Source organism: Mytilus californianus, unplaced genomic scaffold, assembly GCF_021869535.1.
Source record: "Mytilus californianus isolate M0D057914Y unplaced genomic scaffold, xbMytCali1.0.p SCAF_2, whole genome shotgun sequence".
Classification (NCBI taxonomy): Eukaryota; Metazoa; Mollusca; class Bivalvia; order Mytilida; family Mytilidae; genus Mytilus; species Mytilus californianus.
In genome coordinates, this window is record NW_026262668.1 from 127,882,506 (window position 1) to 127,954,594 (window position 72,089).

The window sequence follows — 72,089 nt, forward strand, 5'->3', positions numbered from 1 at the left end:
TTGAATGAATTTTACGGGAGAATCTTGTCATGTTCTTTCCTTCGATAATTGTTCTTATTCAAAGATGTAAGACATTCTGTTTAGTTTTAGTATCTTATTTGGTAGCATGAAGATGATCCAGACCCTGTCATTGTATCTAGTTAGTAATAAAAAGTTAATGCTTTCGGGTTAGTAATAAGTAGTTAGTGTTTTCTAGTTAGTAGTAAGTTGTTTGTTGTTAGTTCTTACATACAATTGTCTATATTAAGTAAGAATATTCATCATTTTGCGTACTTTCAGACGCCGAAAACAAAAAGGTATGTCTCCCAATTATTTATCTATTATTTCCCCAACTCGTTGATTCTTGAGACCGGTACCTGATGAATGAAATCGGGTTCAATATATCACTTTAAGTTCCGGATAAATTCAGAAAAGTGCTTCAAACAAAGCGAAAACTGTTGCGTTTAACATTGAGTAATGAAACAAAACTGTTGGACAGATGAGTAGAGCTATGAGAGGAATTTAGAGGAAATTAGGTGACAAAATAAATCTACAGCTGTGTCCTTTTCGTTCCAACTATAGACATTCTAAAAAAAGGTGAACAAAATAGACGGAAGAAGATGCAGACCGACCGACGACAAGCTCGACAAAAACATAGTTAGAATTAAAGGGAAGATGAATTCTGATCTGGCTTCTGATGTACAACAGCACTTAAAAAAGTCTTGATCTTTTTCATTTGTGAAAATAATTGAAGGTATCCAATCTACTGATATACTACATACATGTTGTATATGTTATACCGTTAGTTTGTTTATTGTCAACAACCGGCGGTCAACACCTAGAGTTTTGACATTCTCTTTCAACATTGCTAAATGATTTTGAGATTTAAAATTAAGTTTTGTTTTAAACTTGGGATTAGTTTTGTTGATTAAAAAAGTATCTTCAGCTTGCATTTTGATATTCATTAAGCAACATAGTTTTCTTTGTAATATTATTGTCTTTGTAGGGTGTTAGCTTTGTATATGATATATAGAGCTGTGTTTTTCATATTCTTGTCATATATCAAATGTATGCTTCTATAGCGTTAATGAATAACACTAGTGACGCTGTTTCAAAGTTTCCTTCATTATTTAGGTATGTATGTAATAAGTTTTTAAATACGAATTCCCCTAGAGGTGTACTATCATGTTTACGAAGAAATAGGATTGATAGAAATGATATCTTCAAAATTTTGAAAAATTATAAAACACAAACTCATTGCAAGAAATTGAATTTAAACTTAATCGTAATATATATTGAAAGTTTTTATTTTAAAGTGATGTATTTTTTGTGTTAATTTATCACTTTTTTATCTACATAACTGAAGATATATAAAATTGTAAGTTTGTATAAAATGGTTTTTTTTTAACAGGACTTTGTTTCTATATGAATTTTGACAAGTTGAGAAATACATGTGTATTACAGCTTCCAGGTTAAATAACGAATATGTTTCTAATATATCAAGACACCAAATCAATTTCCAATAGCATCTTCACATCAGGTATACCTATCAGAGCAAACACATCAACTTGGCAATTTACAGAGACAATTTTAAGATGCTAATTTCTCTGTCGTATACACATAAAAAGAGTGCAAATCTCGAAAACAAATGTTTGTAATGACCGGCGTCAAATGACATTCATTACGTTTTTTGTTGGCAGTCAATTTCAGTATTTATTAACGTATATTGATAATAGGAAGAAAGTTATTCTGATGTAATTAAAGCCGTAGGATTTGAACTGGATGCTCATTTCCTAGTATCTCATTGCTTTTTGATGAGAACCCATTTGTTGAAGGTGTGGGGAGAGGTATAAGTTAACGATATAACAAAAGATAACACACTGGATAAGGCTTAATAAAAAGATAAGGTAAGTCCCGAATATTCTTATATAAAAATAAGTTAATAGATATTGAAGAATAATGAAGATTTATTTAAAACCAAAATTCATATTGAGAAAATAACTTTGCTTCAGAAGATTGGCACATTCTTGATGTGGATAGGTAACATTATATTGACCAGAATTTTAGGTTACAAAAAATACCAACTTAATTTAATGTGTTTCTTTAACCTTTTTTAAATGGACAGAGTTTTTGTTTGCCTTATCTAATATTGGAAACGATACAAACATTTTAGAAAAGTAATAAGGATTAATGAATAAAACAATATTAAATGCTCTTTTCCGTTAATTGTGAAATGGCTTGTGTGTTATACTATGATATTTCCATTTTATATTTTAATTTCTCAAGATAGCTACACAAATACAAGATGAATATAAAAGAAACCACTGAATCATAAATAAGGAACTCTTATGTAAACTATGGATGTCAATAAAGGAGTACAATATTTGACAATTCTTTGGGTCTATCTGACATTTGACCTAACTAATGCCATAATATTCGTACATAATTATTAGGATTACTTAGATAATTGTTTTTAGTATATTTTTTCATTATAAATAGATTATTATAATATTTCTCTTTCAACATTCATTGACCCTGGAGTAAATGTGAGAGATGTGGTAGTATTGTCAATGAGACAACATTCTGTTCATTAGAGACAAAAGGGCGATGATGTAAGCAACTATAAGGCACTGAACGAACTTCAACAACTAACAAAACCAATACCATTTAGTGGGCTATAAAAAAGTCAATTTATTATATGTTGAATAGAGATACGTGCTTCTGTTCCGTCATATACTTCTCATATCAAAATTTCTGGAGAACTATATATTTTAAACCCTAAGCTGTTTGATACATTTAAATCAAATATAGAACTGATATGTGGTAACAATATATGTCTACAGTGTTTATATAATCCATGATATTTATTTATTTTTCTAAACAATAATTTCAAAAGATATAATAACAAAATGTGAACCTATAAGTTAATGCGAGTAACCCAACTACATGTTTTTGCCGTTGCCAAATCAAGTTATCTGGACCATGGTTTGCTCGTTTTTTAAATTTGTAATCCATCGAAGAAGTCAAAGTAATGAATGAACCAAAACCAAAGCTCTATTTTGTTCTGTCTTTTAGATACACATTGATAACAGCATTTGGTATAGGTATGATTGGGTATTGATCAGCAGCAATTTTAAGCACTTAATAAAATGTTGACTTTTACAGATATTTGGAAATTGTTGCAAATTCCATTAAGTACTATTCGTTCTCTTTTCTATCTAAATTCATCAAGGTTTCACAAACGTTCTGATTTTTAACCTGTGAGTGACACAAACTTCGGAGAAATTTGCCTTACCTCCTTGTTTTTACCTTTATAAACTGGAAAATTGTTATTCTGTAAGTGTGGAACAGTTGGTCGCAAATATAATGCCTTTCTGTATTTAAACCTGACTAATTTAGTAATTTCCTGACTTATAAAATGCATCTATAGTATGGGATAAATGACAATGAAAACTTTGAATATTTTAACATTTAGAATCTCAATATTGACGAGTTCAAGTACTTGATTGCACCTGTGCAAGTTTCCATTAATATTCAATCCGACTGGCCACGTAATAAATGATGACCGTAACATTGTCAATAACACTTATCTACGAAATGTTTTAGCCAAAGAGTCGAAATACCTTGGTCTAAATCCCATAAAATTGGAAACACAACTTATGGATTCAGTCTAGGATTATGCTTTACAATGGCAAAAACGTGAAAAAGAAGAAACATATACCTTTCCGAGCGATAAAGGCTGTGTGTTAGGACGTTAATACAATTAAGGCAACAGCGATTAACCGAGGTTAAAATCGCATAGATCGATTGAGAACCAGAATTAGAGTAACAAACAAAAGCTGAGGGAATTGCACGAACAACAAAAGGAGATAACTAAATGCGTCGAAAGGGTAAATTAAGGCAAAATTAATTTACTGATGCTCATACCAAGCATGCATCATCCATCATGCAAATTCACACTTAGTCGAAATTGCACAATCGGGGGAAGGACACAATCGGTAAAGTTAGACAACTATTTTCAACAGATACAAATCAGGATAAAAAACAACCGTAAGGGTAAACTAACACTTGAGTTAAATCAATGTTTAAAGACCCAAATGTTGATAAGCATTGTCGATGTTTTCGAATGTCCCCGCAGACAAAGCCACGTACATTGTATTTTTGTTTTTGTTTTTTGTAAATCACATTATATTTACTGCTTGATGCAGGAAAACGTTATTGAAAGTTAACCTTGAAACTTAACCTATACTTCCATGACAGAAGGAGAAATCATGACGAACCCAAAGGGTGGTTCTATTTTCCTTGAAATTTCTTTCAAATCTTTCACACTACTGGAATCCCAAATAACATAAGTGTCTTTATATTGCTGGTCGTGCCAAATTAGTCACGAAACCTTTTAAAATAAAAATCTATATTTTGGTTTTATCAGGTATTCAAGGTTTGTTTTGGGTTTTGAATTTTCAAATATTTCATACTCATGCATCGCTGAAGAAACATGAACTGTCTAAATACACATTTGATGCAGTAAAATTGGTATTGTTTATGTTATTATAAAAAATGAAGACTGGGGTTCATAGTTTCATAGATTCAGACGTAGAAATCTTAACCTCAAAAGATCTGAGGGTTACTTGCAATCAAAAGACCTCACGTAATGCAAAAAATAAGATCATTTGACTTCTCTACTCTTTACACTAGAAATCCTCATTTCTAACTTTAAATCAGATTGAAATACTGACTACAACTTTGTTTAATAAATCTAATAACCAATGCAGAAACACATATCGTGTTTCAGGAAAGGAAACATTACTCTTATTTGAGCTAAAATTTCATTGAAAATTCAAATCGTCAAAATGCTGGATTTTTATTTTAGTTAAAACATATTCTTTACGTTTTGAAAGTATGTTTTTGAACATACAACCAGCATTCCCATGAGAACCAGTTTAGCCTCTCTGCTTCCCGATTTATTATTACTTTATTCTCTAGACAGATTTCTTGCAGAAGCGTGTCTTATTCTAGAAATGGGCGTATGAGTTGCCCTTTTATAAATTTTTAATTATTTCAAAATGTGATATTCCAATATCCACAATATTAATCCATTTAGAAAGAATCGAGATATTTTTTATCAGATTTCTCCGGTTTACACAAATTTTTACAATAGGCGGAAAGAGCATCTTTAATGATCTGACATCACGGTTTACAATTTTTCTATAGATGGAGGACGATATTTGGTCCTTTTTTCAGAAATAATATTATTTGAAATAACATGGGCATAGGAACCATATCTAAAAGTAGAAGTTTCACAGATCATGTTAAAGGAGCATTATTTTCTATACTGACCACTCATATTTTTCTACTGGCTTTTTTGTATATATTCGAACTATTAGGTGTTCTCTGTTATCAAAATTTGCAAGTATAAAGTTTGGAATAGTAGAGTCATTAAATATACTGGATAAATTATCAAAATCAATACCTCTGTTTATATTTTTAATTTTAAAAAAGTACCGTTTATAATAATACTAATAATAAAATAACACCATTACAAACACAATTCCATTTTAATATTCTTGTCATGGTTAGAAAATACATAAAATAACACAATTTCAAACTCAATCCCAATTTAATATTCTTGTACGTGTCTATAAATAAAAAAAATCTATTTTATTTTTAGAAATATACCTGTGATAATATAAACGTCACAAAAAATACGTCACTTTTTGTGACGTTGCTCCATTCATGTGACGCGCACTTTATATTTCGTTTGTGGTGTCCTGGTGTGCTGTCTTAAATTCATTGGAGGAGTCTGTTGTTATTCTGCGGTTTACATGTTGTAATGTACTATCATATTATTTATGTATTTCTCTGTGCTGAGTGTTCTTGCGTTTGTTTGTACTGTATTCCTGTCACGAAGTGTTGTCATTTTAGCGGTCTTTTTAACATTGCCATGTAAGCGGGAGGTTTGGCTAGCCATAAAACCAGGTTCAACCCACCATTTTAAATTTGATGTATGCATTTTGTGCTTCTTCGTTACATTTGTTTGTTTTTATAGTGATTAAGATGATAACACAATTTTGACTGCTGTACCCCTATTTTTGACATTTTTACCTATTGTGTCTGTTTGTTTTGTTCCCGCATCGTTGTCAATATAATGGAATTTGATGCGACTGTCATACAAGTGAGAGGTTTAGCTAGCTATAAAACCCGGTTCAATCCACCATTTTCTACAAAAGAAAATGCCTGTACCAAGTCAGGAATATGACAGTTGTTATCCATTCGTTTGATGTGTTTGTTTTTTTTTTTTTGCCATTTGATTGGGGACTTTCCTTTTTGAATTTTCCTCGGAGTTCAGTATTTTTATGATTTTACTTTTTGCTTAAAATGTCCTGTACCAAGTCGGGAATATGGCAGTTGTTATCAGACAGTCCGTTTCTATGTATGTTGGCGTTTGCTTTTGTTGTAGTTCAGTGTTTCTGTTGTTCCCCTCTTATAGTTGATGTGTTTCCCTCGGATTTAGTTTGTTACCTGAATTTGTTTTTGCTTAATCGAATTATGACTATTGAACAGCGGTATACTACTGTTGCCTTTATTTATAACTTTCAAGCTTATCGATACGTAGAAAAAGACTATGATGACAAATAGCAGTAATTATACGCGTACATTCCTAGAGTGGGTTAAACCCAAACTATATCACACTCCTTTAAATATCATGCAATTAACATATTGGTATTTGACCAAACATAATAATTGATGTCGTCCATTGTTTTAAATATAGATAAGAGATCATCAAGTGTATAATTTAAACGATGTTTTATTTGTTGATTTCGAATGTATCGATACGTTTGTCATGCAATCTATTATAACGTAGTCTTTTATCAACAATATCTATGATGTCAAAAGAGATAGTTTTAGATATGTGCCCTTGTCCCATGATACTATCATTAAGACATTAAGACGGGATGTGCTTCCTGTAGTCGTTTATTCCAATGCATTTCACATTTAAGGGAATCTACAAATTGTTTATTTGATTGGCCTTGTTGTTTCAGGACTGTTTCGAGTGATTGAAATTTTATAAAGTCCTTTTTACCCAACGAGTGTACTCCTGGTTTTAGATTAATAATTTGTTCGTTTTGTATCTTCTTTTTACAGATGATAATGTATTTAAACGGATCAAATGGTATGTTATTTTTTACAAAAAATATCGATTGGCTATAATAATTGGCTACTTTGGTTTTGGATAAATGGACACAAAATGACAACATAAAGCAATGCTATATTATGACACACAAGCGTTTTTCCTGGCATAACGAACATTATAGTTTGATTTAAGGTTGTGCTGTTACACCACTGTCCCAGGTTAGGGGAGGGTTCAACACCAGTAACCATATTTCAAATTACACTGCATTCTGTACGTGACTGTTTCCAAGTCTGGACCCTGTAATTTAGTGGTGGTGCTGTATATCGTATTTGTTTTTCGTTTATGTTTTTTGTACATAAATCAGGCCGTTAGTTTTCTTGTTTGAGTTGTTTTACATTTGTCATTTCAGGGCCTTTTATAACTTGCTATGCAGTATGGGGTTTGCTCATATTTGAAGGCCGTACATCGATCTATAGTTTTTAATTTCTTCGTCAGTTTGGTCTTTGGTGGATAGTTGTCTCATTGGCAACCATACCACATCCTCTTATTTTTATATGAAAACCATTTCGATCCTCTCGTTGACACAATATTTTGGCAAAAAATTCATTTTATTTTACTATTATTTTTAAATCTTAAAAAAAATGCACTACTGAAAAATGATTTTTGAAAATTTTGGTAAAATCCAAGAACTGACAGCTTTAATTAATGTTATATTTTATTTTGTTTATAAAACAAGATGTCTGATAATGTCTGTCATGACTGGACCATCAAAACGAAATCATTGAAGGATATTGTGTCCAATTATATGTTTTCATAGCAATCTTCATGCGTTTGTGTATTATATTGATGATCAAGGTGAATGAGATGGCATAGAAGGGATTTCGTTTGTGTAAAGCAACTAACTTCTTATATGGCACTGAATGTATCCGTCTAACTTGTCCTCCAGATGCATGAGATTAATCATATTCATCCTACTTGTTCTATATCTGGATGTATGGTCCCGACAATGTCTGCTTAAAGTATCTAGTAGATTTATGGTGCTTAATGTGTCCGTCTAGATTGTATTCTCGATGTATGTTATTAGATATATCCTTCTGATTTGTCCTCTGGGATATAGTACTGAATGTGTCAGTCTGACTTATCCGCTGTATGAATGACATTTTCTATATCCGTCTGACTAGTCCGCTTGGTGTATAACACTTACTATATCCGTCTGACTTGTCCGCCTGGTACATGACATTAAATATATTCTTCTGACTTGTGCGATTGATATATGACATTTACTTTATCCGTCTGAATTTTCCTGACTTGTCACCCGGATATATGATATTAACTATATCCGTCTGTCTTGTCCGCTGGATGTATAACATGGCCTATATCCGTCTGACTTGTCCGCTGGATAAATGACATTAACATATCCGTCTGACTTGTCCGCTGGATATATGACATTAACTATATCCGTCTGAGTTGGTCGCTGGATATATGACATTACCATATCCGTCTGACTTGTCCGCTGGATATGTGACATTAACTATATCCGTTTGACTTGTCCGCTGGATGTATGACATTAAATATATTCGTATGACATTAAATATATATTCGTCTGACTTGTCCTCTTGATGTATAACAAAAGTTATATGTTATTGATGTATAAAACTAATTATATTTTAAATTTGTCCTATTCTAGCATTTTTCTGTCGTCTTATCATGTGATTTTTGATAAAGATTGTTATAAGTTATAAGAGCTATGGAATTTTTATTTGTTTCTTGTATATTGCTTTAAACCATACCTACTAATCCATGCTATTGTTTTCCTTATGTTTTGTTGCCTGCTTACTTTGTGTTCCCCGAGTTATAAAATATACAAGCGTCTTTGATACATAAGATATTTGCATTCTTTTGATTGTCTTTTATTTTTACCTACTGACTATACATCTCCCAAACATTATTTCTAAAACAAACATTTATTAAAAGTTTTAGAAATTATTCCTTCGATCATTATGTACAGATAGTGGAACATAGCCTGATGATATTTTTGAAAAGGGAAATTTTACAGCTGTAAATATTTAAATATCTATTCTGTCATATTTTGAATTAAGGCTGAAAGTTATCCTCGTAATTATTTAGTAATGTCAATATATAAAGTACCTTGCATTATTTGCATTAAAATATTTGACAGCGAAAACATATCAGAATATGACAAGTACTGTCACGTCGTATTTAAAGCTATTTAAAATCAACAAGGCGATAATTGCATGTTTAAATTGAGAACTTTCTTGCAGTGTATGATTCCCACTTAAAATAGTTTACATTTCGAACCATTTTAGTCTCATGAAATATAAAAGAAGGGTTCTGGAATCTATAAAATAATATCACTCAGCATTAATTATTTCGAAGAACCAGAATTATATTGACATTCCGACAGATAATTATCAATCTAAACATGTGAAGACATTTATACTAGTGATCGTTTCCCTTTTGCAACTGAAGTTTACTAATACAATCATACTTCGTATTTAAGTATTTGTTATGTAAAAAATCAATACATCTTTAAATGACCTTTAAGTCCTCCTGAAATATTATTCTATTTTCAAAATATTGTTTGCTTAATATTCGATATAGATGTATCATACTCATGCGGTATTTTGGTAAATTCTTGGAATTTTAAAATCAATTGCTGTAACGGCAGGACAATAAGACAGTAGTCAAATGCGGACTAACATATGCTTACCCCTGATCTTCATGGGAGATCTAAGTTAGAATTGGAATTAGTGTATCTTTGTTTGATGGGCGTTCATAGCGGAGGTTTTCGATTTTGTATTTGTTTGATTTGCATTCAAAGCTTCAATTAAGAGTGGTGGATGTTCTCACTGTTATATGTCAGGGGTATCTTTTAATCGGTCGGTGTTCTAAGCTTTAGTTTTCCATTTGGTCTGTTGCATCATGGGTGTTGTTTGGTGTATTTTCAAGACCATAGTGGTGTCTGTTGTTTAATGTAAATGTTGTAGGTTTTTTTCTTTAACTGGTTTTCACGGTTTGATGAGCATCGTCTACTGTTTATTTTGTTTGAAATTGTTATTTGGTCTGTATTATCAAAACCGATAACTCTTGGACTACTGCAAAATAGAAATATATTTGTTTAATGCTGATTGTATTTAAACAAACAAAAGAAATCACTATGTAAGGTTGACAATTTGTATTTGATCATCATCAATTGTCATCTTCAGACTAAACCATTAAAGCTTTAATAAACTTTAAAAAAAGACATTCAAACAAAATCATTCTATAAAGATAAATTATTAACTAATATCCTAATATCTGTGGATTCTCGAGATCATTTTATGTGGCTTTTTTGTTGTCTAGATAAAAGTTTCAAACGTTGTATTTCGTTTGAATTAAGTTTTGGATTTTAAAATGTTTTGTCCTCAATTTTCACTGAAACATCTGGTGTAGTAAAATTTGTAACGTTGTCGTTATATCAATGGCAAATAATTAATTAAAATGAAGTTTCAAACTAGGGTAGTTTAAAGACGAAATATTGGTAGTGTGCTTCTCATTTTAATTGAATTCCTATTAGACGGAATAACTTGTGATAAATAATAAAAACAACACTTCCTACATTTCATGCGTCCGAAGCACTTTTTCTAGATGTAACTTCACCAGGAACGCTCAAAGTCGAATATTTGAAAGACAAGGATATACAAAAACCAAAACAGTTGAAGAGCTATATGACCAAAAAAGGAACTATAAATAATAGCCTAATCCATCTTAGGTCAAAAAAGTATAACAAAAGTACCGAACTCCAAGGAACATTCAAAAAGGGAGGTCCATAAAAATTGACAAAATCAAACGCTTGTTGATATATATTCCGTATCAACTTCACAAATAATTCATGATGGTCTTGAAGTAAAGATTTTAGGTACTGACGTTGTTTATCATCTAAATTACTTGTTATAGTGTTCTTTTATTTGTCTTTGTAAATTATTAACCATTACGGTTTAGTCCATTTTTGTTTATATCCTTTTGGCGTGGCTCGGTACTTATGCATCCCTCCATTATGTTGTTGTGGTCATTTTTTGTATTCTTGTCTTTCATTTTTGCTTATGTGCTTTGTCTATATGCTATTTTGTTTTCTTTGTTGACATATTTGTTTGTTTTTATAGTGATTAAGATTATAACATAATGTTGTACCCCTATATTTGACATTTTTACCTATTTTGTCTGTTTGTTTTGTTCACACATTGTTGTCAATATAATGGAATTTTATACGACTGTCATACAAGTCAGAGGTTTAGCTAGCTATAAAACCAGTTTAATTAACCATTTTCTACATAAGGAAATACCTGTACTAAGTCAGGAATATGACAGTTTGTTTTCCATTCGTTTCATGTGTTTGAGCTTTTAATTTTGCCGTTTGATAAGGGACTTTCCGATTTGAATTTTTCCATACAGTTCGGTATTTTTGTTATTTTACTTTTTAATCAATGGAACAAGGAAAAAATAACTGCCATATTTCTGACTTGGTACAGACATTTTCTGAAGAAAATGGTGGGTTGAACCATGTTTTATAGGTAGCTTAACCTCCAACTTGTATGACAGTTGTTTATAGTTCCGTAATATTGACAAAATTGGATGAGCAACCCAAACAGACATAGATACATGCTTATTTATTAGTTGTTTTTGGCTTTGAACTAGCTGTCAATAACTGTGAGTACTCTCAGATCTGAATTGTGTGTCCTTTTTGCTTTTAGGAATGTATAAATACCCTGCCACGTCCGGTCTGTGTGTTTGTAGATGTCTTTCTGCTTTGTATTGATCTGATGAGTTAAGCCCTTTTCAACAGATGTTTATAGTTTGTTATGTTGTACTGTTACACCACTGTCCCTGTTTAGGGGAGGGTTGGCGCCTTAAAACATGTTTAATCCATCACATTTTATATGTGCTTGTCCCAAGGCATGAGTCTGTTTTTCAGTAGTCGTCCTTGGTTCATATCTGTCATATTTGTCTTTCGTAAATTTCAATTGTTTTGTTATAAATTAGGCGGTTAGTTTTCTCAATTGAATTGTTTCATATTTTCCATGTTGGGTCCTTTTATAGCCAACTAAACTGGGATTTCCTCATTGTTGAAAGCCGTACGATTGTTTATAATTGCTTACATCCAGTGTATTTGAACTTTAGTGGATAGATGTCTCATTGGCATTAATACCACATCTCCTTATTTTTATGATAATAGGTTAATGTGACAATGATTGGGATCCAGCAGCCAAAACTGTGTAAACATACATCACAGACATACAACACAACTGACTTTAAAATTCAAACAAACATACAAATTAATATAACAAAGACGCCAACAAAAAAGGTGCAGTAGGTAGTAAATTTCAAATCAGACAATGACGTCAATAAAATATGTCATACCGTATATAGTATACACTTTCTCGATAAAGAAAAAATGAAGTAACTAGAGATACAATTTACATAAAATATAAATACTTTGCCTGAAGGAGTTGAAACCATTGTTTCTAAATAATTTATAAAAGGAAAATTTAAGAAAGTTTTGTTATAAATCATGTCATACTGACTTCTCATCTGAGCATACCCTCGATGACTGATACATGTAGTCCATCAGCAGAGGTATCGACCCGGTTCTATAAAACAAAAAACCCAACACTTTATAAATTTCATGCGTCATGATAAATTAGATGAAGTTTTTACTGCTTAAAGGTAATGTGGCAGGTGATATATGTAATAACATAAACGACACAATTTATATATGTAAACATTATTTAAAAAAAACCGACTTCACAGTAAACAAGACATTTAAAGGTAAAAAACCAAAGATATTTAACGAGGTTTTAGTGGAGTGGGAACTGCTCACCATTCCGGAGCATACAAGTTAACTTCTAGTTTTGTAAGGGGTTTGTCTTGTTTTTGTGTTAAAAATTAACCGAAATTTCTAAAGGTATCGCATAGTACAACGGACCACATTGGACGTCAACACCCGTCTACGCCAAAAAACAAAGACAAACAACAACGAACCACACTTGATACTGACAACCTGATAAGTTGGTACAGGCAAACAGTCTGGTTGGGATAAACAAGTTTTACGTCTGCAACCTGCTTCTTTGCCTATCAGACCATATGTCGTAAAACAAATGCCCTTATAACACATTCACAGTTCTGCTTCCTAACGGCACATAATAGGGAAAGCAGAATCAAAATGTGCTCGATACTACGGGAAGCTTGCTAAATGAAAATAATACTTGAGAAATTTCGTGCGTCCGAACAGACATAAAGAACTTTTTCACCAAAAGTATCAAACAAAATTCATCTAAGGTCGATTTTGCCTGAGGGAGTTGGAACCTTAGTTAGGGTAGTTACAGCTGTTGGTTTGATTTGCTTCTAAAGAAAACATTACAACATATTCATGCAAACAGCTAAGTGATTTGAAACATTATCTTGTGTAATAAATTTTGTAATTTGTTGCAGCCAAAATGTTGGGATATTCAAATATAACTTATCAGTTATTCAATTAGCCCGAGTCGTCCTTTTCTCAATTTAGAAATATTCACCTATCAGTCAAGGTTCCTGAATTGTGGAAAAGCGCTAGATCATTCACAGAAATTATAAACTCATATTTTATAACAAAATTAATTACTGAAATTCCGAATATCACAAAACGCACTTGCTAGCTATGCAACAGACAATTTCTACAGGCTTGTTGTAGTTGTAGTGGAACCCAGTCAATCAGAGATATATATTTGGAGTTCATAATTGAAAACTTTCCATTAAAGTTATTTGTTGAACTTTATTCATTCGATGAAGAACAGTATTACTGCATCCCTTCGTCCGACACTGACAGTTTTTCAAAGCTTCAACAAGTACACGTCGTACAATGTGTTGCTGATAAAGATTCGGTGACACGTCAGTGCATGAACTGTCGTCAGTGAGAGCAATTTTCTTGAAATTTTCTTTTACTAATACGCATTTCGTCCCTCATGTTGAATTATTTCAATCAATCAGAGATATATGGTGGGAGTTCATAATTGAAAACTTTCCATTACAGTTATTTGTTGAACTTTATTCATACGATGATGAACAGTAATACTGAATCCTTTTGGGCAAGCACGTAAAAACAGTCAATATCGACACTGACAGTTTGTCAAAGCTTCGACACGTACACGTTGTACAATTTGTCGCTGAATATAGCAGATTTACAAGAATGACGATTCGGTGATACCTCAGTGCATGAACTGTCGTCAGTGAGAGCAATTTTCTTGAAATTTTTTTTTGCTAATACATTTATAGATATAGTTATTGTACATATCGTAATATTGTATTGTGTTATCTGTTTATTAAACTTTAGTAATATAATCTGTAACTATATAATTGTTCATTGAATCTATAGACCATCGTAAAACTTTCAACTATGAGCAAAGCCAATAAAGTATAGTTAGCACTATGCGACCAGAATAACAAATATATTTCATAAATAAAATGTTCATGACTATTTTATTTGTCACGTATTTGATTTAGGTAGAATGAAAGTAATACTTAAATACCAATACAGACAACAGACTTATCCACAATTTTTAACATAAGGAAATGCCTGTACCAAGTCAGGAATATGACAGTTGTTTTCCATTCGTTTGATGTGGTTTAGCTTTTGATTTTGCCATTTGATAAGGGAATTTCCGTTTTGAATTTTCCTTGGAGTATTTTTGATATTTTACTTTTTATTCGCAAAACTAGGTGTTCGAATTGATTAGAGCAGACTCCAATCGGACTTCGTTCTGGTAATTCATGATTTCAAATTAGACGTCGATGTGTAGATTAAAATTTAAGACACTAATTTTAGACTGTGATGTCATATAGAACTCCAGTTTAAGTATAAGACGTTGATTATAGGCTTGACGTTGATCTCAGTCTAACAGTTATATTGTGGCGGTTAACGGTATGTCTTTTAAGATTAGCCACACACACATGGGTTTCTTTTATAGATAGTTTCACATTTTGTCAAACCAAGGTCTTTCATAGCTTACTATACAGTAGTAATTTTGATTTAAGTTCTAATGATGACCTAAGCTAATATTGTTTAATCTTTCATTTTTAGCTCACCTGGCCCGAAGGGCCAAGTGAGCTTTTCTCATCACTTGGTGTCCGTCGTCTGTCGTCGTCGTCCGTTAACTTTTACAAAAATCTTCTCCTCTGAAACTACTGAACCAAATTTAACCAAACATCTAGTTTTAAAAAAATGTGTCCGATGACCCCTCCTACCAACCAAGATTACTGACATGACTAAAATAGAACGTAGGGGTCAAATGCAAGTTTTGTCTATTATTTTGAAAACCGTCATGATCTTTATGTTCTCCCATTTATTTGTATTGTAGTCCTGTCATGTAATCTTTTCATTTTAATGTTATATTTAACATTGCCATAAAAGCGGGAGGTTTGGCTAGCCACAAAACCAGGTTCAACCCACCATTGTTTTTTAAAATGTCCTGTACCAAGTCAGGAAAATGGCCATTGTTATATTATAGTTCGTTTCTGTGTGTGTTGCATTTTAGTGTTGAGTTTCTGTTGTGTCGTTGTTCTCCTCTCAGTTTTAGTTTGTAACCCGGATTTGTTTTTTTTTCTCAATCGATTTATGAATTTCGAATAGCGATATACTACTGTTGCTTTTATTTATAAATAGAGAAAATCTGACTGAAGCAAATATTTTCAGAAAGCTGAGCTTTTCCAATTGTCTATATACGTCAAAACTGTCTGACGACTTCTTAAAGGAGTTATTGCCATTAATTGACAAGATCTATAAATAAGTCTGCATGGTCGAAATCTTCAGTCGACTCCTTACTATAGTTATTGCCCTTTGATGACGATTTTTTCCAATTTTTTGCGTTTTTGCCTTATATCTTAAAAATTTATAATAGATAGAATGAAACTTATAATAGCAAAAATGACCAGCAAGACAAGATCTACAATTAAGACAAATGGAGGAATTCATTCGACATCTCCTTATTGGAGTTTTTATTTGGCCCTTTAGTGACGATTTTTACCATTTTTGGGGGTTTTGCCTGATATTATAAAAATTAAAACAGATAAATAGACACTTTAAATCACAAAAATGATCAGCAAGGCAAGATCTACTAACAAGTCAAATTTTGCCGATATAGTTAGTAGACTGTCACTCTTATAGGAGTGATTGCCCTTGAATGAGGATTTTTGTTACCTTCTTTTGTGTTTTGAGAAACTAAACAGGCTTAATGATCAGTAATACAAGATCAACAAAACAGAGATTTTTGTTATGAATTCTATTCTTGTCTACAATGTTGGAGAGTGTCCTTTGTTGAATATGCACATAGACCAAGGTGAGCGACACAGGCTCTTTAGAGCCTCTAGTTTATATTTTTGTATTATACCCTAAGTAAACATTATTTTCAATCAATGAATTTTAAACAGGTATTATACATTAGGTTCAAAATGGTTCTAGTGGCAATGTGTAGACGGGGTGCTTTGTTTACTGGAATAATTAATATTTTGTTGAATATCAATAAATAATTAGCAACAGTAGATTGTCAATTTTCAAAGCTTCAAATACATTTTGAATATACAAACCAAGTAAGAACAACCGAGGGTATCGCATTAACTCCAAAATGAGCGAGGCTGGAGTCTAAAAAAATATTAAGATACATGCTTGAATCTACATACGGCGTTCAACAAGAGACAAATATATATTATGTATGTCAAGCTCTAACAACATTAACGGTACCTATATAACTGCACGAGGTGTGCATTTCGACACTAAAAGTCTCTTCCGTGAAGCCAAAATATTTGAAAATACAAAGGTTCAAATGTTTAAATTAACCAAGCATAGAGAATTGATAAACAGATTTAGCGTAATGTTCACAGAAGAACGTCTAAAAAGACCATTCCAAAAAAGTAGTTTACTCTGGTATTCACAATTTAAAAAAAATGGAGAATGTGTCATTGGACACAGATGATGCCCCAGATTGCATATAACGTTGTAAAAGGACATAACTAGAGAACTGTAAAAGTAACGCCACCCTTATTCGAACTTGATCTGTGTTTAATGGTAATAAGCATTTTATATAAGTTTCATAACATTTGGTTGAGGCAAACTAAAGTTAGAGAACGGAAACCAATTTTAAGACGTACGGTCGGACTTGCGGACAAACGGACGGACGAATGGACGTAAGGATAAGGTTAAATCTTAATGCGCCCTCCGCTACGGCGGGGGCATATAAAAACAGAAACAATTAGAGAACAATAATAAATAATACCCAATCAATAAATGTTGCCATTTCTTGAAGCAAACCACTGTAACAAGGAACCACCACTCGTTCACTGACAGTAAGAAAACTTATAATAATCAACAAATGGAGAAAGTTAGAGATATGATCTAGTAATACAATAAATATATAAATACAAATCGTGTTGTAGAAACAAGTGACTAAATAATTCAAAAATAACACTGAACATTAACAACGGAAAGATCTGTTTATCAAGCATCATTCGATGTATTCACGTTGGTTTAAACGACGCGAATCATCAAGGTTAATATATCTGTTAAGGAATTAGTAACGATCTATCAAAGTGTCACGGAGACCATAACATGTCTGTGTTGTTAGTAACAAACAATGTTGTATAAAACACTGATTGAGTAGTTTCTTTGAAAATGTGTGCTCTATGAAAATCTTAAAAGGGCAATATGTTCTGCCACCATGTACAAAAGTTTTGTGCATGAATTAATTCATTCCAATGAAATGTAAGCTGTACCAAAGCATAAGTTCCCTTTAGAGTTTTGGTAATACAAAATGACGATTTTCTTTTCATGAAATATCATTTCTGATATATACTTCTATTGTAAAATTGAATCCTGTAGAGATTTGAAAAGTAAATTGATAACATTAACTGAACTAGTATTACTGCAATGAATGCGCATTTTGACAGTTTATATGTCTCTTCAGTAAAGCTCAAGTTCAAACTATTTGAAGATCCAAAACTGTCAATAAACGTGAGAGAGCTAAAACACCTTTGAAAAAATTCAAGGATAGGCAATAAATAATAACAATTTTGCCTTGACAAATGCTATTAATTAGCAAGTTAAAAAAACTCCATCGTTTTAATTAAAATAAAATAATCAATAATGAAAATAAATGAACATGTATGGCAGGCATTTTTTGTCATTGCTTTTAAAATGTTTTTGGTGTTTTTACCCTTAAAGACGAGGTAAAACTACGTTTTTGTAAACTTATCAATCTTCTTCCTATATTATGTCCATTAGTGGCATAATAAAAGACACACACAAAATCGCCTAATACAATCAGTTGAGAAAAAGCAATCAACCAAATAATATAGATTGTAAGACAGGAGCACTGGTTAAAACATCAAAATAATTTTAACTAATTTATCATCTATTACATACGTCACTTACTTTTTAGCTAGCTATAAAACCCGTTTTAACCCACCATTTTCTTCGAAAAATGTCTATACCAAGTCAGGAATATGACAGTTGTTTTCCATTCATTCCGTGGTTATATATAGTCGACCGTTTGATTTTTCAGATTTAATGGACTTCCCTCTTTTTTAGATTTACCTTGGAGTTCGGTATTTTTGTAAACACTTTTTTTTTTAAATCAAATATCTTTATACGTTAACTTATATATCAAAATATCTAACTTATATTCAAATCATTGCATGTATTATATAATTATAGACTTTGTATGAGGTCGATACGAGGTTTTATCGAACTATGAGAAGCATATTGAATAAGGACTAAGTCCGAGGTCGATATAACATCGTATTGACCGCATACAAAGACTGATAAAATACATGTGGTCAAGTTTTAACGAATCACAAATCCTTAAAAATATTCGATTAATAATATAAAATATATATTGCATGTTATTCCGATGTACGTTTCAACTTAATGTCTGATATTTCATATCCCAACATTACGATATGAAATAAGTCTTTCCGTCTTTCTTTTACATTACATATAAATTATCGCTACAGATAAGATTATCGTGTTTATATCCGTTCTCAAATCAGATAATATTATAATGTAAAATCACCATATTGAATATTTCAAATATAGGTTTTTCTGATAAAATCAACTTTTATGAATTCTTATGTATCCATCGATTGCAAAGTTTTTTTAGGAATATAAAGATATATCCTTTTTCTCTTAGTTTATATGTTGTCGTGGTGTATTTGTGTAACATTTCATGATAAATTAACCAGGTTCAATCTTCCATTTTCTACATAAGAAAATGCCTGTACCAAGTCAGGAATATGACAGTTGTTATCCATTCGTTTGATGTGTTTGAGCTTTTGATTTTGCCATTTGATTAGGGACTTTCCTTTTTGAATTTTCCTCGGTGTTCAGTATTTTTGTGATTTTACTTTTTACTATATTAGTATTTTTTCATGACGGTTGATCAAATATATCTACTGTAGCCGTTACAGTTTTCTGCGTTATATATCATATGAAACATAACTAGATATTGAAACAAACAAAAGATTTTCGTTAAAAGAGAGGCTAAGGATACCAAAGGGACATTCAAACTCAGTAGTTAAAAATAAACTGACAACGCCATGGCTATAGAGGAAAAAGACAAACATACAAACAACAGTACACAAAACAACATAGAAAACCAAAGACTGAGCAACACGAACCCCACCAAAAAATGGGGGTGATCTCAGGTGCTCCGGAAGGGTAATCAGATTCTTCTCCACATGTGGCACCCATTGTGTTTATCATGTAAGTACCAACCCGATGATATGTCTAATTCGGTAGGTCACATCTGGGAGAAGGGGACGACAATTGGAACATATCCGTCGTCATCTGTGAAACAGATATTCCATAACGGTCAACCAACTCGTGATGGCGTCCGTTAAATTTACGAAGGGATGATTTCAACTTCACCACTTGGATCTCTTGGTTTGATAGCTTCCTTGTGAGCAGCAACCCTCTTTCAAGGAAATCATGATAGGAAACACAAGCCCTAAAATATCGTATGAACTTGGAGATATATACTCTGTATGCAGGCGCCGCTGCAATGTTGCTACATAGAAATGGAAAGTTCACAATTGGGAAGCTGAAATCATCTCTTTTGTCGTAAAGTTTTGTTTTCAACCGACCCTCATTGTCAATATCTAGATGTAAGTCAAGATATGAGGCAGACTTAACTGTATCAGTTGTATCCTTTATCTCAAGTTCGATGGGATAGATGCGTTCAACATATTCACCAAATTTTGAATCATTTAGTGAGAGAACATCATCTATATAGCTTAAAGTGAAATTAAAGGATACTGATTACTTCTTTTCTTTCTTCCTAAGAAGTTCCTGTATGAAGTCAGACTCATATGAATTAAAGAACAAGTCTGCAAGAAAAGGAGCACAGTTGGTTCCCATGGGAATGCCGATTGTTTGTTGAAAAACATGTTTTCCAAACGTAACAAATATGTTGTCAATCAAGAACAAAAAATTTGTTTGAATCAGAGTGATTTTTTACAAAGTACGATGTATCCCTCTCTGAGACAAGAAACTTGTATCTACCTAAGCCATTCTTTTTTATGAAAAAAGCATGACCAACTCTTTCAATTTGTCTTTTAGTTTGGAATGGGGAATACTTGTGTAAAGTGTAGAAAAGTCAAATTTTTAAATACTATTGCACGATGAAAGAGTCTTAGATTGTATGAACTCTAAATCTTTGGATTTTTTTAGTATCTACATCTGATCCACGCCACCAATAGAATAGGTAGTTTCGCAATAACTTTGAAGCCAGGGTTTGATTGCTGATAAAATTGATGTTAATAATTTAGAAAGAGGTTTCGTGGAGCACTTGGAAGACCCAGCAATATAACATTGTTTGTAAGGACACTTATGTAGTTTAAGTATCCAATACTGTGAAGGAAGATCCAGTTCTTCATCTTTGGTTGAAATTCCAAACGAACATAGAACAGACCTATGATTATCCAGGATTTCCTCCTTAGAAAGTGTCGTGGGGGTATATGTTTAGTTTATAAGTGAATTGCCAATACCTAATTCATTTATCAAGCAGTTTATGTAATGTGATTAACACACAAAAACGATGTTGTTTGTAAACAGTTTCTTTATTTTGTAGTTAATACTAAATTGATACTTTTATCTACTCCAGTAGGATTTCTTTTCTCAAACTATCAAACTCTAATGTTAAATATAATTGCTATCAATTATTTTTCAAATAAATGAAAATGCTTTAATTATTTTATCACATTTTCGTATTTCCAAAAAGTGTTTTTTATTCATTATTTATTCAAACATATGAATTTAGAATGTGCTTTTAGGCGGAATTGGGTTCTCAAACAGCAGCTCACTCCAAATAATGGACTTAACAACACAATTCAATATAGTTTAATTTATTTTGCAATAAAGCAGCAACCAAGAATGGTCACCTTTTATGTATCTAACCTTTTTGAAATTATTTTTGTTACCACCAAAACATTAATGTTAAGTTGCTGTCTTGTGATTTGTTTTTCTGTTTACATAATTGTAAAGGGATATGTTTGTTAGAAATATTAAACCTTAAACAGTAGATACTTATTTTAATTTATGGCTTGAAACATTGAATAGAAATGTGCCTTTTGCTGTTGCCCTGCTGACCTCTAGAAGACTATATTTTCGCGTTGTTTGGTGAGTGTTTTAATGACATATTTCTCATAAAACCTTGTGTCTTAAAATATGCAGGGTCTTCGGATAATTTGATCCTTAAATTTTTCATAAATTTGGCTTTCCATCGTTTGACTTCAAGTGTATCTTATTAATCATGCGTCGTTGGAAAACAATAGGTATTTCATGCATGTTTTAATACCTCTATTAAGATTTAAAAAATAATTTTACCATTATGTTGTATTTTTGAACATGCTAAATTATCAAAGATGGCTCAGATCTGCCATATTTACTTAGTTTGGCTGAAAACATGTAAACATAAACCGTTTATTAATGCATCCCTTCGGATACCAATTGTTTCAATTTATTTTCCCATAGTTTTCTCGAACACATACTTCTTAGTCATTTGTAATTGCTACAAAATTTAAAAACATGTAAGTGTAATTACTAGGATAAAGTTTTTAATCGCAATTGAAAGTGTTGTAGTTTCACTCTTAAGAAAATGTCAAAATTGGTGTTATTGCTACACACGTTTCCGTGCGAAAATAAATGCGACAGTAGTTAAACGATGCTCAAAACTCGTAAATCGATAAGGAACAGACAAATCAAGGTAACAAACAGAAACAATCTATTTGGTAGATTGTCTATTTGGTAGTGTCTATTTGGTAGATTGTCTATTTGGTAGATTGTTTATTTGCTAGATTGTCTATTTGATAGATTGTCTATTTGCTAGATTGTCTATTTGGTAGATTGTCTATTTGGTAGATTGCCTATTTGATAGATTGTCTGTTTGCTAGATTGTCTATTTGGTAGATTGTCTATTTGGTAGATTATCTATTTGGTAGATTATCTATTTGGTAGATTGTCTATTTGGTAGATTGTCTATTTGGTAGTGTCTATTTGGTAGATTGTCTATTTGGTAGATTATCTATTTGGTAGATTGTCTATTTGGTAGATTGTCTATTTGGTAGATTGTCTATTTGGTAGATTGTTTTTGTCCAATATTTTAGAATTTAAACGCAATATAAATGTTATATCTTTTGTCAAGTATCGTGTGAAATGAAATATGTCAATTAATACCTCTTTGAAGATGTTTTGAAAACTAAAGCGCCTGTCAGAATTAACTTGAGATAGATCATTAAATGACTACATATGTACTCAAAAATTAATATGTGTATATATTAACAATTCTATATACTTAATAAAGATGTATTATAAATATATATGAAAAAGGAGTAGTGAGGTATAAGTTAATGAGACAGTGTCCCAACGACACAAACAGACTATCAATGATCCATCATGAACGCCAAATTCAACAAATGACAAAAAAAAAACATTTAGATTTAACAAAAGAACAAAAGCGACTACGTTGAGACAAACACTTACACATGTAGTGGAGTTAAACCATTTTATTAAGATCTGAACTATTCCCTTTAATTTCGACCAGTGGAATAACACGATGATATCAATAAAACAATAAAAGAAAATAAGAATCATTACAGGAAAATCACTTAGCTTTGTTAGAATAACACTGATTGCATAGAAAAGGGCAAACAGTTATAATCAGCACGACCGTTCCTAAAAATAACCCGCAGTTACTAAATAGATACTTGGGATAAAAATAATAATTAATTTTCCCCACTTTTTAATGTACATATGAATTCCGTTTCTATATATTTTCTCTGTTAGCTGATTGTTATTCTGTCTATCTGTTAGCTGATTGTTTTATGTCTCTCTGTTAGCTGGTTGCTATTATGTCTGTCTTTTAGCTGATTGTTATTGTGTCTCTCTGTTACAGGATTGCTATTATGTCTCTCTGTTAGCTGATTGTTATTATATCTGCCAGTTAGCTGATAGTTATTGTGTCTGCCTGTTAGCTGATTGTTAGTGTGTCTCTCTGGTAGCTGATTGTTATTATGTCTGTCTGGTAGCTGATTATTATTGTGTCTCTCTGTTAGCTGGTTGTTATTGTGTCTCTCTGGTAGCTGATTGTTATTATGTCTGTCTGGTAGCTGATTGTTAGTATGTCTCTCTGATAGCTGATTGTTATTGTGTCTGCCTGTTAGCTGATTGTTAGTGTGTCTGTCTGGTAGCTGATTGTTATTATGTCTGTCTGGTAGCTAATTATTATTGTGTCTCTCTGTTAGCTGGTTGTTATTGTGTCTCTCTGGTAGCTGATTGTTATTATGTCTGTCTGGTAGCTGATTGTTAGTATGTCTCTCTGATAGCTGATAGTTATTGTGTCTGCCTGTTAGCTGATTGTTAGTGTGTCTCTCTGGAAGCTGATTGTTAATATGTCTGTCTGGTAGCTGATTATTATTGTGTCTCTCTGTTAGCTGGTTGTTATTGTGTCTGTCTGGTAGCTGATTGTTATTATGTCTGTCTGGTAGCTGATTGTTAGTATGTCTCTCTGATAGCTGATTGTTATTGTGTCTGTCTGGTAGTTGATTGTTATTATGTCTGTCTGGTAGCTGATTGTTATTATGTCTCTCTGATAGCTGATTGTTATTATGTCTGTCTGATAGCTGATTGTTATTGTGTCTCTCTGTTAGCTGATTGCTAGTGTGTCTGTCTGGTAGCTGATTGTTATTGTGTCTCTCTGGTAGCTGATTGTTATCATGTCTGTCTGGTAAGTGATTATTTCTCTGTCATCTGGTTGTTATTATGTCTGCTAGTTGCTTGTTTACCTATATATATCAGGTATTGTCATTCGGTTTAACAATGAAAATAGTACTTTGTAAATTTGGTGCGTTCAAAGCGCTTTATTGTATTTTACTTCATCAAGAACTGTCATACCCAAAATATTAAAGTCAGAGATGTATAAATACTTGAAAAGCCATAAGAAGCTATATAACGTAAGGGATATTTACACAATAGCCAAATCCATCTGATGGTCATCTATGCAGGAGGGGGTTGGATTCTAAGATTCTTAATAATTCCTAAATTTATCAATACTTTAAGAAAGGTATTTTATAAATCATGTCAGTACCGAAGTTCTTTTTTTCATTATACATGTAGTCAATTCATGATATGCAAAGTGTTCAAATGCACATGTGAGTAAAGCACGATTAATATGCTGCCACTTAACAAGTCAAGTGGTAATTGCCACGTGAAATCGTACGCAATCATTCTGGGTAAGCACTAATTTCTGTTTAATTTTCACTTGAAAATTATCAGTTGGACACTAATAATTTCTTTAATGAGTCAATAAACAGTGCGATTACTACAGAATTATGTTGAATGATAAATTATCTGAAACAATAAAGTAAATATAATTGATTGTTAACGTACACATATAGGTAGTCTGACTGGGTATCGAACTCGATGAGAATATTGGTCTGACTGGATTTTCAGGATCAGTGTTCGGACATCCTGGGCTTGTTAGCAATCAGTTTGGTTAATTAAGATATAGACATCTAAAGTACCTGTTAATTTATAAGATTTTTCTGAACATAAGCCGGTCGTGGATTTTTTTATTGTTTGAGTTCAATGACTTTCTGAAAAAGATGTTTTAGTGTTTTTGCTTTCAAAAAAGGTGCTGAAATAAGTTACGATAAAACGCTACAGTTTTAGACTAGTTTCAGGTACAAAATAGTATTTTAAATAAATAGAAGCGGGAAAGCAAACGATTGTCAGACAGCAAATAGTACGAGCTTTTTAAAATAAACAAGTACAGATTAAAATTTAATGACTAATTGAGATTCACGTATTTGCATATAACAAAACAAAAACATACGCTTACATTTATTAATTTATTTGTTAATGTTTTTTGAAAAAAAAGTGTTCAAAGTGGTTACCAAAGTTGCAAATGTGATCGCTTAGAAATCATTTAAATATAAAACTTTTACAATTCAACTATTATTATTTTGAATTGTTTGAACGACCACAGCTATACAAAAAATTCAATAATAGGAAAAGTCAATGTTTCTTGCAGTAAGTAGGTATACATTAACTATTTGTATTGTAAAATAGTAAATAGATCATTGTTTTGTTGGTATTTACAATAAAAATAGATTCATGCAGAATTTTTATCACTTATTTCATGCATTGCGTTGATCAACAGTTTACGTAAAAGGATGTGTTAATCGCTTAGTGTATGAGATGATAGGTAGTAAAAGACTGTGATTGACAGTTACTGTAAGTATATTAGACTAATATGTATGAAATATATATCCTTGATAATATGTTGTAGCTGAAATAACGCATCCTCTAATTTCAGAATATTTTGGATCCACCAACCACTTCTGTCATACTGGTAAGTCGAACTCTTTTGTATTTATATTGTAAAAATACGGGAAAGAATACACAAACAAACACAATTCATTTTTTTTTTCTTACCTAATGAATAGATAACTTCAAGTATTTTCAGTTGTTTAACAATCTTTGATAGAATGGTGTTTACACGAAATAAAGACTACAGACAAATACAGAAAATAAATAGAACTAATTCCATGACTTTTTCATAAATATCCCTGAGTAAATGACATAAAATTTAAGCCACATTTTGTTGAAAAAAAATTATTGTTACATCTAGACATGATACATGCATTGACACTACTGTTAATACCTCACTTGTTACATTTGGTAGAAAATACTATGATATCCGTTCAATTTGCCATGAAAATCATGTTGAGATTCATTTTCAAGCACAGTCCGATGCAGATATCAATATTTGGTACTATCAAAACTCCTTAAAACACATTCATTTACTTGTTTTTCTTTATTTAAATAAAAAACTTTGATAGTGGAAAGTGTGAGTTCAAATCATGTTTTAATTAATGGCAATATTTTTGAAAATGTAGCTGGGGTCTCAAGTGTCAAAAATTAAAAGCAACACTTTATAAATTTCATGCGTCCAAATTTCTGAATTTACCATCATTAGGAACGCTCACAGCCGAATATTTGAATGCCAAGGATGTATAAGAACCAAAACAGATGAAGTGTTATACCATGTTAATATTCTGAAAGAATCAAACTTCTCGAAAGCAATGTTTATAAAATAGCGATAAATTGGTTAGGAATTTCTATATTTAAATGTATGGTTCAATACTTTTGTGAGTTTAAAGTAAAGTTTTTTTTTCAGGATATGTTTTGGTCTAAGTGTTTACTGTGTTTCATAATAGTAATCGTCATATGTCTAGATGTAATCATGTCTTCTCCGCTGAGATCATATCAAGATGTTTTGGATCAGGAAGACAGAAAGGTAACTTGATATAACGATATATTAGTCTAAATACCTAGGGCTGGTCTCGCACCACTTGAATATCATACAATTAGATTGTTTCAAATATCATGTTTGTATATTTCAACTGATGTCGATATATTTCCTTCATATTTTGGTCTATTGTAATATTTCTATATTATCGAAAAAGTCACCAGCTTTGTTTAAAAAATTAAAGGGAAAGAAAATCAATGAATGTTTAATTGATTTTTAAAATGTGTGTGTCATTAGTCTACTTTTATTTCCTTTATTATTTACGTATAAAGGTTGTAATATGTTTAATTAACATTTACTTATTTTTCAATAACATTTGTAGACTTTTGTGTCAGGTTTCTTTGCGTCATTTGATATAATTGATGTACTATACGATGGACTTACATCATCCAGTAGTTGCTCGTGATGCGTTGACTTGGGTCAAATACCATTTTTTCTGTTGTTAATTTATACTAAAAAGGTTAGATGTAATTATCACATAGGAATGTGCATATCCATTTTGTCCCAGGTTAGAGTTGTTTTTTGACATTGTTCCTACATCTTTTTTTTAATTAATACTGTATCTATATTGTGACATAGATCAAACTTATTCGTTCAGTGTATGTTTACTTGTTTTTGTGTATATGTCTTTTTGATCGAATTAAGCCATTTCAATTGATAATTTATAGTGTGCTTTTTATGTTGTAATGTTACACTACTGTTTCAGGTTAGGGTGAAAGTTGGCGCCTGTTAAAACATTTAAACCCGCTGCATGTGTATGCACCTGTCCTAAGTCTGGAGCATGTTGCTCGGTGGTTGTCGACTGTTAGTGTGGTTCATAAGTGATTCTCGTTTCTCGTTTTTTATATAGATTAGACCGTTCGTTTTCCTGTTTGAATTGTTTTACACTAGTCATTTTGGGGGCTGTTATAGCTTGCTGTTCGGTGTGAGCCAAGGCTCCGTGTTGAAGGCCGTACTTTGACTTATAATTGTTTACTTTTTATACATTGTGACTTGGATGGAGAGTTGTCCCACTCATACCACATCTTCTTATTTATACATATGTAAATGTCGCTTTAATGATGCTATTAATTAATTTATATTTTGTTTTAATCCTGCAATTTATAACCGGCACTTGAAGCTTTAGTTGTTTAAATCTAAATAGTTGTCTCTGATGTTTCAAAGAAATCTATTTAGTTTAAAAAGTCAAAGCCATTGAAGTAAGGCCTCAAGATCACTCCATCTATATTGTATCAAAACTCTGCCGTTCCAATAATTAGCTATTAAAACATTTTGGAAATGATAATGTTTAATAAAAAATTAATTAACCGGTACAGATTTTTTTTCTCACAATGTAAATAGTGTAAATAGTGTAGAAAAAAATAATCAATGTTACCAGTATCATAATTTTGCACACCAGACGCTCTTTTCGACTATATCAGATTCATCAGTGGTGAGTGCTCGACTACATCAGATTCATCAGTGGTGGGTGCTCGACTACATCAGATTCATAAGTGGTGGGTGCTCGACTACATCAGATTCATAAGTGGTGGGTGCTCGACTACATCAAATTCATAAGTGGTGGGTGCTCGACTACATCAGATTCATAAGTGGTGGGTGCTCGACTACATCAGATTCATCAGTGGTGGGTGCTCAACTACATCAGATTCATCAGTGGTGGGTGCTCGACTACATCAGATTCATAAGTGGTGGGTGCTCGACTACATTAGATTCATAAGTGGTGGGTGCTCGACTACATCAGATTCATAAGTGGTGGGTGCTTGACTACATCAGATTCATAAGTGGTGGGTGCTCGAATCAAAACAGTTGGAAGGCTTAATCAATACGTAATTGAAGATAACTAAAAACCAAAAATTACGAGAACATTTCATGTCAGAATTTCTATGTACTCTAACTCTACACATGCATCACAAACTTTATCTACATTTTTAGTTTGAAAATTAAACACATTCATTTGACCAAACTTTCTAGTAAAAAATTCAAAACTATCAGTGATCTTTTAAAATTTCTACATCAAAAGAATTTATGGTCCTTTGTTTTCATACCATTTCAGCGCTGACAATGGTTATGTTTTGGATGAAGTTTTATCTATAAGTTTTCAACTTACATCAATACATGTTTTAAAAAAACACATGTTCCATGACCATCTGAAGACATTAGTTGATGATTGCGTTTAAATATGAAAAAGTGCTTGTTTTTCCCATTTTGCACCAGTTCTATGACTTGATAAAAGTTAACCAGTCCCTGAAACTTTTTTTTCTGTTTTGAAATTCTGTACTTATTTACCTTTACGACTACAAATGTCCCCTCTAGGTCAAACATTATGATACTCAATAAAATTTGTTAATTTTCTTCATATAACACACTATGTAATTTTTTTGTTTATTTTTATTTTTTTCGTACGATGGTTTGTGACCAGAAAACTGATTATATAATAAAAAATGTCGTCAATATTGATTGATAATTTTAAGGATGTATCTGTGTATCTATTTAGTATTAAAGTTTTATATAGAAAGAAAAAGTGCAATACTTTAACGCATTTATACAAACAATTAATGTATTTTAAATAGCATCCTGCTCATGTCAGATTGGAATGTGATATAATACATCTTTGTTTTAATGGTTTAAAATTTCCCATGATAATAATTATTCTCGTTAATCGAGTTTACTGATTTTTATACAGTCTTGCTGGAGATAATTTATCATGAGAAACGGATTATTGTGATATAATTGAGAGATATCTGTCTATCAGGATTTGATATCTTCGAGTGACTTAGTGTACCTAACAAATCCCACTACGAGACATACAAATTGCAGTTTTTAACAAGAATCCGATGTGAATTTCCGACAACAGGACAATGATGTTTTAATGCATGGTTAATTCAAAGATAGAAAATGGGTTCTCTATATATGGTGTTTTCAATGTTGGTCGTTTAACTTGTACCTTAAGAGCTTGAAACGGCGAGATAGTCTGCGTATCCATAATTGTCCGATTTCGCATGTTTTTGGTATACTAGAGTCAACATGACATCTAAAAATGCAGCTTCAAACTGGTTTATTCAAAAAAAGAAGTAAAAGATGCGCGAAAAATGCCATCATAGTTTGAAACGTGATTTTTATGGTTAGCTTACTAGTATTTCATTATATATAATTATATATTCAAACTAACTGCCTTATGGAAAACAAGTCGTTTAAACGCATATTAGTACCGGTCTTAGATATCGGATACAATATTCACAGATTACGACAAAACGGTACTGTGTGATAAAATTACTAGATCCTTTTAAACAAGTATGTAGTGGGACAACATTGCATCCTATATAACCTGAATCCAAAAGTGTTATGAAATATACTTGCTTGTCAGTTATAGAATATTAATAATGACCACCACTTTTAACTATTACAGAACTTAGGCAATAAATACAAAATAATGATTTTCCCCCAAATGTCGTCGTATCGTGAGCCAAATCCATATACTGAAAACAAAACGTTCAGTGGATAATGTCGAGGATTATTCCAGGCAGTTTGGTAACCGTGAACTAAAATTATGCTCTTAACGAACAGATTGAGGTCTTTAATAGGAATTAAACTAATAACGGGGTAATAAACGCTTGTGCTACATTTATCTGCCAACCCAGAAACGTTGCTAACGACCTCCTTTACATCTATGACAAAACATTAAAATTCCCATGCAATATCTTTAATCGTAAATCACATTATTCAGAGAATGATATATTTTCAGTTCAGCTAAGTTCCTCGTATACTTCAACGACATTAACTAAAGGGGAAATCCTGTACAATCGTATGTTACTTTTATATTACATCCCTCTACTACAATTACCTAAATTACGGAAGTGTTCTTATCCCTACCGTTATGTTGTTGGGTTAGCACAATGCTAACGGAACATTTTTCCAATTTACTTACTGCGAATAATATATGATACTAAAATTTCACAGATTTGTGTTAAAGTACGAACAACCTTAGTTCCTATCCCCGAGAACATTATCCGCCCAGTAGCATACATTGCATGAAACTAAGAAGATCTAATGTATGGCGTTGTCAGTTTGACTTCGACTTATGATTTTGAATATTCCTTTTGTATCTACCACCTCTATTTTACAACAACTCGGTCAATGTCACTGCCTGTGTAATAATTCGTTGGAAAATATTTAAAAAAAAAAATAGAAAAAGGTATAAATTGATTACCATAGTACATCAGATCTTTCGTTTAAAAAAAAAAGAAGTATGGCAATTACTCTAATTATTGCTTTAGAGTGCACTACTGATAACTCTTCTGTCTTGGAACTTTCTTCTGTCATTTTGCCTAATTCTTGGTTTTGTCGCTGTCAAGAACAAAATACACAGGAGACAATTTCATTTAATTATCTTTTATTTAATACTATTAAATGACTTGGTGTTAGATATACAAGGCGTGCAATTTATCTTCAGAAAATCTACAGGATAATTTTACATTTCCTTTTTTTTAATTGATGGATAAGTGATGCATTGCTCCTAAACTTATTCGTATTCTATGTTTAGACTCTAAAAGTTAAGAGGTGGATGTTTCATGTTAAATTAAATTCGGTTGTTCTCAGAATTGACCATTGTACGTCAGCTTCCAATAATAATAAAAAAAACTAGGAAACTGAAATGTCAGCAAGGACCCCTTTTGCACATGTTTGTGTGAGACACAGAACTAAATAATTTACTACGTTTTGAAAATGGAAGCAGACGAATAATTTAAAAACAAGAAATTATTTCATGGAATCATATTCAACCAAGATGTCCACTTTCGTTAAAATCCTAGTCATATGAATTTTGTATGCCATTTCGAATGTAGGTTGATGGATAACAAGTTACGTCAATATTCAATTTGGCATAATTTACCTTCATATTTATTTTCGTTGAAATCTGAAAAAAATTAGTATTAACAAAAACTATGTTTTAAGACACATTTTTTATCCAAAAAATAAAAGGCATATTTACAAGTACTGTACACAATTGTGTTCCAGTCCTACTCAATATTTTGGAGATTTTGCAATCTTAAAACTTGTTTCTCAAAATGACCTTCCTTTTGTCGATATAAACACTGTGCATAAAATTATAGACATCGGTAGAGACAATTTCGACTTACGATACAACATAGACGTAGCAGATGGAGAGTTTTCTGTAGGGTTCCACTGATTTTTACGGTTTGACATATCGTTTACCTGCCTTATTTCTAAGAAAACCTGATTTTATAAGTCTAACTGAAAAGTTAAGATTTAAATTGTTTGCATTTAAATGAAATGGGGAGAATTGTCACGGTTCCAAAAATAAACCTCCTCCTCCAGTTCCAAAAATTTGTACATCCTCTTCTCATCAATAATTTAAATCGAAATTCGTACAGTGAAGAAGGCCTCGTCAGCACAAAAAAAAACTTTTATATATGTTGTACCCATTCGCGGTCGTTTTAGAAAATCATTGATTTAAAGTATTTAAATATACATAACACTATCGTTTAAAACATGAATCGTCGGTACTCATTCCTCTTTATATCTAATGGTATTCGATCATGAAATTACTTCTAATCACCTGCTATAATTACCAGTAATTTGTCAACGATATCAGTTTTGTTTTAAGCTTGCATATATTGAGGATGTACATAATGAAGTTAATGTCAGAAATTAGACAATCGTTTTGATTAGAAATGGAAAACAGTCGTCTCTATTTGGTGTGTAAGAACAGAAGATGTGTTCCCGCAACCTTGTCAATGATACGTGTTACAGCTGTTAGTCAATTTAAAATAATGTTGTTTATGTTTAATACAGAATTGCCGGTGTGTATCCCAACTGCGTTTCAGTTAATAAATCATATATTGTATACTTTCGACGATCAAATGGTAATGTTAAAAGTAAATATATGTATTAGATGATCAGAAGTAACCAGAGTAAATATCTATGTAAGTTGGCCAGAGGTAACCGAAGTCAATATCTGTATCAAGTGACCAGTTGTAACCACAGTAAATATATGTGTTAGGTGACCAGATTTAACAACAGTCACTATCTGTGTAAGGTGACCAGAGGTAGTAACCAAAGTCTACATCTGTTTTAGGTGATAATAAGTAATTAAAACCAATCTTCGGTGTAAGCAGATTCAATATCAGTGTAAGGTGACCAGAGGTAACCAGAGTAAATATATGTGTTTCTTATACCTATTTTATATCTAGTTTTATTCTTATGAGTCTATCATAAAACATTTTGTACTGATAATTACATTCAGAATATTTGGCTGTTCAAGTGAAGTTTCACTTATTTAATAAATGAATATATGTTACCATCACAAATGTATGAGGCAGACGTCTGCTATAATAAATACATATTCTGCGAAGGGATGAGTTCAACTGAAGTTTCTGTACTTCATGGTACATACAGTCCGATAGTTAAGTTTATTTTTTCGAACCATTAGTTTATTTTTACAACCATAATATTACTACGTAGAATAGCACTATTTATAGAGGTTACCTCTGGGCACCTTTCAGTGGAACTATTACCTTGTGCCATACAAGTTAGGTACAACGTTTAGTTACCACTTTAAAACATAATTGTGCCTATAAACTCACAATCTTTACTATTATCTTTTTTATACCTCAACTGAAAATTATTTTTTTTCTATTTGCTTCATTTTTAAATTAAATTGCGATACATGTTATGCTGCAAATGTTCAAAATTTGTATACTGAACAGCATTGAAACGATCTAGTGTTAAGCAATTAACCTTACATAAACGATTACAAGTAATTTGAATTCATTGTGATTTAATGTTCAATTCCATGAAAATCGATACATGTACTAAGAATACTCCTAATGAACTAATATAAAAAGCTTGCAGAGAAATCAACTGAAAAAAATGGAAATAATCGGAAAGAATTATTTTTTTATGACATATATGAAAAATGTCTGGTCATACGTGACTGTGCTCTACATCCCCAACTTTTCACGATAAAATAAGCATTTCAGTTATAAATTTTAAAAAACGAACATCTTTGACTGCAAATGCTTTCCATGACTACGTTATAACAAAACTTAGAAATATTTAAAACAAACCAAAGTAAAAAAACTAACATTTTTATTTTTACAGATGATTGCCTTGGCTAATATTATGCGGTTAGCGATGGCTTTACCAGACAATGGGATGTTTTTGGATAAACGGAATGCTGGAACTGTAGATACGTTATACAATCTTCCAGATTTGTTTTCTGCAGGTCGATGAGGTAATATTTACTTTCAAAAATTCCTATGTTAGTAAAGACCCTTGTTGTACATTATTGTGAATAATTGATATTGATGCCATGAAAGCAGTATAGCAAATAGGACACATAGTATATGTCCGCTAGCAAAAGATAAAAATAACCAAGTAATAGTAAAATTGAGAATGGAAATGGGGAATGTGTCAAAGAGACAACAACCCGACCATAGAACAGACAACAGCCGATAATAGTGTGTGGTTTGATTATGATTGTTTTAATACAAATAGCTTTAAAAATTTCACCGAGGAAATAATATAACATCATAGGTTAGATACTGACTTTCTCACTGATTAACAAGTTCTTTGGATATTCTTTTGGTTCTGATATTGCCTCTCTGACTGTAGTATTCCGGTAATTGATATTCCTTTGGTCGTGGTATTATCTCCTTGATTTTAGTTTGTTTTTTTAATGTTCTTTAGGTCATGCGAGATCCGTTTCTGATTGAAGGATAATAAACAGTTCTTTTTGAAGTGGTATTGCCTCTTGGAATAACGTGCTCTAAAGTCCTCCTCTTGCACATAGTATTGCTTCTCTGATTAGAAGGGCGCTCTAAGGGTAAATTTTAGTTATGGCCTTGTCCCTCTTTTTAATTTTTTTGATTCGAGCTTCACTGATGAGTTTTGTAGACGAATCGCGCGTCTGGTGTACAAACTTTTAATCCTGGTATCTATGTTGAGTTTATTACCAACTGGTGCTTTGGATATTTCATTGGTCACCGTCTTGCTTTCTGATTAACGGGCACTTAGAGTTCACTTTTGATCATGGTATTGCTTCTTTGTTTTACGAGTTCTTAAGATATTCTTTTGTATATTGTTTTGCTTATCTGGATAAAGAGCTCTTACGACTTTCTATTGCACATGGTATTATTAATCTTATTAGTTTGCTCTTTAAGATTTCTTTTTGGCAATGGAATTGTCTTCTTATTTTCTGTCATGGCATTGCTACTATGGTTCATGAGTTCTTAAAGTTTATTTTTGATCGTGATACCGCCTCTCTGGTTAAAGGGCTCCAAGAGTTTTCTTTTGGTCACGGGTATTTTCTTTCTAGTTTTGGGCTCTTAAAAAACTGACATACTATTGTATTGTATATGGTCTTGTTTGATCAGCAGGATTTATGTGATTGTTTTTATTTCATTTATACATAATAACTAAAAAATCTTTTAGGGTTCTCTTGCAACCATATGTGAGCTTATCACGGCTTTATATATGATATTGTAACGGACCGTCGACTTCTTTTTTGTCATTGTGCATCACAATACAAAATCATTTCCAACTACCGATACTATTTTGCTATATGAAAACAGAATATCCATCATCGTTCTTTGAAAATGATTTATATTAGGATCTTAGTTTTATAATACCGAAACGCGCTATAACCAATAGCTATTGGAAATAGTATTTACAATATATAATATAGTTTATATGATGTGTGTACGATCAATGAGTTGTTGGCTTAACTTGGGATTAACGTTAATCTGATCTTAATCAATAGGTTATTGCTTGTCCCCGTACATTCAACCAACCTTTTCATCATTACAGATAACAGTGCAGACGATTGAAATTTTACGGAGACAAATTCAGTTTTATGTCGCACGTGTTTATGTTTTGACAAATTATCAGTTATTGTATTTTGAAAAGCAAATTACTTCTGAAATATTGAACATCAATCTAAAGAATAGTGAGAAGTCATTACAGAATATTGTTTTGTATGACAAAGATACTAGTTTTCTATTATACCTTTCCGGTTTTATTTCATATTTCGTCTCAAAGAAAGCGCAATTACAATTCACTCAAGTTTTTTGCACTTTAAATTATATCAAATAAATAGAATACTGATTATTGGTTGGTTCATTAGAACTTTTCTGACGTACTGAGGTAGGGACATTTTTTATCGTATTAACTACGTCTATTGATAGGGAACATGCCTGAATAGTGGTATAAGGCATAGGCATATACCGTAACAAACGTACAGCATAACACCTTCACAGCAAAACAAAATAGAAGGGGGTGAGGAGGCAACCATTAGTATGTATTCAAAGGACAAACCACTCGATCGCCAAATGAAAAAGGACAAACAATGTAGTCCCTTTGTACATTTTTGTTCTTGGCTTTTTCCTTTTTTTTGCTGAGGGTTTGCGTTTACATTCATTAGCTAAAAATAACGGATATTATGGAAACAAAAGAGTTGCATTCATACTTCGAATTACTCCGACATCAAAGGGGATTATTTTTACAAATAATAGTGAAATCAACATCTTTAAATCAGTTTTTTCATTTCCGAATTTGACTCATTATAGATTACAATTAACAGTAGGAATACGGTTTCACATTTTGGCAACTATGCGTTTGAAAAATATGGAGTCAATTGCGGAATTAAACATTTCGGTTGGCTTAAGAATAACATAGCCTTAAAGAGGGTTTATATGAACATTTTACTTGATTTATATAAAATAAGAAGATGTATAATTGCTAATGAGACAACTATCCACCAATGTAAAACCAAACAAATAAGCATACGAACAACTACAGGTCAACATATAGTATTCAACAATGAGCAAAGCCCATACCGAGTAGTAAGTTATAAAAGACCTCGGGAAGACAAAATGTCAAACAATTTGAAGATTTAAGCTAAAACAATAAAATAAAAATTATAGCAGACAACAACCAACTACCAAATAAAAGCCTCTGGCTCGCATGGGTATATTAAGAATGTGACGGGTTTAAACATGTTTACTGGTGCTAAACGTTTCTTTACCTGAGACAGTGGTGTTGTAAGAAAACAATACAATAAACTGTAGAAATCTCCATGACAATTTGTATTTCATGCACAAATCCGATATTGAAACTGCTTGCATTAGTCCTGTGGTATTATTGTCTGGGCCACAGAGATATTTGTACCTGCTTCTAACAAGAAGGAAAAAAACCGAAACTGAAGTACTTTCATTATAAAATTCAATAATATAATTATGTGAATAAGTATCATGGCCATAATCTTTATAATATAATCTACGGTTTTGCAGTATGTATACGTGTATTGAATACAAAAGTTTAAAAAATCATTTTTACCTGTACGAGGAATTATTCCATATTTTCTACATCTGATTTATCCTTCAACTTGGATAAATGAGTTTAGTAGATGCTGTATTTCTATCTAATTACATTCTTCAGATATATATTGAACGAAGCGGATACACAAAAAGCAACCTAGTTCCCAAAAAGTAAATAGTATCCTATTAATTTAATTTAGGTACACAAAATGTGATACAATTTTACGCAAAAAAATCAGAAGGAAAGAACCTGATTTTTATTTCATTGTTTGAATATGTATTTCAATGCTTACCACGTTTATTTAAGATTAATATTATGGCAAATCCGAGCGGATGTGGCCATTCATCCGAAAATAATATAGTTCACACTTTTCAACTATTTGAAATCATTCTAAATATAACTGCTGAATTTCAAAATAACAACATTTTCATAAATGACTTCTTTTTCCAAAGTTCATGTATAATATACACATGTATCCCAATTATAGAAAATAAACATATATTCTTGTTTAGATCCATGGCTATTTTTTATTCCCTGGGCCAAACGTTAGATGCAATTCATATAGAACTTGATATCATTCCCGGTTTTATAAGGGAGTTCATATGGCTCAAATCTTTAGTTGAGTGTTTTTATTGTTCGAATATTTTACTTTCTAACTTATTTCGAATTCTTATTCACCTTTTAAGATATTTAGCTCAGTTATGGCGAATTTGTAAAAAGCTGGTTCTATACATTGATATGTGTCTACTAAACACGGTTTCTAACATAATAAAGGTTCATAACCAAACCTAACACCCGAATTATTTGTTATTTGTTATCTAAATTCATACATTTTTATGCGATTTGTTTATTTAACAAAATGTGCGATGAAATGTAAAATCAACTGTACCATACAAATGAATATATGTCTTTTTTTATTTTGCAGATTACGATGATGGCAGTTCAATAAAGAGCAAAGATTCATTGTTTCCTCTTTTTATAAGATGTTTATCACGAATGTCGGCTTTAGTTGCAGCTAATTTAAATGTCATATGTTTTAACAACAAAACTTTGGTTATCAAAACTAATTACGCAATAATCTTAAAAGACATAAACCTGTTTATTTATCAATGTAAAAGTTTGTGTAGAAATATGGTAATATAATTTCGCTTTCGACAGAAGACCAATCAAAAATTACAATGTATTATGGAAATGCCATTATTTAAACCAAATTGATTAGTCAATGCATTATTCACGCGGGCTGTACAAATTCCTTCGAGAAGACAGACGTATGATGTCTTTTAATTTAGTAGATGTGGCATGATTGTAAATGAGATAAACATTCACCGAAGACCAAAAACCTAAATTGTTAACATCAACACGTCCCAACCTCAAGGGGAAAGATACAAAGTAGACAGCTAGCTTGAATAAAAGCATCAAACAATAAAACTAATAAAACAAAGCAGAACCAGGAAGACAACGACCCTCCTTGACTACATGCTTCTGATGTGGTACGAACACATTATGACACATTTAGGTTTTACTGAACTTAACTACTTTCTTTTCTAACTTTGGTCAGTGGTGTGAAAATAAAACCGTGACAGAAGATAACTGTAGAACTTAATTGAAAAAGACTTATTTCTGCAGATTGATACTAATTTGATAAAGTGATTTTATAATCCACTTTCGTGAAGTAATTTTTTCATCATGAAGGTTTGGTTAATAAAGTTTCTTTGTTGTATACATTTTATCGTTATGATGTTATACTTAGTAAGAGAAGCACGCTCCCCCACGGGAACATGCCTTAATTTAAATTTCTTCCGATGGGAGACAATGCTGTAGGGACCCATTGCGTATTATTCCAAATACATTTGTTAATCTTAAATAAGACCCTCTTTTTAAAGAGTTCAAATTACTGCCTCGTGGTTTTCAAAGATGAACAAACAACATACGATTTGTTTTACGTCACTTCCAGCTTTGAAACATAATGCCAGCCAGGTCTAAACCACAAACATGAAAATAAAAAACGCCCATTATAATCTAATATGAACGTGTTAGTTTGAGGCCAATTTTGAACATCAAAATAAATTATTCTTGTTAAAAACAACCTATCTAGCAAACAACGCATCGGTTTATCATTTTTCTCTTTTATAAGATTCCTTAATATTTTTTTCCTCATATCATCAAAAATATAAGAGCAAGTGGATGCCAAACAGAGAAAAATAAATCTTTGTACGTTGCAATTCTCAATTGTTAAAATATATCAAAACAGTATTATGAGCACTTTTAGTATGATGTACTTGAAATTCAGTTGCATGCATATGAGTCAATAATTTATTATTATATGAAAAATATTATTATTATATTGAATTGTCGTATTGTATATGTACAATTTGCCGAAGAAAGCAAATTTAGGACGAATCCCATTCTATAATAGTGTGTCCAAAATATAAGGAACGTGAGACAGAAACATAAAAAACCTATTTTTGGTGTATGTCGAGTGTTTTTGAATTTAATGAACTTTTAAATATCAAAGGTAAACATATTAAGTAAAATGCATTTTACTGCATTTAGAATCAGGGACAACATTATAACATGAACATTATCCGTCTGTTTCATGATTTTATGTTCATACTGATGAACGGTAAAGGTAATTTGGAATAGCTGACTGCATATTTGCACTGACTTTGTATCTACGATATAAGTTTGTTAACGTCAAGCAACACCATTGACCGACATAACTGCTTTCAAATTTCTAAAGACTTAGTTAAGAAAATCAAAACGTAAACAGTTTCAAAATTATATTATGACAGGTTTTGAAAGAATTGTACCCCCTTCCTGGGTTATCTTTTTGTAATTTTGCTTATTTCAATGTATAAGTTCATACTGTAACTTGCTGTTAATGGTGTCCCTTTCGTTGATACTGCAGCTGTGTCATTTATTTCCAACAGCACTTCAAGTTTTCCGTTCCTCTTGTGTTGACTGATTTCTATCTTTGCCTCTGTATCTAAAATGAATAATTATTTTCATTCATGCAGCAAAACATTATTCCTAGTTGATCTCATCAATATTTGTAACTTGCAAAGTGCTTGTGAATGACAATAAAATTTTATGAAATAAAAAATTGTACAATTATTTGCAATTAAGAAATGACTGTAATATTTTTTCTGTCTATGAAGAAATAACATAAAAAATGTGGTGAACACTGAATAAATCGCGTAGCGGGTTATTTAAAAGAGGGACGAAAGATACCAGAGGGACAGTCAAACTCATAGATCGAAAACAAACAGACAACGCCATGGCCAAAATTAAAAAGACAAACAGACAAATAATAGTACGGATGACACAACATAGAAAACTAAAGACTAAACAACACGAAGTGTGCACCACATTTTTTTAGGTTATTTCGAATAGACAGGAAAAATATTACAATTATTTCTTATAATTTAATTCTAAAAAAGAGTAAATCATGATAAAAACGTTGATGACGTCACGGTCACATGACAAAATTATGTTTATGAGCTGACAGACAAAACACTTTCAGCCAATCAGAAGACGTGTTACATCCAAAATTAAATTATTATGTACATAACATAAAACTTTACCTGAATGTTAGTGATCCTGCAATTAATTTTGACAGGCCAAAAAAGCAAAGGTGGCTTTTATGGATTGTATTTCACAAGATGACCCTAAAAAGACATAAAAACGACAATCAACATTGGCTTGCGACTGTCATTTGAAATAGAGAACAGAAAACCTACAGATATATTTTTATCAAAACTATATTTATTCTATAATTCAAATTTAAGTTTTGTAATGGCTTTTATCATGATAAACTTACCAAATGTGTACTGCCATCAATCCATATAAATGCTACATACATAAGGAAAAAAAAAAGATATTCGTATATTATAAAAAGTAGCCCAATGATACAAAAAACATAAAATCATACGGTTTTAAGACAGCAATATCTCAGTCTTTAATTTGTCCCGAGTAGAGAAAACATTTAACAGACTTCCAAGGGATACGCCATTAACATCACATTCTTATTCTACAGGTTAAATAACATTAAATAGATAACGGTTTACTTGATGCTTAATGCACGTATATACATATACCAAACCAATTGCAACTAAAATTTTCAATTACAAACACGTTTTGCAGGATCTCAATATTGACGACTTCAAGTCTAAACCTCCTGATTGCACCTGTGCTAGTCCATATAATCCGAATGGCAACGTTATTACTGGTGACATTAACATTGTCAATAACACTTCTCTGCGAAATGTGTTATCAAAAGGCCCGAAATATCGTGATCCTAAATCCATCAATTGGAAACACTTCAATATACTGATGGATTCAGTCGAGGATTATGCCAGGCAATGGGTTAGACGCGAGAAAGAAGACGTAGATACTCTTTTTGAATGGATTAAGGCTGTGAGGTCGTTGATACAAATCAGAATTAAAAAAAACTGAATGGGTCTATGAATACCCATGCTACATCAATCTTTAAAGACCCAAATGTTGCAAAACATCTGTCCTACCTCCATGAAAAATATTGTCCCCACAGATAAAGTCCCAAACACACCGTTTTGTGTGTAAATCACATTACATAAACTGCTTAATATCAGATGTGGATACTAAAAAATTCCAAAGATCTTTTAGAGTACATACAATATAAGACTCTTTCAACTTGCAATAGTATTAAAACAGTTGACTTTTCTACACTTTACACAAGTATTCCCCATTCCAAACTAAAAGACACATTGAAAGATTTGTTCCTGCTTTGTTTCATAAAAAAGAATGGCCGACGTAGATACAAGTATCTTGTTTTGGGGAGGGACAATTCGTACTTTGTTGAAAAAAATCACTCTGATTCAAACAAAAAATTCTCCGAAACTGACATTATCAAGATGCTTGATGTCTTGATTGACAACATATTTGTTACGTTTGAAGCACGTGTTTTTCACCAAACAATCGGCATTCCCATGGGAACCAACTGTGCTCCTCTTCTTGTTGACTTGTTCCTTTTATGCATATGAGGCTGACTTCATACAGGATCTTTCTTTGGAAGAGAGAAAATAAGTTAGCAGTATCCTTTAACTTCGCTTTCCGCTATATAGATGATGTTCTCTCACTAAATAATTAAAACATTGGTGACTATATTGAACGCATCTATTCCATCGAACTTGAGTTAAAGGATACAACAGATACAGTTAAGTCTGTCTCATATCTTGACTTACATCTAGAAATTCTATCAGCAGTATATATCTCCCAGTTGATACTATATACTAGTACCAGGACTTGTATTTCCTATCATGATTTCCTTGATAGAGGGTTGCTGCTCACAAGGAAGCTATTCAACCAAGAGTTCCTAGTGGTGAAGTTGAAATCATCCCTTCGTAAACTTTACGATGCCATCAGGAGTTGATTGGTCGTTATGGAATATCTGTTTCACCGATTACGACGGATAGGTTCCAATTGTCGCTACAATCCTGTCCCCTTTCCCCCTAGGTGACTTACCGAATTAGATTTATCACCGGGTTTGTACTTACATGAGCAACACAACGGGTGCCACATGTGGAGCAAGATCTACTTACCCTTCCAGATCACCTGAGATCACCCCCGTTTTTGGTAGGGTTCGTATTGCTGAGTCTTTAGTTTTCTATGTTGTGTGTACTGTTGTTTGTCTGTTTGTCTGTTTGTCTTTTTCTTTTTTAGCCATGGTGTTGTCAGTTTATTTTCGACCTACTAGTATATGAATTTGAATGAAATTGAGAGTGGAAACGGGGAATGTGTCAAAGAGACAACAACCCAACCAAAGAGCAGAAAACAGCCCAATGCCGCTAATGGGTCAACACAGCGAGAAAATCCCGCACCCGGAGGCGGGCTTCTGCTGGCCCCTTACAAAAATGTGTACTAGTTCAGCAAAAATAGACGTCACACTAAACTCCGAAACATATAAATGAACCAAAATTAAAAAACATACAAGACTAAAAAAGAGAGGCGAAAGATATCAGAGGGACATTAACAAAGGCCAGAGGCTCTAGACTTGGAACAGGCGCAAAAATGCGGCGGGGTTAAACATGTTTCATGAGATCACAACCCTCCCCTATACCTCTAGCGAATGTAGAATAAACAAACACACAGCAATACGCACAGTAAAACTCAGTTCAAAAGAAGTCCGAGTCCGATGTTAGCATAGGTAACAGAAGAAACTAAGCAAGACCTCAATTAAACTGATTGAAAGTTTATGTCTTCATCATATGAAAATCAAGCACAATCCCTCCCGTTAGGGGTTTAGTATCATACCATCATAAAATATACGAGAAGAACATAATCCGTATCATGCCAACAACTGGTTTTAGAATAAATGTGTTTATTTCTGCGATGCAAAGATCCTATGAGTGAATCAATATTAATTCCAAAATATGCCATCTTTAATGACCTGACAACAGTATCGTAACTATATCCCTTCTGAATAAATAGATATAAGAAGATGTGGTATGAGTGCCAATGAGACAACTCCCTATCCAAGTCAAAATTTATAAAAGTAAACCATTATAGGTCAAAGTACGGTCTTCAACACGGAGCATTGGCTCACACAGAACAGCAAGCTATAAAGGGCCCCAAAAATTACTAGTGTACAACCTTCAAACGGGGAAACCAACGGTCTAATCTATATAAAAAACGAGAAACGAGAAACACTTATGAACCACATCAACAAACGACAACTACTGAACATCAGATTCCTGACTTAGGACAGGTGCAAACAATTGCAGCGGGTTTAAACATTTTAATGGTACCAAACCTTCACCCTTATCTGAAACAATAGTGTAACATCACAACATAGAAAGACACACTATAAAATATCAATTGAAATGGCTTAACTCAATCAAAAGACATATTAACACCAGTGAACATACACTGAACAAATAAATTTGATCTATGATACAATGTAAATACAAAATAAATAAACTAAGGGAAGAATAATTAAAGTAACATGTTATACCGCTGTGAAATGTTAAACAATTTAAGAAAAACAATATGCTTGAACAAAAATATCAGCCATTTGCAATAACTTTAAACACAGGTGAATGCAAATAATTTTGTTGTTAGGTATACGTGTACAGTTCAAATGGAGAAAGGAAATATTTTTACAAAATAAATAATTTTGATGTTCATAGTACGAAGAAGTGAAAATTTATAGTAATACCAAACACTTATCAAAGCTGGTATATAGACCAGATATAACCCTGAATAATATTAAATAACAAAAAAGCATTACAATTAGTATCAACAGGTCAAAAAAAAACAAGAAAGTACGATTTGAGAATACTCGCAGTTACTGACAGCTAGTTAAAAGCCAAAAACAATTAATAATAAAAAACAATGCATCAGAGACTAAAATCAACTAAAACACATCCCAGGGATTTGGTATTTTAACGTCATGGACAGTCAAAGAAGACATGACTTTTGCAATGCCAAAAATAAATGTATCGATAGGCAGTAGGATAGTTAGGAGTTAATCTCTTTATAGATCAAATGAACGTGGGTGTGTCTTTATACATCCCGTTTGAGAAGAATACAAATTTAGTTTTGTTTTAATTTGCTGATGACAAAATCGATATTAGTGCCAATGTAAACTATATTCAAAGATCTAATTACAACATTGGTTTTTGTTAAATACTATGGTGGAACCAATTGCTACATATAATTCAGAGGTTACTCTTATGGATACATATATAACATTATATAGAGCTGTCCAGAGGGCAAATGTATCCCATAAAGAAATTGACCTTCTTGATTTTACCGATAAAACTTGTTTTGAAAAACTTCATTTATCATTTTGTAAATATATTTTGGGAACACGAAAAAATGCATCAAATTTAGCAGTAAGAAAAGAATTAAGTCGCTATCCATTAGCATTAAAAATAAAGGTCCAAAGTTTACTATATTTAACAAGACTTCTAAATAATTGTATAAATCCCTTATTGTATGAGGCTTTCACTCTATCAAAGAATCTAGACTCAGAAGGATGTTACACATGGTTTACGTATATAAAAAACATTGCAAAAGAAGCAAATGTAGATTTTAAACATATTGAGGAGTGTCAGAATCTAAACCAAATAAAAACACTTAAAACTGAATTAAAAGTTAAACTCCTTAATCATTATGAAAAATCATATAAACATAAATTTGAGAAAATAGATAATAGCAGTAAACTTCTATTATATAAAACATTAAAACAAAGTAAAAAAATAGAAACATATCTGAATTCTAATACATTTGAAAATAGACGTAATATCACTAAGTTAAGATTAAGTGATCATAATTTATTAATAGAAAAAGGGAGATACCTAAAAATCACTAGGGAAAACCGGTTGTGTCAGTCCTGCAATACAATTTAGGATGAAAAACATTTTCTTTTGTATTGCAGGAAAAACGCTTCCATTAGACCAGTTTTATTTAAAAAATAACAAAGGCTAAAAGTATAGAAAATTTTAATAGCCTCAATGAAAATGAAAAAATGTTAAATATTCATTGCCCATCAACACAAAAACAGGTAGAAAGCATAGGTTCCTTTATAAAAAAGTCATTGGCACTAAGGATAGGGGACTCATAATTGAATTTTGAACTATTTTCATTAGTTTATTTAATATGATTATACATGCTTTTTTTCTTGTCATTATGTTAATGTTGTTTTTGTCACAAATCGTATAAGTTGGTTTATATGGCAATAAAAGTTTGATTTGATTTGGTAAGATAACCTTTACTAATAAGTTTGTTTAAAGGTTCGATGAGTTTACACGGATCACATAGTGATTTCCGCGGTTTAATTACAATATTACCGTAAAATTTAGGATGTGAAATACCGTTTTTAATCAGTTTTCTACAGGTATAGCCAAATTTACTAATCAAATCTTTGTATCTATGAAAGAATTTAGTAAAAGTTTTACGTAATTTATGGTAACCAAATCCCTGACTTAATAATTTATCAGTGATGCATTGATTACGTTCGTTAAAATCTATGACATCACTACACACAAGTCTGTTTAAAGGTTTGGTTAGCTTTTGAGGTGAATGACGACATTTTTGTGCTGTGTATAGAATATGTCCATAAAAGATTGGATGTGAAAAACCTGAACGTACAAGATGTCTGCACGTTGAAATATATTTACGAATGATGCCCTTGTACCGATGATAAGATTTAGTAAATGTTTTGACAAGTTTGTGGTATCGAAAACCCTGGTGTAATAATTGTTCAGTAATACAGAGATTTCTTTCGTTAAAATCAAATACGTCGTTACATACAAGAGCGAATCGGACAATTTGAGATGTATAAACACCATAAGATGGCGACAAGGGAACGTCACCATCTAAAAATGGACAATTAACAAAAGGAAATGAAAAATCATCTCTTTTATCGTAAATTTTGGTATTAAACTTCCCGTAAAAGATATAGATATCAAGATCCAGGAAAGGATGTCCACTTGGTATCTTTCGCCTCTCTTTCAGATGAGAAGCCTTAAAAAATATGTATCCCACTATGGATGAGAACAAGTTGTGAAGAATATCAAATTGATTAATTGAACAGGATGCAACCCGGGACGTTATAATTGGTCATTGCAATTTTTACTTTTAATTGAAAATTTTCATTTATGTTTACTTAGTATATTAAAATTGAATACAAAACTAAAACAAAATGTGCTTCCGAATTATTGACGTAATAGAAACATCACATTTTCAGTGCCTTCGTGACTCTCAAATTATAAAAATCGTGCGAGATTCAACTAGCTAATTCATTTTCATTTGATAAATAAACACGCTTATTTTACAATATATATTTACTGGGTTTTTACGTGTAATTAATATTTCACACTCAAATATGATTATGGATTTATTTTTCGAAATGCTGCGTAATCCATATTTTTGTGATAAATCAGTGTTAATGCCAAATAAGCCTTTTGACGCACGTCCTCGATTATAAAAATAATGTTTTTGGTATTGTTGCCAATGAGAATATTACCATAAAAGACAAAAGGACAAAGATGTGAATAGTTAGAATCACCATACGGCATCCACCAAATACCAAAACTCACTTCGTATTGTAAGCTATAAAAGGCATCGGAATTACAAACCTGTTTCAAACCACATTTCAGTAAATGTTTGAATCTCATATATCCCAGTCAACTTAGATTAAGATTATTACCGAAACTAGAATGGGTGCTTCTTATCTAGATATTTTCCTCGATATTGACACAGATGGACGACTTCAAACTCGAATATATGACAAACGTGATGATTTCAAATAACATGTTTGTCAACTTCATATTTCTCAGCATTAACATATACCCTCTGTCCCATCGTATGGCGTTTACATATATCAATTAATACGTTACACTTATACATTTTCACACTATACGGACTTCATTTATAGGGTAATGCTACTTACAAAAAAACTTTTTCAATAGTGTTATAAGGAAGAACGACTGAAATCGTCACTACGTAAGTGTTATGGTAACCATAACGAATTGGTAGACCAATACGATGTGTCTGTGTCTCAACTCACTAGCGACATGTTTTCGCAGTCTTAGGTATTTAGATCCCCAAAATGTCGTCCGATCTGTAATTCTATTCCGGATTTTAAATTTTTTACTGAGTCTGGATTTGCATGGCGGGTGATGAATGCATAGCAGGAAATTTTTACACTGTCGAAGCACCCAATCTTGCTCCTTTGTAAGTTCAAGCGATTTTTCTTCAGTTTGTTACCTTTATTTGTATCTTTTTAAGCGATATATATTTATCCAGTCCTCTTTTCCTCGATTAAGACATCGCCGAATGAGTCTTTTCACCGGATGTGTAATTGCTTGACCAAACCGACGGGTGCCACATGTTGAACAGGAACTGCTTACCTTTTCGGAAGACCTGAGAACATCTACGGCTTTTGGTGGGGTTCGTGTTGGTCTATCTTTAGTTTTATATGTAGTGTCTTATGGACTTGTTCGTCTTATCGTCGTTTTCGCTTTTAGTCATGACGTTGTCAGTTTTTCTTCGACTTATGAGTTTTGAATGTCCCCTTGGTATCTTCCGTCTCTTTTTATATAAGACTGTAACATCGATAAACTATTGTTGCCTAAATTCAGTCTAATAACTGATGAAATTATTATGATGAATTATTAACCACTTAAAACGACAGATAGATTTGAACAATATGTAGTTTGTTGAATAGCGTCAAAAATTGACCATTTCATTTTTTTTCTTCTTTTCGTTATAATAGTTTTCAATCTGGCTGTAAAAATTTTGTTTTCAGATCAAGATTATTTCAAATTGTCTTCAATATATGTATATCGAAACACTTGGATACAAAATACACCCTTTTAGCTCTTCAACATATAAATCACATATCTGTTGTGCTCTTGCTTTTGATTTGATTTTCAAATAATTCGACTCCGAGCATCGCTGAAGAGACATTAATTTCGAAATGCGCATCTAGTGCATTAAAATTGGTACCGTTAATGTTATCCTAAAAAATATAACGCGTTAAAATTTACCGACCGTAATCTAATTCGTCAAAACAATTAAAATGTATAACACTGAAATTTCATTATCATTTCAAATTGAACTCCTAAATATGACGACCCTAAAAAATATGTGATTTATATGTTTACTAACTTATTTCATGGTACATTGACGAAATAAGATGACATATAATTTCATGGTCCTTAACAAACCATAATACAAATATGACAATAGATTATTATCGTAGCATTATCTTAAAAGGTGTTATGAATAACAAATGCTACATTTTCCCTTAAACATAGATAATAATGCTCATTTAATGTTTTCCTTGCAAATGTAGGATTCTGCTATCCATAACATTTTCTGAGCTTATATGCATATATTGATAAAAGTTCCTACATCAAGTTGTCATAGAGATGCGAAAGATACCAAAGGGACATTCAAACTCATTAGTTGAAAATAGACTTACAACGTCATGTCAAAAATCGAAAAAGACCAAGAGACAAACAGTATACAAAACACAACATAGAAAACTAAAGACTGAGCAAAACGAACCTCAACAAAAACCGGGGTTGATCTCAGGTGCTACGAAAGGGTAAGCAGATCCTCCATATATTGCACCCGCCTAGTTGCTCATGTAAGCACAAGACCGGTGATAAGTCTTGAGAAATGTGCTTCGGTCGACGCCTTTACACCCCAATAAAATTATAAAAACAAGCATTCAATTCTTGAGTTAAATTGTTTTGGGGTTGACTTAATTAGAGGGTGACCATCGGGGAACATATTTCAAATTATTCATGTTCTGACATCAATGCAAACATCTTATAGATTTTTATGGAGAATCTTTCTATGAACATCAGCCAAAGTGCATCATATTTTACATGGGTTAAAATAGAAAAGTATATGCAAGCACTTCATTTAGACAATACAAAAAGAAAACGATATATAACTAGATAAAAAAAATACATATGCCAAAAAAAAGGTACTTCACAAAATAGATGTCTTTGTCAATTCTTATACCAAAACGGCCGTCGTTGTAGTTCATTTCATTAAACAAGCGTTGAAACCAATTGTACGACACATGTTCCTTAAATAATTTTTTATTACATCTCAATCCATGGTTATTTGGTACAACTGCATCCGATTGACTAAAAAAAAAAACGTTTAGAAAGCAAAGTTTCGGGGCATCAAAAAACAAACTTAAGCAGAACAAACAAAGCACTTTACAGTGATATTTTCCTAAAGAATTACTTGCTATAAATCATGTATGTTATCCCCTAGGATACAAAATAACAGACCAAGATAAAGTAGTAATATAATATAAAGGTAATATACCTCTGTAGATATCATAAGTCCAGGTTTAAAACAAATATGGCACTGAAAAATAAGTTGAATCAAATTGGAGTGGCGCGAATTGTGGCAACAGTGTAAGCATCTGCTAAGTATGTATCATCTCTCCAACAATTTAAGTAACATTGTCAAAACCGAAAACATGACAAAACCGATAACGAGGTTCATTTGACATGAGAGATATATAAAAGAGTTAATGGCACTGTTGAGTTGAAAAAGTTACACATTGTAACAATCAACCAATTTATGATGGCCACATTACAGAAAGGAAGGCTAAACAAACGTATGTGCGGCCATAGATCAGATATCAACCTCAATGCAAACGACATTCTGTACCAGCATTTTAATCAGCCTGATCATTCCATCGTTTCTATGACAGTTCGTATAATCGAAAAAATATACCACAAGACTAACAATCCTCAACTTGCAACGCCTCTCCGTAGACAAAAAGAGGACTACTGGATTCGACAGTTGGGAACTGCAACACCATATGGTTGCAATGACAAAATTGATGGTATAGGTATTCTATCTAGTCCTTCCTGTAGCTCGGTGAATGTGATGAATATTTTCAACTCTACTCCTCGACGTAGACGCAGTCATGGTCATCGTCATTATACATCACCTACTTTGCATGATGTCTCTATTAATGACTTGCTGCCATTCATACAAAAGCAATTAGGTATTCATCACATTCGCACGAAATTGTATTCATTACCCCTTTCAAAACTTCATTCTCTGTTCAATTTATGTTTGGAAACCACTGTTACAAACCCTCATTTAAACAAATACAAACTAACAGCTATCATTTCGGATATTGCAAGTCACAGACTTTTCAAACCAGTTCGCATTGGAAAATATGAAAAAGAGAAAAGATCTTTTCTTAAACTTTCTCGATGGCGTCAACTTATGCAATATCCTTCATCATAAATTAGTTCAGTCGAAAAATACCTCCTTATTTTAAAGATCAGTCTGTACCAATAATTTCTTATTCCTATACCAAACCAATTGCAACTAAAATTTTCAATTACAAACACGTTTTGCAGGATCTCAACATTGACGACTTCAAGTCTAAACCTCCTGATTGCACCTGTGCTAGTTCCCAATTCACATATAATCCGGCTGGCCACGTTATTACCGGAGACCTCAACATTGTCAATAACACTTCCCTGCGAAATTTGTTATCCAAAGGTCCGAAATATCGTGAGCCTAAATCCATCAATTGGAAATACAACTTCAAAATACTGATGGATTCAGTCGAGGATTATGCCAGGCAATGGGCTAAACGCGAGAAAGAAGACGTAGATACTCTTTCCGAATGGATAAAGGCTGTGAGGTCGTTGATACAAATCCGAATTAAGAAACTAAATGGGCATATCAATACCCACGCTACATCAATTTTTAAAGACCCAAATGTTGCAAAACACTTGACCTACCTCCATGACAAATATGTTGTTGTCCCCGCAGATAAAGCCCCAAACAACATCGTTTTTGTGTGTAAATATCATTATATAAACTGCTTGATAAATGAATTAGGTATTGACAATTCACTTGGAAACTCAACATATACCCTCACGACACTTACCAAAGAGGAAATCCTGGATAATCATAGGTCTGTTCTATGTTCCTTTGGAATTTCAACCAAAGATGAAGAACTGGATCTTCCATCACTGTATTGGATACCTAAACTACATAAGTGTCCTTACAAACAACGGTATATTGCTGGGTCTTCCAAGTGCTCCACGAAACCTCTTTCTAAATTATTAACATCTATTTTATCAGCAATCAAAGCCGGGCTCCAAAGTTATTGTGAAACTGCCTATTCTAGAGGTGGCGTGAATCAGATGTGGATACTAAAAAATTCCAAAGATCTTTTAGAGTACATACAATCTAAGACTCTCTCATCTTGCAATAGTATTAAAACAATTGACTTTTCTACTCTTTACACAAGTATTCCCCATTCCAAACTAAAAGACAAATTGAAAGAGTTGGTATTACTTTGTTTCATTAAAAAGAATGGCGAACGTAGATACACGTATCTTGTCTTGGGGATGGATAAATCCTACTTTGTAAAGAATCACTCTGATTCAAACAAAAAATTCTCTGAAACTGACATTATCAAGATGCTTGATTTCTTGATTGACAACATATTTGTTACGTTTGGAGGACGTGTTTTTCAACAGACTGTCGGAATTCCAATGGGAACCAATTGTGCCCCTCTTCTTGCCGACTTGTTTCTTTATTATTATGAGGCTGACTCCATACAGGAACTTCTTAGGAAGAAAGATAAGAAGTAAGCAATATCCTTTAACTCTACGTTCCGCTATATAGATGATGTTCTCTCACTAAATAATACAAAATTTGGTGACTATGTTGAACGAATCTATCCCATCGAACTAGAGATAAAGGATACTACAGATACAGTTAAGTCTGCCTCATATCTTGACTTAAATCTAGAAATTGACAATGAAGGTCGGTTGAAAACAAAACTTTACGACAATTGTGAACTTTCCATTTCTATGTAGCAACATTCCAGCAGCGCCTGCATACTGAGTATATATCTCCCAATTGATACGATATTCCCAGGCTTGTGTTTCCTATCATGATTTCCTTGATAGAGGATTGCTGCTCATAAGGAAGCTATTAAACCAAGAGTTCCAAATGGTGAAGTTGAAATCATCCCTTCGTAAATTTTACGGACGCAATCACGAGTTGGTTGACCGTTATGGAATAACCGTTTCACAGATGATATCGGATATGTTCCTTATGTCGTAACTATAATACCCTTCCCTTTTCACGAATGTGACTTACCGAATTAGACTATTTACCGGATTGTAATAACATAAGCAACACGACGGGTGCCACATGTGGAGCAGGATCTGCTTACCCTTCCGGAGTACCTGAGATCACCCCCAGTTTTTGGTGGGGTTCTTGTTGCTTAGTCTTTAGTTTTCTATGTTGTGTCATCTGTACTATTATTTGTCTGTTTGTCTTTTTATTTTTGGCCATGGCGTTGTCAGTTTGTTTTCGATCTATGAGTTTGACTGTCCCTCTGGTATCTTTCGTCCCTCTTTTACAACTTAAGAAAAATTAAGTCAGTCTTCAACATTATCCTGCTGAAGTAAATTTGAGGTAAGTGTCATGTATTGGTCTTATATTGTATAGGGTTATTAGATGTATCTGTATGTTGTACCTGTTTACCTGTTTACCTGAACTGCAACTCCCTCTTATGTCAGGAGAACACACATTTTCATAATTAAGTCGGGCAAGAGTAGATTTTGATTGAGCTTCATTGATCATTAGTTTTATACAGTGCCCACCGATTGTTTTATTTACCAGATTTTCCCAAAGTTGTTTCCCGGGTGATATGACGTTTGTGTATTTCTGATTCTATAGCAATCCGTCCAAGTAAAAGATGTGAAGCTACATTGGCAGTTCTGTCTGGCAGAAGTTGAATTTGTCGTAAGAGTTTCCGGAAATATGTGGAGAGGTTTTTTATGTCTTCAGTAGTACGCTTGATGACATCTAAACCATATAATAATCGTGGTAGAACATATGTTTGAATCAGATTAATTGCAGCTTTAGGGTTTACTCCATTTAGTCCATGAAGACCAGCATCCATCAGTGCATATACTGTTCTTCTTGCTGTAATGATCCTCTTTTTTACGACTAGCTTTGTGCCTGTATTTGATGTCCCTCTCAATTCCAAGATGTGTTGAGGACGTTGGGGTAGCCATAAGTTTGCCATCTAAATGCCAGTTACATTCTGAGGAATCATTAAAAGTAAGCACCACTGACTTTTGTTTGCTGATGTCATTTCGGTTCTTATTTGCAAATCTTTATTGTATATTTAACATGGTTTGAAGTTCATACGGGTCAGTTGTGATTAGTGTGACATCATCAGCTACCGTTGGTATACCACAGTATATTGAACCAATGGGGGCTCCAAATTGATTTTCTTCAAATGTTGTTAATAACGAGTTGACGAATAGTTTATATGCTGACGATGACCATATGGCGTACTCCTTGTTGTTCTATAATTTGATGTGAGTTCTCCTTTCCGTTTTACTTTTGATGTCAATTCTGTGTACCAATTTTCCAAAAATAGCCAGTTGATTCCCTCAAGTCCTGTTTTGTGCATTTCTCGTATGAGGCCTAGATGCCATAATATATCGAAGGTTTTTCTCGAATCCATCAAATCAATATATAGACTGGAGTTCTTTTTCTTTCCCCCAATAATTAGTTCCGTAATGATCAGTGCCGCAATACATGGACTTTCGTCCTTTGTAAATCCTTTTTGAAGATTACTTTGCCTTACTAAAATTTTATCTTCATTTCTAGATAAATGTTATTTTTTCCACAACTTTGCCCACTGAGCTTGTAATTGTTATTTTTCGATATGAGTTGGGATCATTTTTCGGTTTTCCACCATTCTTAAATACTGGACATATTATTCCACTTTTAATAAGTGCCGGTATATGCACATGTTTAAATAAGAAATTTATAATAAAAGCTAAAACAGATAATAGTTGATGATCCACCATATTTAAGATGTTCAGCAGATATATTCAGTTCATCTGGTGACTTCCCATTTTTAAAAGATAAAATTATTTTACCACCATGTCAGTTGATACAGGTTCTTTATTGTGTTGATTTTCTTCTGAAAAGTACTTATGCAAATTTTGTACATCTTTTTCTACATTGACTTTAAAAATTGGGTCAACGTTAGGATTTTCAGTTGGTGTGGCTAGATCATAAAAGTAGTCGGCCCAGGCCTCTCTTATTTCAGGGTCTGTGTTAACTACTTCATCATTAAAAATAAATGCTGATGCGCACGTATTCCCTGGGTCTCTTTGTTTACGGATAAGCTGGTAAAAACCTTCACTATCATTTTCGTTCAGATCCATAATTCGCTGATATTTTTCATTTCGTTTCTGTGCTGCTGATTTTCGCTGTGTACTTCTGAGTACTTTCTTACTTTTTCTAATTCGATATATGCACTCTGGATTGGATCTTGTTGCTTTCCTAATGTTTTCCATTTACCATAACATTCTTTGCTTGTTTTTGCTGCTGCAGCCATGTCCGGATTCCAACATATTTTTCTCTTTTTAGGTTTTTTGATGGGTTGTTTACATTGTTTTTTTGCATTGATATTTAGTATGTTACAAAGTTGTTGTATTTTCTCTGCAGCATTTTCGCAGGTGATATCTGATCTAAAGGATTTTAAGTCGTCTTCTACGTCCTTTGCATATTTTTGTTTATCTATTTTTTTCAAAATAATTCGTTTAGTTTGCTTTCTTATATTTTGCGTCTCCGCTTTTGGTATAGCACCCTGGAGTAGCACCAGTACTGGGTCATGAGTTGAGGTGTTTTCTGGCTCTCTTTCAAATGTTGTATACATGTAGATAATTTCTGCACTCTGCAGGAAATAATCTATTTGAGATGCATCCCTCCCATTATAATGATAAAAAGTATTTTGCCTACGACATTGTTTTGGTATAAGTAGTTTCTGCTCTTCTAAAAAAAATTAAATGTTTTATCTCTGGATATCCCATCCTTTCTGTGTAATGAAGTATTCATATCTCCACCCAGAATTATGTCAGCAGTAGCACCATATTTTTTCACTATTTCTGCTATTTCGTCCAAGACGGCCTGATAATCATTACACGTTGTGGTGCTACCTCTTGTTGGCATGTAAGCGTAGTTCAGTATTAATGGTTTTTCGTACTTTAATTTGATAGCAATTATCCTGTTTCCTCCTTCTGGGAGTAATTCAGTGTATTGATCAAATTTCTTGCGCACGCATATAGCCCCACCTCCCTTACACCCCCCCCCCCCCCCCCTTTGCCCTCTTGTCCGTTCCCTAGGCTCAATCATTTTATCCTCGTCGAAAGACTTTGCATGACATTGAAACTCTTAAAATTCTGTGCCAATTATATGTTTTTCATGCTTATAAACCCAATGTTCTTGTTCGTGAGTTTGAGGTCTGGGGGTCGGATTTGTTCTGCTTCCTTCGGACGTACTTTTCTTGGAATGGGAGTTTCTAAAAAATGGTCCTGTTTTTCTTCACTTTCAGTAGTCCTATTGGTCCTATCATCATGATGAGAATCAGTCTCATTTCTGCATGTCTAGCTCTATCTGACGAACTTTCTGTTCCAGAAACCAGATTTTCATCTCATTCATAGGGGAGTTTGGTCTCGACTCAGATGTAATGTTTTTTGGATTTGGGTTATTTGGTTCCTGTGATTTTCCATTGATACCTTCTAGTTAGTCAATTCTCTTTCTTTATATTACCAGAGAGTGTTCTAAATCCTTTTTTTCCTGTTCTAAATTGATGGTAAATGGTCTGTTTGTGGCTATTTGCTTTTTGAACGTTGTAATTTGTCCAGTTTGCAGATTTTGTTTTCTTTGGACTTAATAATTTTGTCTTTTGCCTCCAATTCTCCTTTCAATTGATCGATTTCAGCTTGATACAGAGCATGGGTTATCGGTGTCTGTCTACTAAAATTGCTTTGATGACTATCATTACCACTCCCTATGTGTTGTCCATTTCCAGATTTATGAATTGTTTGAGCCTTACTCATGCAGGGCACCATGATTCTGGGATGCTGCGTAGCAGAGCTGCCATTGTTGTTGTTCACTATATAATTGTCTGTTATTGGTGCTGATATAATTTGCACCGGTGTGTAATGTGGGCTTGGTATGGAATGATTTGATGCCCTCGCATTGGTTGGTGTAGCAAGATGGTTTAGAAACTCATTGTTTGATTCTTTATTTAAATCATTTATCTGGATCTTACAGGCCTTACAGATATAATTGTCATCGCCATTTTCTTTTATGATCTTAATTTCTTCAGGACTTAATACCTCACAATCGTAATGAAGCCATTGATCGCAAGTGTCACATCCCACATCTTTGCATTTTTAGTACATATTTTATTGCATATTGGGCAGGTTGGCAGAGTAGAGTTTATAATAGGTGGGTTGTTTGCCATGTAAGAGGATATCTTTCCATTGTTGCCTATTTCTTTCTGTTGCAGAGTTTGTTGGCTTTCCATTGTTTGTATTGAGGAACTAACTATGCTTGTTTTGTTTTTAGTTACGGCCTTTTGAACTTTCGAGTTTTCCATGTCGAGGTATTGTTTACATCTATTTCGTATCATGTTGTTAATTGATGTAAAATTGACTTTTCTATCTAGTAGTTCTAGGATGTTCATCAGATAGGATTTTGTGAATGATAGTACATGTTGCTGTTTGCCATTCAGTAAGACTTTTGATGTTGAGTTGTAAAAATTCAGTACGAAAAGTTTCTCATTATTTTCATAGATTGTGTATGACTCTGAAACTACCGCCCCATTCGCATCCTTTGTTTCAACAGATTTGATGTTTGTATCCTGGGTCTGAAGTGTGTTTATAGTTATATATTTGCATTCTTCATATGCCGCAGCAGAAAATATTAGTACTAGGTTACCTTTTGTAAATTGCGGGGTAACGGAGTATATTCTGTCGGCTGCTACAATTTTCTTGTTAATAGCCTTAGGCTTGTTCAAGGTATAGTTGGCATGATGGTCTTGAGATTTTAGATTTTTGTTTGCCATTGACCTTCTGGGTGTAAAAAGGACTTTTTGTGCGCAGTCTATTGCTTTTTCTTCTGGCAATCTCCATTATTATAAGTTATGATATAGTTCAGAAATAATACTAGTACGGTTTGAATTCTTAATGCGTTTTTATGCAGTAGCAACATAGATTGGACCTTCCATGCCTTCTGTATACGTACACAAAAAGTAAAGTTTTGAATTCAGATATGGATCAATGAGACACTATTTCGTAAATTTTCTTTTATGCAGCAACAGCGTGACTTGGACATTCCATGCCTTCTGAATGCATACACAAATTAGTATATTTTAAGTAGAGTCAGAACAAGCAGTTCTTTTGTATTTGTTCTCCGATTTCAATGAGCAAGACTTTTGCCAGATGCGGTTTTGGATGTACCCCGTCACCCACTGTGTATCATCGCCACCGGAAATTGGGTACTAACGAAGCGGAGAGAAATGGAAAAAAAAAGTAAACAAGGTAAGAAGTCATTCAATTTAAAGCATTTCTACTGATTTGACGAGGGTACCGCTTAAGAAATGATTTTCTGATATATAATTCTTTAAATTATTAGGCCGATAAGTACAAAATTAAGACAATATTTTGTGTTATACTCAAGAACTTGCCACTTAGTACCTGAAAATTTCGAGGTCGATCGTCCTCTGTCGCCCCATTGGCAAGATATTCAACTGTTTTTAATTATTTTTCCAGACACTTTTTTAGATTATTATAGTGTGGCATCATATTTACTGAAATTTGTTGTCAAAATGATGGTTTTTAAAGAATATAGACCATAAAAAATAAAGTTTAGGGTACGGCAACTTGCTCATGTTGACAAATTTACTGTATGGCAACTTGTTTTCAACTGTATGGCAACTTGCTAATTTCAAAATATTTATTTGCCGTCTTTTTAAAGAAAATAAAGTATTAGGTTCAAATATCTAATTATGCATTTGATAAAAATACAATTTGCTTGACACCATTTAAGATGTATACACAATATAAGGCTTGAACACAGTCCTTTTACATCTTTTGATTACCTGATGTATACAATATGAATACGGCATATACAAAAGCTGGCAAATGTTATAACTTTCGGAAAGCATGTCACTGTTTTACTGAACTGTTGTTATGCCCCTGACGTAGCGTTAAATGTTATCACCACAAAACACAGATCAAGTTATGAATTGGGTAGCGTCAGTGTTACCGTTCTTGAGTTATGCCTTTTATAAATGAAAAAAAGATGAAGCTGTCGTTTCTGTTCTCAAACTTTAGATTGCCTCAACCAAATGTTTTAACCATACAACATTAGTCAGCATGTGCATATAAATGATGAACATTTCGGGGATGGGTTGTGGGTGGAGGGAAGGAAGGAGGTAAGGGCAGGAGAATTTTTCCGCATTGAATATTTAGAACCATTAAGTGAATGAATTCTCTTTCAACTTTCAGATAAAATGAAATATAAATGAATTATCATTCTCTGCAAAAAAAAAATGTTGTATTGCTACACCACGGCACTATGTTAAGGGAGGTTTGAGTGCTCACAAACATGTTTAACCCCGCCTCAATATATATGTGTCTGTCCCTGGTCAGGAACATGTAATATAGCGGCTGTCGTAAGTTGCTGCCTGACATATTTGTTTATGATTTTGTCATAAATCAGGCAATTTTGATACGGTATGGGTTTTGTTCATTGTGAAGTGTATAGTAACCAATAGTTGGTCAAATCTATTTCATTTGGACTTTGTTTGAAAGTCCTCTCAGTGAAAACCATTTCACGTCTCCTTTTTCAATTAATGTTATTGTCTTATTTGTAAAAGGCAGATACAGCCAATATATTAGAATAAAGAACATTAATTTTCTAAAAAAAAACTTCATCTCTATATAGTATGAAATGAACAAGCTCGGTGGCTAACACTGTTTGAATTTAAAAAAAATATTAACCTTAGATTAATCATTTTTGGAAAGAATGAAAGAAGAATCCGATACAAGGGATACAAATCCGGCTGTGGCTACGGCATAAACTACTTATATAAAATTTCTACTTGAGAATTAAGATGACCTTGTATGAAGTTTTTTTTGGTTGTCATCTTAATATTATATACTTATTAATACAATTCACAAAAGCTAGCATCTTCGACTTGTAAGTTTAAAGAATTAAATGAAATAACAAGGACAGGTTGAAATATTATTGAATCCTGATGGTGCATACTCATAAATTCTTTTGGAAAAATCCACGTAAATTTAAATGATGATTTGATAGCGTTCATTTATTTATTTGCCCTCGTAAACAGTTTTGTTAAAATACCGAAATCGGTAAATTCTTATCGTGAACGAATAAGTCGGGTACACCTTTTTACATTCAGGCGTGCTTAAGTTACACTTTTTTCTTCTTATTAAGAAAAATGATTTTAATTTTAGCATCTATCTAAAGATTAGATTATTTACACACACACAAAATAGGGCTTACTGTTGATTTTGAAACTCTATGAATTCACATTTATATTCAACCAAACAGATAGGCCGAGTAAATAAGCTGGGCCGTGATTGCTTTTCCCTCCGTCTTGCAACTAAAGGCGAATTTTGCGATGATTTAAAAGAAGCTCTAAGTATTAAACAATCTATGAGGAACACTCCTTGTGTGGATGACTTTGTCACATCTACCCCGCAACTGTTTGTAGATAGTTCCCTTCGAAACACTCTGATACATGTCGAGAGTTCAATTATTGAGTTAAAGATATCACGAGAATGATAAGTCTGCTTTATAGATGAGTGACATTAACCATAAAATTTTATTTTTAATGCACCCACCTAACATACGGCTAAATCATATACCATTCGAAAGCACATCATCTCCTCTATCTTTTTTGCCCGGTCGTCAAAAATTCGTATGGTGCAGTTTCTATCAAATCACAACGAAAGGTCAAGGACGGACAACTTTTATTTTACAAGAAGTCAGCATTTTTTTGCATATTCTGTCTTCTGAATAATGATATTTTGCATGGACATATTGAAATCTGTTAGAACAGATGTTAATAGTAATTTATCAAAAGCACTTTGAAATATTAACGTCGGATTTTTAATAAATAGCGCTGTTTTCCAGAAATTCCATTGAAAATGACAAAAATCAATGAAAATCAAATTTTATGTCTGTGATTCAACTGTTATTCACCATAAAACCAAATAACATATTTTATTTAGTGCTAAGGATGTTTTTGACATCATAAAATTACTGCAATTACGCTTCTTGTTAATTAAACAACCAATTATAACAACCATGAAGTTGCCCAAAATACCGCCATCTGAAAGAAAATAGCTTTTTAGCTGTTCTTTGTTAAAACTATTTGTATGTAGTCGATATTATGTTGAAAAACACAAATTTTAAAAGTGAAAAAATATTAAATGATGGAATACACAGAAAATTCATGCATTTAGGAAAAAAGTTTGGGAGCGAAACATTGATAATTCAATATTTCAATCTTTGTATGTTTTCTTGGTTGCTTATACTGCATCTTGCATTAAATGAGGATGTGAAAACTATTATAAGCTAGTCACTGAAATGTTCTTCATGTCTAGCCAATATATTTAATCCTATCCAACTACGTAATGTTTTGTAATTAAATTGAGACCCTCGCAATTATATTTACTTGCATTAATTTTTGAATTGGGAAATCTAGCAATTCGCAATAACAATACATACATTTTCCATTAATCAAATTTACTCCCTGAATAGTTTACATATAAATACATTTTAATATAAAGATGATTGATTGATTGTTGGTGTTTGACCTAATTTTCGGTTTAGCACTTTTGGCTTCTAAAGTATTTTGCGGCGATCAGTTTTAAATGGTTTGGGCCCATGGAATGTCCAAGGAACCACCGACCTTCGGAAGGAAAACTGGCAATCCCCATCAACAATACATTAGTCATAGCTAACATATGGATATGTGAATGGAACGAACAAAAGATAAAAGGACGTAAGGACAAGATGATTCCTACATTTCCGCTATATCATATAAAGATAGATAGAGATAGAGAGAGAACTACGAGGTATATCACAACTGTTTTCCAATCGTTTGATGTGTTTCAGCTTTTGGTTTTGATATGTGATAAGAGACTTTCTGTTTTGAAATTTCACTTGAAGTTCGGTAATTTATGTTGTTTTACTAACTTATTTTTTGCATCAATATCTGAGTTTTGAGTTCTGTTGTCTTTTTTCGCTCAGCTTTGAAATGTATGGTTTTCTTTTCTTTGATTGAAAGGAGGGATAAAATAATATGGAGGCAGTCTCAAACCATGGTCGAAGAAAAACAGATGACAGCATGACCATGGCGAAAAAGTAAGACAGACAAACAAATCTTCTTAAAACACTATACCGAATTGTGTGAACAATACATAAACCAGTATTATGATTACAGTTTTTTATGAAGGTTATTCAATCTTAATTAATCTGAATTATTAATTTTCAGTCATATTTAATAAAACAACTAACAAAGTATATCATAATGGGTTAACATTTAAAGGATTTCGCCGGATTTGACATTGAAAAGCACATGGTACAGACAGTTTTCTTTCGAACATTGAACGAGCATAATCTTCGTAACATGTCTTTCCACATCGGGAAACTAATTTTTTTTTTACCAAATATACTTCTTTTTTTCCTTAAAGTTCTTCCATAATCTTTTTTAAAATATGGTTGATCATTATCTGCTGATATTTGCAATATTATTTAGCAAAAAAAGCTAAATGATCCCCATTTGCAGATGGTGTTTTTAGGGGCAACTACAAAAGCTTCATTAGAAGGCGGCATCTGGACCTACATCATATTAATTGCAGTTTAAAATGATGAAAAATTCCCTCGGTCCATAAACAATAAATCTATTCTATTTTTGACCTACAAATATTCAAATTTCAGAAAACTTTTAGATTTTATTGCAATTTTATCATTTTTGGAAGTTTTTTTCAAGAAATGCAATTTTTTGTTAATATAGCACAATCAACATTTAAGTTTGCACTTGATTTGAAATCATGGTAATTTGTTTTATAAGTTTTAGATCAATTTTAGGGAATAAAATGCCATACAAGTACCTGAAAATTGCATTTTGTGTAATTATAGCAAACATTTGGAATGCTCAGTTTAGACCTTTGAGCTTGATTTAACGAAAATTGCACCGTACGAATTATTGACGACCGGGCAAAAATGAAAGAACAGTTAATAAGCTTTCGAATGATTTATTATATAGCCGTATGTTAGGTGGGTGCATTAAAGTCGTTAACTAGGCGTCTTTTTGAAAATTGTTACTCGCCTATTACTGTGTAAAATCGATAATTTACAAAAGCAAAATGTAAAACTTAATGATGATTTCAATAAGCAAAAGAAACGCATGAATAACATTCAAAATCAACTGCATTTAGCTAGAACTGCAAATAATAAACTTAATGATAGCTTAGCATGTGTTAAAACTTAAAAGTGTGTCACTAAAGCAAGTAGATTTAGCTAGCGAGAACTCGAATACCACTGAAACAATGCGCTCAGCAAACAGCAAAATAAAAGAAATCGAGCTTGTTATTAAAAACAATACAACGGCTATTTCGAAATGCGCAACTAGAATCTCTAAAGTATCTGTTGTGGCAAATGAAACAGATACCCTTTTGAATTCTGAAGCAGAACGCATCACACACATAAGTGATATCCGCTCAACTGGAATTTGTAGTTTAAAAAGTAAGGTGCTTCTTTTAAGTGATCAAGTAAAGGACGTAAATACCGTTATTGAGGATTTTCAGATAAAAGTTAATTCATCTATGACATCCACTAGTGAATTACGTAGACGCGTTATTAATGTCGAGAAGAACTTTCAAGCGAGTAAACGTGAAGTAATGACTTCTGCAGCAGCCGCAGTTCAGACAGCAGATAAATCTGTATCTGTTGTACCATTAGATTTTCCAATTAGGCACGAGACACCTCACGCGTCAACAGCATATCCGATATTACCTGCATACGATCGAATTCATGTATCTCAGGAGACAATACCTAAAGTAGATAATTATCAGGTTAATAACATGTCAACTTTACCAAAGAAAATCGTGGAATCAACAAACATTCAAGCAAATGATACAAGAAGTATTTCGGTACATTTTCCGCGATCAGTATGTAACCCCAAAACCTCGGATTTTAGAGGTTTCACTCGCAAAAGTAGACGTGTTAGACGATTTTTATCGGCGGGATCGATAAATCTTGTAGTTATGAAGATGCTATGCGATATTTTCCTTCCGAGCGGAATATACGTGTGACATTTTTAAGATACTTCAATAGACCATCAAAACGTACTGCCGCCGCTCAACTCAATATTGTAGCAGATGATGAACATCTGATAACTCATCCAGAATTTTGTCGCCAAGGTATTCACATGATACCATGGCTACCATGGGAGCAATTTGTCAATGAACATTCTATAAACCCTTCATAATGACGTTGCAAGAGAAAAACTTAATTTAATATGCTGGAATTGTAGAGGTGTTTTTTCGTGTATAATGTACTTAGATGAATGTCTTAGGATGTATAATGTAAATGTGTGCGCCTTATCTGAACATTGGCTACGTACTTGTTCTTGATTTGATTGATAAAAATTGTATCTCCATTGCAAAAGGAACTGATGAACGTAACCCCAAATTACTTACCTGCAAAGGGCGCTCCGGAGTCGCATTTCTCATATCAAAAGACATTTATCCGTTTACATCTTTAATTGAGGTCAACAGCGACAGAATTATCGGTATTGAAGTAAATATACCAAACAGTGAAAAATATTATGTGTTCTCTTTATACTTACCTGCAGTAACTCAACCGTACGAGTATTTCCGTGACGAAGTAGATTTGCTGTTTGAATTGTCGTCCGTCTATGAATAATTTGGTTCTGTGATTTTTATGGGGGACTTCAATTCGAAAATTGGCGGTCCGAGATGTTAAATAAAAAACGACGAAAGAAGTAAACTTTGTAAAACTTTGATGTCAACTCACAACCTTTGTTCAGTAAATATAGAACTAATGTGTAAAGGATCTGTTAATACGTTCCAATCTTACGAAGGTGGTCCTTCGACTTGTGTTGATCACATCTTAATTAACCGTACAAAATTACAACACGTTAAACAAGCTAAGGTAATTGACAATCATTCATTCAGCACGTCCGATCATCACCCAATATTATGTACCTTAGAAACGGAATCTCATCTTCATAATCCACAAGAGACCAGTGACCCAACTGTATCTTGGGAACGCGCACGAAATAAAAACTGTATAGAGGATTACACTTTTGCAGTATCAACTAATCTATGGACGGTAAAATTTCCTAATACAGCTTTACCCGATGTGATCGAATCATACTATTCTTGGATAGTCAGTGCTATAAAGAAAGCTGAACAAGACACTTTACCATATAAAAAGTTCAATCGCCACTCGAAACCGTATTGGAATCACAACTTTACAGTTTTACGAGACTCGGTGCGTAGTATTCGGATTGAATGGATAACCAATTGTCACTGTCATGATACACACTGTGAGTTTTTTCATAAATACAAGTCTGCAAAAAGATAATTTCGTATAGCTTTAAGAAAAGTATTTGATGAATATGAAAGTAATTTAGCAAAAACTATCGAAAGTAACCTCGATATTGATCAGAAAACGGTTTGGACAATCATAAATAATCGGAAAAAGAAATCAACGGCTTGTAGTGCGTTGGTGAAAGATGGTGTGACTTATACCGATCCTAAAAAGATCAATGATATTTGGCTGTCTCATTTCCAAGATGTTTTTCTCCGTCGACATATACTGACCCGAAGCGTGAAACTGAAATTGCCGAAAAACTGTCATCTATTCGTAAACTTGTCAACCGTGATCAGAACAACATTACATTTAAATTATCAGATGTGAATGAAATTTGTTCAAAACTAAAGAACAACAAAGCTTGTGGCCACGACGGCTTGTTTTACGAGCACATACGATATGGTGGTAAATCACTATAAAACACTTACATCACCTTTTCAACTTGTGTATCAAATGTGCGTACATTCCGAACGACTGGAGAAAGAGTATGATAATACTTCTTTATTAAGGTGGTAACAAACCAAAAACAGATACAAACTCTTACAGAGGCATCTCGTTAGTGCCGAGTATCACAAAGGTCTTCGAGAAGATGGTTGACTTGCTACTTACCTTATTGCGTACTGACTTTCCGAATGTCCAACAGGTAGCTTACCAACAACTCGTCTAGTTTAAATGCTACATTCAACCTTAATGAAGTAATTATTCATCACATAGAAAAGAACAGAACAGTTATAGTTATTTTATTGGACAGCACTAACAAGGTTTGAATATTACAATGGGAAAGGATAATTTTGTAAGGTCACTCGAAAGTGTGAATATGTTCTAAATTGGTCAGACAATACTTGGTCATGTTTTATGAACATGTAAAACCCTCGGCTACGTAAAGAAGTTTAAGGTGACCTATAGTTGTTAATTTCTGTGTCATTTGGTCTCTTGGTGGAGAGTTGTCTCATTGGCAATCATACCACATCTTCTTATTTTTACCTATGTAGTAAAACACCGTTTTATATCAATATACATACTTACACCAGCAGCTACCATTTTTCATTTTGAAGTCAAGGGCCTTTTGAAATCACATGTTTTACTATGATACTAGTGAGTAGATTAACAAAACATAAAACTTCGTAAATGAACTCCGTTTTACAAACACCTGTGATACAAGTAGTCAGCCAAAATAAAATATGAATAGACCAATTAAAAGATTACTTAAGTTGTAAATATGTGCTAAATTGGATAGTCTATGAAAAGGTATATACTATGAAATTAAGAGCTCGGGGCACATTTTTTATTACCTATCGTTAATTTGTCACGATAGAATATAGAATAAGATGTCTAGGTTAGTCTATGGAAAGGTATGTACTATGAAATTTAGAGCGAGGGACTTGCCCCGAGATCTTAATTTCATAGTATATACCTTTTCATAGACTATCCAATCTAGCACATATTTACAACTCGAGTAATCTTTTAATTGGTTTATTGATAGTTTATTTTGGCTGACTACTTGTATCACAGGTGTTTGTAAAACGGAGCTCATTAACGAAGTTTTGTAAATCTACTCACTAGTATCATTGTAAAATATGTGATTTCAAAAGGCCCTTCATTCTAGAATGAAAAGATGGTAGCTGCTGGTGTAAGTATGTATACTGATATAAAGCGGTGTTTTACTATACATGTTGTTCTTACATGGTAAGATGACAAAATAAATTGACCAAAAGCAGGCAATACTTAAATTGCAATGGAAGCTTTACATGTTTTGAAAACATTTTTTAATTTCACAGTAAAACTAAAGCTATAATAAATTTGAAACATATAGATAGTTTGTCCCCATAGATATAGTATAGCAGAAAGGCATTAAAAAGCAACAACCAATAGGTCAGAGACTATAGGTTTTGTGTGTTTTTGTTTTATATTATTTCAAAGTAAAAACTAAAAGATTTATCAGAATATGTTAATATATATATATATATATAGGTGGCACATTATCTTCAGACATAATCACAGTTTTTCAATTCATGACATCGTCCTAAATATGCATGAAATATTTGCCACTGGACATTAACCAACAAATTATCAATCAATCAATCAATTCATGACGAAATAGATCACCTTCCTTAAGAAAGTTTAAAAAATTATCACCAAGTTGCTTTAATTTTCCTTCACAAGGTTTCATAGTACACACTTTTCTGTGTACAAAGTAATTGCATGGATGATACATTATCATAATTATAAGATGTCGTTGTACTCTAATCAAGGTATAAAGAACCATATGTATTACCCTTTATTTAAATGATAAAATTTGCGATTGTCAAAAACATTTTTTAATTCCAAAGATTTTAATAGCAGGATATTTAAAAATCAACGTGAAAACTAATTACAAACTATTCAATTTAATTTGGAACACAGTATTCTATTTCAAAATAGCCAGTGGCAATTTTTGTTTTAAATATCTTGATTACGATACAATGAAATCTTACCCTTGTGGTCATTCATGCGTAGTTACTTAGTACACAGAAAAAGTATGTACTATGAAAATTAGAAGGCAAATATAAGCAATTTGATTGGACGAGAAGTTGTAAGTATGTGCTAAAATTTGCATAGCTATTTGATTATTGACACAGATAATTGATATTTCATAAATGATCATAAATGGCGGCATATTAAACAAAATAAGGAAAAGTTTTAATGCTGATATTCATTAGTATTCTTAAAAACTGCTACAGGGAACAACTGTATAATTTCTGTAATATTAGAAGCAGTTGGATTTATCAACTACAACAATTATTATTTAACTTAGGTTTAAATGAGATCTGGTATAACCAAGACAATTTGATTATTGATACAAATTTATTATTATTTGTAAAAACAAGGATATATGATCAAGCAAAACAGACTTTGAATGATCAACTGAACGTTTCATCTAAGTGTTATTTATATAAATATATTGTCAATAATGTATGTTTACAGAATTATCTAACCAAACATATGAATTTTAGAGTGTATTTAACTCGCCTTAGATTGTCATCTCATAATTTGTTTGTTGAAGTAGGCCGTTATCATGGAGTAAATAGGTTAGATAGAAAGTGTACTCTTTGTACTTTGAATATCACTGAAGATGAATTCCATTTTGTTTTACAATGTGAATGCTATAGAGACTTAAGGAGACAGTTTATTAAACCTTATTATTATAGACGTCCATCGTCGTTCAAATTAGTGCAACTTCTCAGCACTGAAAATGTAAAAGATTTGCGTAATTTGTGTAAATTCTTGTTTAATGCATTTAATCATAGGACCAAACTGTTATTGGTCAATACTTGATATTTATTTGCTTCTCTGATGTATTATGTCATGTTGTGTTATAGAAATGTATTTGTATTTATTGAACTGATAAGCATAATGTGCTTAAAGTAATAAAGAATTGAATAGTAGACTTATATTATACATTGTAATGATAGAAGTATAACTATGAATTTTGAACCGTACGGATAGTATACCAGTAAAAATCATGTAGTACACAATTTATAATCAAGGGTTACAAGTGGGGCGTTTGTCTTCCTGCGGACAGCGTTCCGGTATACTAGCACTTTAAAGGCATCCAATAACAGAAGGTTAGCACAAAGCAGTCAAAATTATACATTCACCCTTTGGTTTTCTTTTTTTTTTCATTTCATTTTATTTTTATTACTTGTTCATTTTTTTTATGTACATATAAGACCTTATACTAATTATTTTTTCTTAAATTCACATACACATATTTAGGCCTATTTGGGTTTATACAAAATATTTGGCTACTAAATTCACATACACAATTCGGCATATCAATTTTTTCCGCTCTTTACTTGGCTGTCGTTTGCCTGGCCTTTTCTCCTGTTCCGGCTTTTGGTGGATACAAATTTTGGTTCTTTATCAAAATATTTCATTTTTATTTTATTTTATTTATTTAAGTTCTATTTATTTTTATATTTTATTTTTATTCATCAATTCATTTATTCATTTTTTCTTTTTGTCATTCAAAAATTATATCAATTACCATAAGGTAAAAATAAATTATTTAATTGCCCAAAAAGGCGCAAGCCAGGGCCGACAGTGCAAGACCCTCATGGGTAGTCAAGGTCGTTAAAAAAACCAAGGGTTACATTCTTGTATTATGTACCACAATATAATTTCAAAGCACACGTTACATTCGAAATTACTGAATGAATACATTATATATTTCGTAGTGTAGTACACAGTAATAAGAGTATTGTATTTTACTATTATTACAAAGTGTGATAATGTGTAATTTAAGATACTTGTGTTTTATACATGTTATAAAACAGAACTGTTATTTATGAATGTGATAATGTGATTTCAGAGTTCCTTATTCAAACTGGTATTAAATCATCAGAATCCAGGTCCCTAGTAATAAGTTTGTTTTGTTTATTGACATCAGAAACGACCCTGTACATAAATATTTATGCGCTGACTTTATCGAGTGCAAAATAGCATTCTTTAATTTGCTTCATATATATTAATAGTATCAATGAAATTTCACGAAAATATTTGTTTAAGAACATTTATTTGTAATATTAATATGTTTTGTCGTGAGAAATATATATCAGTAAAATAATCATTAATTTGTGTTTACGCGGGTTATTCTTGATTAGAAAATAGTCTGATGATGGAAGTTTTTTACGACCTTGACTGGCTATACAGCCCTCGCACGGTCGGTGAAAATAGTCTAAATCGGTTTTGTACCCATAAAATAAGCGGATGAATTTTTCACTGAATGACGTATACCAGCATCAGCAGCCAAAGGGGCTTCTAATATCAAGACATTGGTCACGTGTCAAAAGGTCAGAGTTTACGTTAATTGAAGGTTTACAAAAGATGATAGACAGTGTAGACATATATTCTAGAGAGTATGATTTGAATATTAACTTGTCTAAAACCAAAATTGTTGTGTTTTGGAATAGATCGCTAGGCCACGTTAAAGCGACTGAAAATGGTACTTAAATGGTGTTGCTATTGAAATATGTGATGAATGTACATATCTTGACATACTTTTTAAATACAATGGTAACTTTGTACGTACACAGAAAACGTTAGCAAACCAGGGTAGAAAAAAGCAGTATTTAGTTTATATAGTATAATATGTGACGATTGTTTTAACCATGAAACAATGTTATTTCTTTTTGACACATATGTATCTAGTATATTAAATTATAGTTGTGAAGTCTGGGGACATCACAAAGCCGACAATATTGAGAAAGTTCACCTAAGCTTTTTAAAACGCGAAAACCTCGTGACAAACAAAACTTGGCATGTGAAATAAGAAACATATTTTTTGAATTTTCGTTATGGGTGTCAAGATGTATGGTTACACCAAAATGTTATTAATATTGATTTGTTTTTGCAAGGTAGTTTTGTGAGTGAAATGAATGCTTTTTTCAATGAGTCACCAAAGTGTTAATTTTATAGATATATACACTATCCAGATACTTTAAAATTTTACCTACAAAAACCTGTAAACTATGTGTATAAGCCATATATTTGAAGATATAGATTGTCTGCACACTGCCTTAACATTGAAACCGGTAGATTTTATAATATTGCAAGAGAAAACAGATTTTGTAATATTTGTGATAAAAAACTGATTGAAGATGAATACCATTATATTTTAGTATGTGACAAATATTTTGATAAAAGGAAAAAATATATAAAACCATTCACATGTTCATAACATTAAAGACTTTAATAATCTAGGTAAATACCTTTATTTAGCTGATAAGATTCGTTATTCATAATATAATGCTCATATTTCATTATTTATATTATTTGTTGTCATTCTACGCCGATGATTCAATGATTCAAACTGTTTGTAATTGTAAAACATACATGTAATTTATAACTGATGCTATTATTTTTGTATATGCACATTCTATAAGCTGTATTGCTTTTGAATAAAAGACTATTATTTATTTTGTAAACGTGCATGCCTCGTGGTTTTTTTACTCGTACCGTCTTATTTATACTCGTACATGAATAAAACTTAAAAGTTGTCAAATCTTGATTGAATATGCTTCATCATTCTATATAGTTATTGCTAAACAGTGTTGAAAAAGTATTATAAAATGACGAGTGAAGTGAAAAAAAAATTCTGAATATTTGCGTAGGTCCACGGAAAATCCCATATATTATTTCTTAAATAAGAATGGTAACGTATAAAGGGGTTTAAAATATGTAGTAAAACCATTTTTTGATTCATAATTTAGTTATAATAGACCCAAAATTTACCGGACACGCAGTTGTGTCAACTTATTCGTGGCAAAGGGTGATCAAAGGGAGATAACTCCGTACACGAACGTAGGAAATTGCAAGTTCACACAGTATATGCGAGTAAAAGTAATGATTGTAGTTATATTTCGGCACTTTCTTAAATAACTATTCCATATTTCATGTTCCTTCACATTTGTAACATTAAAAAAAGGCAACAGTAGTATACCGCTGTTCGAAATTCATAAATCGATTGAAAAAAAAAAATCCGGGTTACAAACTAAAACTGAGGGAAACACATTAAATATAAGAGGAGAACTACGACACAACAGAAACACAACATTAAAATGTAACACACACAGAAACGAACTATAATATAACAATGGCCATTTTCCTGACTTGGTACAGGACATTTTAAGAAAAAAATGGTGGGTTAAACCTGGTTTTGTGGCTAGCCAAACCTC

The 72,089-nt window shown here is 32.4% G+C and overlaps 1 long non-coding RNA gene across 2 annotated transcripts; it reads left to right on the forward strand.

The window, feature by feature from the left end:
* Window positions 1-25,846: 25,846 nt before the first annotated feature.
* LOC127730972 (uncharacterized) lies at window positions 25,847-34,218 on the forward strand. Of its 2 annotated transcripts, XR_007995407.1 has the most exons (4): window positions 25,847-25,922; window positions 26,005-26,040; window positions 26,869-26,988; window positions 34,120-34,218. It is a non-coding gene; the product is annotated as an uncharacterized LOC127730972 (long non-coding RNA). The 2 variants fall into 2 exon arrangements; XR_007995406.1 differs by lacking the exon at window positions 25,847-25,922 and having other exon boundaries at window positions 25,952-26,040.
* The last annotated feature ends 37,871 nt before the right edge of the window (window positions 34,219-72,089 follow it).